The following is a 72089-nucleotide window of genomic DNA, read 5'->3' as shown; positions in this document are numbered from 1 at the left end:
AGTACTTCAGGTAACAGTCCCTACCAGTACTTCAGGTAACAGTACTTCAGGTAACAGTACTCCTACCAGTACTTCAGGTAACAGTACTTCAGTACAGTTCTCCTACCAGTACTTCAGGGATAACAATACTTCAGGTACAGTTCTATACCAGTACTTCAGGTACAGTTCACCTACCAGTACTTAGGTAACAGTACTCCTACCAATACTTCAGGTAACAGTTCTACTACAGTACTTCAGGTACAGTTCTCCTACCACTATCAGGTAACAGTTCTCTACCAGTACTCAGGTAATAGTATTTAGCGTACCGTTTCCTACCAATACTTCAGGTAACAGTACTTCAGGGTAACAGTACTTCAGGTATACAGTACTTCAGGTACCCAGTATTCAGGTAACAGTCTCCTACCAGTACTTCAGGTAACCAGTACTTCAGGTAACAGTACTTCAGGTAACAGTTCTCTTTTTTCCTTTTTGTTTTTTTTACCAGTACTTCAGGTAACAGTATTCAGGTACGTTCTCATACAGTACTTCAGTAACAGTTCTCCTACCAGTACTTCAGGTAACAATACATCAGGTTACAGTTCTCTACCAGTACTTCAGGTACAGTTCTCCTACCAGTACTTCAGGTAACAGTTTCCCTACCAGAACTCAGGTACAGTTCTCCTACCAGTACTTCATGGTACAGTTCTCCTATCCAGTACTTCAGGTAACAGTACTTCAGGTACCAGTACTTCAGGTAACAGTTCTCCTACCAGTACTTGAGGTAACAGTTCTCCTACCAGTACTTCAGGTAACAATACTCAGGTAACAGTTCTCTACCAGAATCAGGTACAGTTCTCCTACCAGTACTTCAGGTAACAGTACTCCTACAGTACTTCAGGTAACAGTACTTCAGGTACCAGTACTTCAGGTAACAGTTCTCCTACCAGTACTTCAGGTAACAGTATTCAGTACAGTACTTCAGGTAACAGTTCTTCTACCATACTTCAGGTAACAGTACTTCAGGTACAGTTCTATTACCAGTACTTCAGGTAACAGTTCTCCTACCAGTACTTCAGGTAACAGTACTTCAGTACAGTTCCTACACAGTACTCAGTACAGTCTCCTACCAGTACTTCAGGTAACAGTACTTCAGTACAGTTCTCCTACCAGTACTTCAGGAACAGTCTCCTACCAGTACTTCAGGTAACAATACTTCAGGTACAGTTCTCCTACCAGTACTTCAGTCAGTTCTCCTACAGACTTCAGTAACAGTTCTCCTACCAGAACTTCAGGTACAGTTCTCCTACCAGTACTTCAGGAACAGCTCCTTCAGGTAACAGTTCTCCTACCAGTACTTCAGGTACATCTCCTACCAGTACTTCAGGTAACAGTTCTCCTACCAGACTTCAGGTAACAGTTCTCCTACAGAACTTCAGTACAGTTCTCCTACCAGTACTTCAGGTAACAGCACTCCTACCAGTACTTCAGGTAACAGTACTTAGGTACAGTACTTCAGGTAACAGTTCTTCTACAGTACTTCAGGTACAGTTCTCTACCAGTACTCAGGTAACAGTTCTCCTACCAGTATTCAGGTAACATACTTCAGGTACAGTTCCCTACGGTACTCAGTAAGTTCTCCTACCAGTACTTCAGGTAACAGTACTTCAGGTCAGTCTCCTACCAGTACTTCAGGAACAGTTCTCCTAACAGTACTTCAGGTAACAGTTCTCCTACCAGAACTTCAGGTACAGTTCTCTACAGTACTCAGGTAACAGTACTCCTACAGTACTTCAGGTAACAGTACTCTACAGGTCATACTTCAGGTAACAGTCTCTACCAGTACTTCACGGTAAACAGTACTTCGGATACAGTTCTCTCAGTACTTCAGGTAACAATACTCAGGTACAGTTCTACCGTACCAGTACTTCAGGTACAGTTCTCTACCAGTACTCAGGTAACAGTACTTCAGGTAACAGTTCTCCTACCAGTACTCAGGTAACAGTACTCTACCAGTACTCAGGTAACGTACTCTCCCAGTACTTCAGGTAACAGTACTCAGGTAACAGTACTTCTACCAGTTTCAGGTAACAGTTCTCCTACCAGTACTTCAGGTAACAGTTCTCCTTCGAACTTCAGGTACAGTACTCCTACAGTACTTCAGGTAACAGTACTCATACCAGTACTTACAGGTAACAATACTTCAGGTAACAGTACTCCTACCAATACTTCAGGTAACAGTTCTACTACTAGTACTTCAGGTACAGTTCTCTACCAGTACTTCAGGTAACAGTTCTCCTACCAGTACTTCAGGTAATAGTATTTCAGGTACCGTTCTCCTACCAATACTTCAGGTAACAGTACTCCTACCAGTACTTCATGTAACACATTCTACTACCAGTACTTCAGGTAACAGTACTCCCACCAGACTTCAGGTAACAGTATCCTACCAGTACTTCAGGTAACAGTATTCCTACCAGAAATTCAGGTAACAGTTCTCTACCAGTACTTCAGGTAACAGTACTCCTACCAGTACTCCAGGTAACAGTACTCTACAGTACTTCAGGTAACAGTACTCCTACGTTTCAGGTACCAGTACTTCAGGTAACAGTTCTCTACCAGTACTCCAGGTAACAGTACTTCAGGGTACAGTTCTCCTACCAGTACTCCAGGTAACAGTTCTACTACCAGTACTTTCAGGTAACAGTTCTCCTACAGTACTTCAGGGAACAGTACTTCAGGTAACAGTACTCCTACCAGTACTTCAGGTACCAAAGTACTTCAGGTACAGTTCTCCTACCAGTACTTCAGTAACAATACTTCCGGTAACAGATCTACTACCAGTACCTCAGGTAACAGTTCTCCTACCAGTACTTCAGGTAACAGTACTTCAGGTAACAGTACTCCTACCAGTACTTCAGGTAACAGTACTCCTACCAGTACTTCAGGTAACAGTACTCCTACCAGTACTTCAGGTACCAGTACCAGTACTTCAGGTACAGTTCTCTACCAGTACTTCAGGTAACAAGTACTTCAGGTACAGTTCTCCTACAGTATCCAGGTAACAGTTCTACTACCAGTACTTCAGGTAACAGTTCTCCTACCAGTACTTAATTCAGGTAACAGTACTTCAGGTAACAGTTACTCCTACCAGTACTTCAGGTAACAGTACTTCAGGTACAGTTCCCTACCAGTACTTCAGGTAACAATACTTCAGTAACAGTTTACTACCAGTACATTCAGGTAACAGTTCTCCTACCAGTACTAGGTAACAGTTATCCTACCAGTAATTCAGGTACAGTACTCCTCCAGTACTTCAGGTAAACAGTACTTCCAGGTAACAGTTCTACTACAGCACTCAGAACAGTACTTACGTACTTCAGGAACAGTTCTACAGTACTTCAGGACAGTTCTCTACCAGTACTTCAGGTAACACGTTCTCCTACCAGTACATTCAGGTAATCAGTATTTCAGGTACCGTTCTCATACCAATACTTCAGGTAAGTACTCCTCCAGAATTCATGTAACAGTTCTACTACCAGGTACTTCAGGTAACAGGTACTCTCCACCAGTACTTCAGGTAACAGTATCCTACCAGTACTTCAGGTAAACAGTATTCCTACCAGTAATTCAGGTAACAGTTCTCTACCAGTACTTCAGGACAGTCATACCAGACTTCAGGTAACAGTACTCCTACCAGTACTTCAGGTAACAGTACTCCTACCAGATACTTCAGGTACCAGTACTTCAGGTAACAGTTCTCTACAGTACTCCAGGTAACAGTTACTCAGGTACAGTTCTCCTACCAGTACTCCAGGTACAGTTCTACTACCAGTACTTCAGGTAAAGTTCTCCTACAGTACTTCAGGTAACAGTACTTCAGGTAACAGTACTCCTACCAGTACTTCAGGTAACAGACTTCAGGTACAGTTCTCTACCAGTATCCAGGTAACAATACTTCAGGTAACAGTTCTACTACCAGTACTTCAGGTAACAGTTCTCCTACCAGTACTTCAGTAACAGTACTCCTACCAATACTTCAGGTAACAGTTATACTACAGTACTTCAGGTACAGTTCTCCTACCAGTACTTCAGGTAACAGTTCTCCTACCAGTACTTCAGGTAATAGTATTCAGGTACCGTTCTCCACCAAAACTTCAGGTAACAGTACTTCAGGGAACAGTACTTTAGGTAACAGTACTTCAGGTAACAGTAAATTCAGGTAACAGTTCTCCTACCAGTACTCAGGTAACAGTACTTCAGGTACCAGTACTTCAGGTAACAGTTCTTCTACCAGTACTTCAGGTAACAGTACTTCAGGTACAGTTCTCCTACCAGTATTCAGTAACAGTTTCTACCAGTACTTCAGTACATACACAGGTAAGTCTCATTCTCCTCCTACAGTACTTCAGGTACAGTTCTCCTACCAGTACTTCAGGTAACAGTTCTCTACCAGAACTTCAGGTACAGTTCTCCTACCAGTATCAGGTAACAGTTCTCTACCAGTACTTCAGGTAACAGTACTTCAGGTACCAGTACTTCAGGTAACAGTTCTCCTACCAGTACTTGAGGTACAGTTCTCCTACCAGTACTTCAGGTAACAACACTTCAGGTAACAGTTCTCCTACCAAACTTCAGGTACAGTTCTCCTACAGTACTAGGACAGTACTCCTACAGACTTCAGGTAACAGTACTTCAGGTTACAGTACTTCAGGTAACAGTTCTCCTACCAGTACTTCAGTACAGTACTTCAGGTAACCAGTACTCAGGTAACAGTACTTCTACCAGTACTTCAGGTAACAGTACTTAGGTACAGTTTATACAGTACTCAGGTAACAGTTCTCCTACCAGTACTTCAGGTAACCAATATTCAGGTACAGTTCTTCCTACCAGTACTTCAGGTACAGTTCTCTACCGTCACTCAGGTAACAGTACTCAGGTACAGTTCTCCTCCAGTACTTCAGGTAACAGTTCTCTACCAGTACTTAGGTAATCAATACTCAGTACAGTTCTCTACCAGTACTTCAGGTACAGTTCTCCTACAGTACTTCAGGTAACAGTTCTCCTACCAGAACTTCAGTACAGTTCTCCTACCAGTACTTCAGGTAACAGTACTTCAGGTACCAGTTCTCCTACCAGTACTTCAGGTACAGTTTCCCTAGTACTTCAGGTAACGTTCTCTACAGAACTTCAGGTAACAGTTCTCTACCAGAAATTCAGGTACAGTTCTCCTACCAGTACTTCAGGTAACAGGCACTCCTACCAGTACTTCAGGTAACAGTACTTCAGGTACCAGTACTTCAGGTAACAGTTCTCTACAGTACTTCAGGTACAGTTCTCTACCAGTACTTCAGGTAACAGTTCTCCTACCAGTACTTCAGGTAACAATACTTCGGTACAGTTCTCCTACCAGTACTTCAGGTACAGTTCTCCTACCAGTATTCAGGTAACAGTACTTCAGGTACAGTTCTCTACCAGTACTTCAGGTAACAGTTCCTACCAGTACTTCAGGTAACAGTTCTCCTACCAGAACTTCAGGTACAGTTTCTCCTACCAGTACTTCAGGTAACAGTACTCCTACCAGTACTTCAGGTAACAGTACTTCAGGTAACAGTACTTCAGGTAACAGTTCTTCCTACCAGTACTTCAGGTAACAGTAATTCAGGTACAGTTCTCCTACCAGTACTTCAGGTACAATATTAAGGTACAGTCTCCTACCAGTACTTCAGGTACAGTCTCCTACCAGTACGTCAGGTAACAGTACTTCAGGTACAGTTCTCCTACCAGTACTTCAGTAACAGTTACTCCTACCAGTACTTCAGGTAACAGTACTACCAGTACCTCAGGTAACAGTACTTCAGGTAACAGTATCTTACCAGTACTTCAGGTAACAGTCTCTACCAGTACTTCAGGTAACAGTTCTCCTATCCGGAACTTCAGGTAACAGTACTCCTACCAGTACTTCAGGTAACAGTATCCTACCAGTACTTCAGGTAACAATACTTCAGGTAACAGTACTCCTACCAATACTTCAGGTAACAGTTCTACACTAGTACTTCAGGTACAGTTCTCTACCAGTACTTCAGGTAACAGTTCTCCTACCAGTACTTCAGGTAATAGTATTTCAGGTACCGTTCTCTACCAATACTTCAGGTAACAGTACTCTACCAGTACTTCATGTAACAGTTTTTCTACTACCTACTTCAGGTAACAGTACTCCCACCAGTACTTCAGTTAACAGTGACTCCTACAGTACTTCAGGTAACAGTACTTCCTACCAGACTTCAGGTAACAGTCTCCTACCAGTACTTCAGGTACAACAGTAATCCTACCAGTACTCCAGGTAACAGTACTCCTACCAGTACTTCAGGTAACAGTACTCCTAACCAGTACTTCAGGTACAGTATTCAGGTAACAGTTCTCCTACCAGTACTCAGGTAACAGTACTTCAGGTACGTTCTCCTAACCAGTATCCAGGTAACAGTCTCACTACCAGTACTTCAGGTAACAGTTCTCTACAGTACTTCAGGTAACAGTACTCTACCAATACTTCAGGTAACAGTTCTTACTACAGTACTTCAGGTACAGTTCTCCTACCAGTACTTCAGGTAACAGTTCTCCTACCAGTACTTCAGGTAATAGTATTTCAGGTACCGTTCTCCTACCAATACTTCAGGTAACAGTACTTCCTTTGAACCAGTACTTCAGGTAACAGTACTTCAGGTACCAGTACTTCAGGTAACACGTTCTCCTACAGTACTTCAGGAACAGTACTTCAGGTACCAGTACTTCAGGTAAACAGTTCTTCTACCAGTACTTCAGGTAACAGTACTTCAGGTACAGTCTATCTACCAGTACTTCAGGTAACAGTTTCTCCTACAGTACTCAGGTACAGTACATCAGGTACAGTTCTCCTACAGTACTCAGGTAACAGTTCTCCTACCAGTACTTCAGGTAACAGTTCTCCTACCAGTACTTCCAGGTAAGTTCTCTACCAGTACTTCAGGTAACAGTTCTCCTACAGTATTCAGGTAACAGTACTTCAGGTACCAGTACTTCAGTAACAGTTCTCCTACCAGTACTAGGTAACAGTGCTTACAGTACTCAGGTAACAATACTTCAGGTAACAGTTCTCCTACCAGACTTCAGGTAACAATTACGTTTCTACTACAGTACTTCAGGTAACAGTACCCTACCAGTACTTCAGGTAACAGTACTTCAGGTACCAGTACTCAGGTAACAGTTCTCCTACAGTACTTCAGGTAACAGTAATTCAGGTACAGTACTTCAGGTAACAGTTTCTTCTACCAGTACTTCAGGTAATACAGTACTTCAGGTAACAGTTCTCTTACCAGTACTTCAGTAACAGTCTCCTAACAGTACTTCAGGTAACAATACTTCAGGTAACAGTTCTCTACCAGTACTTCAGGTACAGTTCTCCTACCAGTACTTCAGGTAACAGTACTCAGGTACAGTTCTCCTACCAGTACTTCAGGTAACAGTTATTACCAGTACTTCAGTACTAATATCAGTACAGTTCTCCTACCAGTACTTCAGGTACAGTTCTCCTACCAGACTTAGGAACAGTTCTCATACCAGACTAGTACGTTCTCTACCAGTACTTCAGGTAACAGTACTCAGGTAACAGTTCTCTACCAGTACTTCAGGTAACAGTTCCTACAGTACTTCAGGTAACAGTACTCCTACCAGTAATTCAGGTAACAGTTCTCCTACCAGACTTCAGGTACAGTTATCCTACCAGTACTTCAGGTAACAGTCACTCTACCAGTACTTCAGGTAACAGTACTTCAGGTACAGTACTTAGTAACAGTCTTCTACCAGTACTCAGGTACAGTTCTCTACCAGTACTTCAGGTAACAGTCTTCCTACCAGTACTTCAGGTAAAAATACTTCAGGTACAGTTCTCCTACCAGTACTTCAGGTACAGTCTCCTACCAGTACTTCAGGAAAGTTTCATACAGTTCTCTACAGTACTTCAGGTAACAGTTCTCCTACCAGTACTTCAGGTAACAGTTCTCTACCAGACTTAGGTACAGTTCTCTACCAGTACTTCAGGTAAACAGTATCCTACCAGTACTTCAGGTAACAGTACTTCAGGTAAACAGTACTTCAGGTAACAGTTCTTCTACAGTATTCAGGTAACAGTACATATACTTCAGTACGTTCCTACCAGTACTTCAGGTAACATACTTCAGGTACAGTTCTCCTACCAGTACTTCAGGTACAGTTCTCCTACCAGGTACGTTCAGGTAACAGTACTTCAGGTACAGTTCTCCTACCAGTACTTCAGGTAACAGTACTCCTACCAGTACTTCAGGTAACAGTATCCTACCAGTACTTCAGGTAACAGTACTCAGGTAACAGTATTTACCAGTATTTCAGGTAACAGTTCTCCTACCAGTACTTCAGGTAACAGTTCTCCTATCCGGAACTTCAGGTAACAGTACTCCTACCAGTACTTCAGGTAACAATACTTCAGGTAACAGTACTCCTACCAATACTTCAGGTAACAGTTCTACTACTAGTACTTCAGGTACAGTTCTCCTAGCAGTACTTCAGGTAACAGTTCTCACTACCAGTACTTCAGGTAATAGTATTTAGGTACCGTTCTCCTACCAATACTCAGTAACAGTACTCTACCAGTACTTCATGTAACAGTTCTACTACAGTACTTCAGTTAAACAGTACTCCCACCAGTACTTAGGTAACAGTACTACCTACCAGTACTTCAGGTAACAGTATTCCTACCCAGAACTTTCCATTGGTAACAGTTCTCCTACCACAGTACTTCAGGGTAACAGTACTCCTACCAGTTTACTCCAGGTAAACAGTTACTCCTACCAGTACTTCAGGTAACAGTACTCCCTACCAGTACTTCACGGTACCAAGTACTTCAGGTAACCAGTTCTCCTTACCAGTACTCCAGGTACCAGTACTTCAGGTACAGTTCTTCCTACCAGTTACTCCAGGCTAACAGTTCTTTCTTTTTTTTAATACCAGTACTTCAGGTAACAGTTCTCCTACCAGTACTTCAGGTAACAGTTACTTCAGGTAACAGTACTCCTAACCAGTACTTCAGGCTAACATTTACTTCAGGTACAGTTCTCCTACCCAGTACTTTCATGGTAACCAATACCTTCAGGTAAACAGTTCTACTACAGTACCTCAGGTAACAGTTTCTCCTACCAGTACTTCAGGTAACAATACTTTCAGGTAACAGTACTCCTGTATCCAAAGTTACTTCAGGTAACAGTACTCCTACCAGTACTTCAGGTAACAGTACTCCTACCAGTACTTCAGGTAACAGTACTCCTACCAGTACTTCAGGTACCAGTACTTCAGGTACCAGTTCTCTACCAGTACTTCAGGTAACAGTACTTCAGGTACAGTTCTCCTACCAGTACTCCAGGTAACAGTTCTACTACCAGTACTTCAGGTAACAGTTCTCCTACCAGTACTTCAGGTAACAGTACTTCAGGTAACAGTACTCCTACCAGTACTTCAGGTAACAGTACTTCAGGTACAGTTCTCCTACCAGTACTTCAGGTAACAATACTTCAGGTAACAGTTCTACTACCAGTACTTCAGGTAACAGTTCTCCTACCAGTACTTCAGGTAACAGTTATCCTACCAGTACTTCAGGTACAGTACTCCTCCCAGTACTTCAGGTAACAGTACTTCAGGTAACAGTTCTACTACCAGCACTTCAGGTAACAGTACTTCTACCAGTACTTCAGGTAACAGTTCTACTACTAGTACTTCAGGTACAGTTCTCCTACCAGTACTTCAGGTAACAGTTCTCCTACCAGTACTTCAGGTAATAGTATTTCAGGTACCGTTCTCCTACCAATACTTCAGGTAACAGTACTCCTACCAGTACTTCATGTAACAGTTCTACTACCAGTACTTCAGGTAAAGGTACTCCCACCAGTACTTCAGGTAACAGTACTCCTACCAGTACTTCAGGTAACAGTATTCCTACCAGTACTTCAGGTAACAGTTCTCCTACCAGTACTTCAGGTAACAGTACTCCTACCAGTACTTCAGGTAACAGTACTCCTACCAGTACTTCAGGTAACAGTACTCCTACCAGTACTTCAGGTACCAGTACTTCAGGTAACAGTTCTCCTACCAGTACTCCAGGTAACAGTACTTCAGGTACAGTTCTCCTACCAGTACTCCAGGTAACAGTTCTACTACCAGTACTTCAGGTAACAGTTCTCCTACCAGTACTTCAGGTAACAGTACTTCAGGTAACAGTACTCCTACCAGTACTTCAGGTAACAGTACTTCAGGTACAGTTCTCCTACCAGTACTTCAGGTAACAATACTTCAGGTAACAGTTCTACTACCAGTACTTCAGGTAACAGTTCTCCTACCAGTACTTCAGGTAACAGTACTCCTACCAATACTTCAGGTAACAGTTCTACTACCAGTACTTCAGGTACAGTTCTCCTACCAGTACTTCAGGTAACAGTTCTCCTACCAGTACTTCAGGTAATAGTATTTCAGGTACCGTTCTCCTACCAATACTTCAGGTAACAGTACTTCAGGGAACAGTACTTCAGGTAACAGTACTTCAGGTACCAGTACTTCAGGTAACAGTTCTCCTACCAGTACTTCAGGTAACAGTACTTCAGGTACCAGTACTTCAGGTAACAGTTCTTCTACCAGTACTTCAGGTAACAGTACTTCAGGTACAGTTCTCCTACCAGTACTTCAGGTAACAGTTCTCCTACCAGTACTTCAGGTAACAATACATCAGGTACAGTTCTCCTACCAGTACTTCAGGTACAGTTCTCCTACCAGTACTTCAGGTAACAGTTCTCCTACCAGAACTTCAGGTACAGTTCTCCTACCAGTACTTCAGGTAACAGTTCTCCTACCAGTACTTCAGGTAACAGTACTTCAGGTACCAGTACTTCAGGTAACAGTTCTCCTACCAGTACTTGAGGTAACAGTTCTCCTACCAGTACTTCAGGTAACAATACTTCAGGTAACAGTTCTCCTACCAGAACTTCAGGTACAGTTCTCCTACCAGTACTTCAGGTAACAGTACTCCTACCAGTACTTCAGGTAACAGTACTTCAGGTACCAGTACTTCAGGTAACAGTTCTCCTACCAGTACTTCAGGTAACAGTACTTCAGGTACCAGTACTTCAGGTAACAGTTCTTCTACCAGTACTTCAGGTAACAGTACTTCAGGTACAGTTCTATTACCAGTACTTCAGGTAACAGTTCTCCTACCAGTACTTCAGGTAACAATACTTCAGGTACAGTTCTCCTACCAGTACTTCAGGTACAGTTCTCCTACCAGTACTTCAGGTAACAGTACTTCAGGTACAGTTCTCCTACCAGTACTTCAGGTAACAGTTCTCCTACCAGTACTTCAGGTAACAATACTTCAGGTACAGTTCTCCTACCAGTACTTCAGGTACAGTTCTCCTACCAGTACTTCAGGTAACAGTTCTCCTACCAGAACTTCAGGTACAGTTCTCCTACCAGTACTTCAGGTAACAGTACTTCAGGTAACAGTTCTCCTACCAGTACTTCAGGTAACAGTTCTCCTACCAGTACTTCAGGTAACAGTTCTCCTACCAGAACTTCAGGTAACAGTTCTCCTACCAGAACTTCAGGTACAGTTCTCCTACCAGTACTTCAGGTAACAGCACTCCTACCAGTACTTCAGGTAACAGTACTTCAGGTACCAGTACTTCAGGTAACAGTTCTTCTACCAGTACTTCAGGTACAGTTCTCTTACCAGTACTTCAGGTAACAGTTCTCCTACCAGTACTTCAGGTAACAATACTTCAGGTACAGTTCTCCTACCAGTACTTCAGGTACAGTTCTCCTACCAGTACTTCAGGTAACAGTACTTCAGGTACAGTTCTCCTACCAGTACTTCAGGTAACAGTTCTCCTACCAGTACTTCAGGTAACAGTTCTCCTACCAGAACTTCAGGTACAGTTCTCCTACCAGTACTTCAGGTAACAGTACTCCTACCAGTACTTCAGGTAACAGTACTTCAGGTAACAGTACTTCAGGTAACAGTTCTTCTACCAGTACTTCAGGTAACAGTACTTCAGGTACAGTTCTCCTACCAGTACTTCAGGTAACAATACTTCAGGTACAGTTCTCCTACCAGTACTTCAGGTACAGTTCTCCTACCAGTACGTCAGGTAACAGTACTTCAGGTACAGTTCTCCTACCAGTACTTCAGGTAACAGTACTCCTACCAGTACTTCAGGTAACAGTACTCCTACCAGTACTTCAGGTAACAGTACTTCAGGTAACAGTACTTCTACCAGTATTTCAGGTAACAGTTCTCCTACCAGTACTTCAGGTAACAGTTCTCCTATCCGGAACTTCAGGTAACAGTACTCCTACCAGTACTTCAGGTAACAGTACTCCTACCAGTACTTCAGGTAACAATACTTCAGGTAACAGTACTCCTACCAATACTTCAGGTAACAGTTCTACTACTAGTACTTCAGGTACAGTTCTCCTACCAGTACTTCAGGTAACAGTTCTCCTACCAGTACTTCAGGTAATAGTATTTCAGGTACCGTTCTCCTACCAATACTTCAGGTAACAGTACTCCTACCAGTACTTCATGTAACAGTTCTACTACCAGTACTTCAGGTAACAGTACTCCCACCAGTACTTCAGGTAACAGTACTCCTACCAGTACTTCAGGTAACAGTATTCCTACCAGAACTTCAGGTAACAGTTCTCCTACCAGTACTTCAGGTAACAGTACTCCTACCAGTACTCCAGGTAACAGTACTCCTACCAGTACTTCAGGTAACAGTACTCCTACCAGTACTTCAGGTACCAGTACTTCAGGTAACAGTTCTCCTACCAGTACTCCAGGTAACAGTACTTCAGGTACAGTTCTCCTACCAGTACTCCAGGTAACAGTTCTACTACCAGTACTTCAGGTAACAGTTCTCCTACCAGTACTTCAGGTAACAGTACTTCAGGTAACAGTACTCCTACCAGTACTTCAGGTAACAGTACTTCAGGTACAGTTCTCCTACCAGTACTTCAGGTAACAATACTTCAGGTAACAGTTCTACTACCAGTACCTCAGGTAACAGTTCTCCTACCAGTACTTCAGGTAACAGTACTTCAGGTAACAGTACTTCTACCAGTATTTCAGGTAACAGTTCTCCTACCAGTACTTCAGGTAACAGTTCTCCTATCCGGAACTTCAGGTAACAGTACTCCTACCAGTACTTCAGGTAACAGTACTCCTACCAGTACTTGAGGTAACAATACTTCAGGTAACAGTACTCCTACCAATACTTCAGGTAACAGTTCTACTACCAGTACTTCAGGTAATAGTATTTCAGGTACCGTTCTCCTACCAATACTTCAGGTAACAGTACTCCTACCAGTACTTCATGTAACAGTTCTACTACCAGTACTTCAGGTAACAGTACTCCCACCAGTACTTCAGGTAACAGTACTCCTACCAGTACTTCAGGTAACAGTATTCCTACCAGTACTTCAGGTAACAGTTCTCCTACCAGTACTTCAGGTAACAGTACTCCTACCAGTACTCCAGGTAACAGTACTCCTACCAGTACTTCAGGTAACAGTACTCCTACCAGTACTTCAGGTACCAGTACTTCAGGTAACAGTTCTCCTACCAGTACTCCAGGTAACAGTACTTCAGGTACAGTTCTCCTACCAGTACTCCAGGTAACAGTTCTACTACCAGTACTTCAGGTAACAGTTCTCCTACCAGTACTTCAGGTAACAGTACTTCAGGTAACAGTACTCCTACCAGTACTTCAGGTAACAGTACTTCAGGTACAGTTCTCCTACCAGTACTTCAGGTAACAATACTTCAGGTAACAGTTCTACTACCAGTACTTCAGGTAACAGTTCTCCTACCAGTACTTCAGGTAACAGTTATCCTACCAGTACTTCAGGTACAGTACTCCTCCCAGTACTTCAGGTAACAGTACTTCAGGTAACAGTTCTACTACCAGCACTTCAGGTAACAGTACTTCTACCAGTACTTCAGGTAACAGTTATCCTACCAGTACTTCAGGTAACAGTACTCCTACCAGTACTTCAGGTAACAGTTATCCTACCAGTACTTCAGGTAACAGTACTCCTACCAGTACTTCAGGTAACAGTTATCCTACCAGTACTTCAGGTAACAGTTATCCTACCAGTACTTCAGGTACAGTACTCCTACCAGTACTTCAGGTAACAGTACTTCAGGTAACAGTTCTACTACCAGTACTTCAGGTAACAGTACTTCTACCAGTACTTCAGGTAACAGTTATCCTACCAGTACTTCAGGTAACAGTACTCCTACCAGTACTTCATGTAACAGTTCTACTACCAGTACTTCAGGTAACAGTACTCCCACCAGTACTTCAGGTAACAGTACTCCTACCAGTACTTCAGGTAACAGTATTCCTACCAGTACTTCAGGTAACAGTTCTCCTACCAGTACTTCAGGTAACAGTACTCCTACCAGTACTTCAGGTAACAGTACTCCTACCAGTACTTCAGGTAACAGTACTCCTACCAGTACTTCAGGTACCATTACTTCAGGTAACAGTTCTCCTACCAGTACTTCAGGTAACAGTACTTCAGGTACAGTTCTCCTACCAGTACTCCAGGTAACAGTTCTACTACCAGTACTTCAGGTAACAGTTCTCCTACCAGTACTTCAGGTAACAGTACTTCAGGTAACAGTACTCCTACCAGTACTTCAGGTAACAGTACTTCAGGTACAGTTCTCCTACCAGTACTTCAGGTAACAATACTTCAGGTAACAGTTCTACTACCAGTACTTCAGGTAACAGTTCTCCTACCAGTACTTCAGGTAACAGTTATCCTACCAGTACTTCAGGTACAGTACTCCTACCAGTACTTCAGGTAACAGTACTTCAGGTAACAGTTCTACTACCAGTACTTCAGGTAACAGTACTTCTACCAGTACTTCAGGTAACAGTTATCCTACCAGTACTTCAGGTAACAGTACTTCAGGTACAGTTCTCCTACCAGTACTTCAGGTAACAGTTCTCCTACCAGTACTTCAGGTAACAGTACTTCAGGTACAGTTCTCCTACCAGTACTTCAGGTAACAGTTATCCTACCAGTACTTCAGGTAACAGTACTTCAGGTAACAGTACTTCTACCAGTATTTCAGGTAACAGTTCTCCTACCAGTACTTCAGGTAACAGTTCTCCTATCCGGAACTTCAGGTAACAGTACTCCTACCAGTACTTCAGGTAACAGTACTCCTACCAGTACTTCAGGTAACAATACTTCAGGTAACAGTACTCCTACCAATACTTCAGGTAACAGTTCTACTACTAGTACTTCAGGTACAGTTCTCCTACCAGTACTTCAGGTACAGTTCTCCTACCAGTACTTCAGGTAACAGTTCTCCTACCAGTACTTCAGGTAATAGTATTTCAGGTACCGTTCTCCTACCAATACTTCAGGTAACAGTACTCCTACCAGTACTTCATGTAACAGTTCTACTACCAGTACTTCAGGTAACAGTACTCCCACCAGTACTTCAGGTAACAGTACTCCTACCAGTACTTCAGGTAACAGTATTCCTACCAGTACTTCAGGTAACAGTTCTCCTACCAGTACTTCAGGTAACAGTACTCCTACCAGTACTCCAGGTAACAGTACTCCTACCAGTACTTCAGGTAACAGTACTCCTACCAGTACTTCAGGTACCAGTACTTCAGGTAACAGTTCTCCTACCAGTACTCCAGGTAACAGTACTTCAGGTACAGTTCTCCTACCAGTACTCCAGGTAACAGTTCTACTACCAGTACTTCAGGTAACAGTTCTCCTACCAGTACTTCAGGTAACAGTACTTCAGGTAACAGTACTCCTACCAGTACTTCAGGTAACAGTACTTCAGGTACAGTTCTCCTACCAGTACTTCAGGTAACAATACTTCAGGTAACAGTTCTACTACCAGTACCTCAGGTAACAGTTCTCCTACCAGTACTTCAGGTAACAGTACTCCTACCAATACTTCAGGTAACAGTTCTACTACCAGTACTTCAGGTACAGTTCTCCTACCAGTACTTCAGGTAACAGTTCTCCTACCAGTACTTCAGGTAATAGTATTTCAGGTACCGTTCTCCTACCAATACTTCAGGTAACAGTACTCCTACCAGTACTTCATGTAACAGTTCTACTACCAGTACTTCAGGTAACAGTACTCCCACCAGTACTTCAGGTAACAGTACTCCTACCAGTACTTCAGGTAACAGTATTCCTACCAGTACTTCAGGTAACAGTTCTCCTACCAGTACTTCAGGTAACAGTACTCCTACCAGTACTTCAGGTAACAGTACTCCTACCAGTACTTCAGGTAACAGTACTCCTACCAGTACTTCAGGTACCAGTACTTCAGGTACCAGTTCTCCTACCAGTACTTCAGGTAACAGTACTTCAGGTACAGTTCTCCTACCAGTACTCCAGGTAACAGTTCTACTACCAGTACTTCAGGTAACAGTTCTCCTACCAGTACTTCAGGTAACAGTACTTCAGGTAACAGTACTCCTACCAGTACTTCAGGTAACAGTACTTCAGGTACAGTTCTCCTACCAGTACTTCAGGTAACAATACTTCAGGTAACAGTTCTACTACCAGTACTTCAGGTAACAGTTCTCCTACCAGTACTTCAGGTAACAGTTATCCTACCAGTACTTCAGGTACAGTACTCCTCCCAGTACTTCAGGTAACAGTACTTCAGGTAACAGTTCTACTACCAGCACTTCAGGTAACAGTACTTCTACCAGTACTTCAGGTAACAGTTATCCTACCAGTACTTCAGGTAACAGTACTCCTACCAGTACTTCAGGTAACAGTTATCCTACCAGTACTTCAGGTAACAGTACTCCTACCAGTACTTCAGGTAACAGTTATCCTACCAGTACTTCAGGTAACAGTTATCCTACCAGTACTTCAGGTACAGTACTCCTACCAGTACTTCAGGTAACAGTACTTCAGGTAACAGTTCTACTACCAGTACTTCAGGTTACAGTACTTCTACCAGTACTTCAGGTAACAGTTATCCTACCAGTACTTCAGGTAACAGTACTCCTACCAGTACTTCATGTAACAGTTCTACTACCAGTACTTCAGGTAACAGTACTCCCACCAGTACTTCAGGTAACAGTACTCCTACCAGTACTTCAGGTAACAGTATTCCTACCAGTACTTCAGGTAACAGTTCTCCTACCAGTACTTCAGGTAACAGTACTCCTACCAGTACTTCAGGTAACAGTACTCCTACCAGTACTTCAGGTAACAGTACTCCTACCAGTACTTCAGGTACCATTACTTCAGGTAACAGTTCTCCTACCAGTACTTCAGGTAACAGTACTTCAGGTACAGTTCTCCTACCAGTACTCCAGGTAACAGTTCTACTACCAGTACTTCAGGTAACAGTTCTCCTACCAGTACTTCAGGTAACAGTACTTCAGGTAACAGTACTCCTACCAGTACTTCAGGTAACAGTACTTCAGGTACAGTTCTCCTACCAGTACTTCAGGTAACAATACTTCAGGTAACAGTTCTACTACCAGTACTTCAGGTAACAGTACTTCTACCAGTACTTCAGGTAAGAGTTATCCTACCAGTACTTCAGGTAACAGTACTCCTACCAGTACTTCAGGTAACAGTTATCCTACCAGTACTTCAGTTAACAGTACTCCTACCAGTACTTCAGGTAACAGTTATCCTACCAGTACTTCAGGTAACAGTTCTCCTACCAGTACTTCAGGTAACAGTACTCCTACCAGTACTTCAGGTAACAGTACTCCTACCAGTACTTCAGGTAACAGTTCTCCTACCAGTACTTCAGGTAACAGTTATCCTACCAGTACTTCAGGTAACAGTACTTCAGGTACAGTTCTCCTACCAGTACTTCAGGTAACAGTTCTCCTACCAGTACTTCAGGTAACAGTACTTCAGGTACAGTTCTCCTACCAGTACTTCATATCCTTAAAAGTTGAAGCGCACAGGATCACAGACTCACCTCTTCTCTTGTGGTTGGATCACAGACTCACCTCTTCTCTCGTGGTTGGATCACAGACTCACCTCTTCTCTTGTGGTTGGATCACAGACTCACCTCTTCTCTTGTGGTTGGATCACAGACTCACCTCTTCTCTTGTGGTTGGATCACAGACTCACCTCTTCTCTTGTGATTGGATCACAGAATCACCTCTTCTCTCGTGGTTGGATCACAGACTCACCTCTCCTCTCGTGGTTGGATCACAGACTCACCTCTTCTCTCGTGGTTGGATGGTGGGCCTGATTGGCATGCACAGTATTTGACAGACTGTTTTCAAAGATGTTTCAGTTCCTTTTCTTGCCCGTCATTTACCTATCCTGGGTGGTTTTAATGCTGTTTTCAGAGATGTGTTCCCACCTTTCCTTAACCTGTGTGTACCTATCCTGAAGTACATGGGGGACTACCCCACCAGGCAGATACAGAGTTCTCTAGAGCTAACAGACCAGATCTTTGGCCCAGCCACCAATGACAAGGCCCTGAGAGACAAGATCTACTGTCAGATAATGAAACAAACGACCAGCAACAACAACAGGTAGGCTTTTAGGACCTGTTTCCCAGACGCAGATGAGATGAAGCGTAATCCATTGATCAAGTGGTTATAGGCTACTGTTACTGGTAGATATTAGTGGCATAAGCACTATATTACTACGAAATTGTGATTATTACACCCAGCATCACTGTCGTGGCACAGATTCTCTGGACCCCCGCAAATGTCGGAGTTACCCCCCCTAAAATATATATATATATTTTTTAATCTAATGCGTCAATGGTCAGCTACTCACAAAGTATAGGACGCTGTAGTCATTCTCAGTGGCATTAGGCTATGTTGTTCAATAGAACTATAATGTTGAAAGTGGCGAGAGAGAGAACGCCCCAAAAAAATATCATATACTCATAAACGTACTGGAGAAAATAATCTGCTACTGAAAATATCAGGAAAATCTTCTAGGATGAATCACGAATGGATCTCGTCTACGTTTCATTCTTTTAATTTTAATACGAGAGGAAAAGCAAAACTGGCACCTGTCTTCAGTCCTCGATCGTACAATGCTGACCGTCATGACGCTCGCCCACCTACAGGTTTCTGACTATCTGATTAAAGAGATGCAGTCCAGACGGGCCTGGTTTCAGGTAAGCTTCCTGAATGGACATATAGAGAATGAGCAAACTCATACACGGATACCCCCAAAAGGACCCATCAATCAAAGCAGCGCATTTCACTCAGACACTTAAACAAATCACATTTCTCCTTTCCCTAAAAAAAACATATTTAAAAACCTTACTTTCGCTTCAAATCCGATCCGCAGGATATCAAAAATGAGTAGAGGCCTACATTGTAGGATAATGCATAATCAATGTAGCCTATTATGTACATTGACGAGAAAAGTTATAAGGGGAAGATATAGAGACAGCTGTAATACAGGCCTAGGCTATATGAAGATGAAATCCAGAGCCTAATGATCAGCCTGTCCAGAGCCTAATGATCAGCCTGTCCTGAGCCTAATGATCAGCCTGTCCAGAGCCTAATGATCAGCCTGTCCAGAGCCTACTGATCAGCCTGTCCTGAGCCTAATGATCAGCCTGTCCAGAGCCTACTGATCAGCCTGTCCAGAGCCTACTGATAAGCCTGTCCAGAGCCAAGTGATCAGCCTGTCCAGAGCCTAGTGATCAGCCTGTCCAGAGCCTACTGATCAGCCTGTCCAGAGCCTAGTGATCAGCCTGTCCAGAGCCTAATGATCAGCCTGTCCAGAGCCTAATGATCAGCCTGTCCAGAGCCTACTGATCAGCCTGTCCAGAGCCTAGTGATCAGCCTGTCCAGAGCCTACTGATCAGCCTGTCCAGAGCCTACTGATCAGCCTGTCCATAGCCTAATGATCAGTTACATAGTTTAATGGCTGTGATAGGAGAAAACTGAGGATGGATCAACAACATTGTAGTTACTCCACAATACTAACATAAATTACAGAGTGAAAAGAAGGAAGCCTGTACAGAATGAAAAACATTCCAACACATGCATCCTGTTTGCAATAAGGCACTAAAGTAAAACTGCAAAGAAATTGGCTAAGAAATTAACTTTATGTCCTGAATACAAACGTTTATGTTTGGTGCAAATCCAACACAACACATGACTAAGTAACACTCTTTGTATTTTCAAGCATGGTGGTGGCTGCATCATGTTATGGGTATGCTTGTCATCGGCAAGGACTACAGAGTTTTTTAGGATAAAAAGTAAATGGAATAGAGTTAAGCACATGCAAAATGCTAGAGGAAAACCTGGTTCAGTCTGCGTTCCAACAGACACTGGGAGACAAATTCACCTTTCAGCAGGACAATAACCTAAAACACAAGGCCGAATATACATTGGAGTTGCTTACCAAGAAGACAGTGAATGTTCCTGAGTGGCCTAGTTACAGTTTTGACTTATTTTGGCTTTAAAATCTATTATCAACAACCAACTTGACAGCGTTGTGAAAATATTGTGCAATTATTGTACACTTCACGTGTGCAAAGCTCTTAGACACTTACCCAGAAAGACTCACAGTTGTAATCGCTGCCAATGGTGATTCGAACATGAATTGACACAGGGTTGAATACTTAATTAATTAAGATTTATTACTGTTTTTAATTTAATTACAAAAATTAGGGTTAGGGTTAGAGGTTAGAAGTTAAGGTGTTTGTACTGTAATGTGTGTTGTTTATCAGGATAGAGCCCAGGAAGCTGCCTCCTCACCAGGTGGAGGTTAGGGTTAGAGGTCAGGGGTTAGAGGTTAGGGTGGTTGTACTGTAATGTGTGTTGTTTATCAGGATAGAGCCCAGGAAGCCGCCTCCTCACCAGGTGGAGGTTAGGGTTAGAGGTCAGGGGTTAGAGGTTAGGGTGGTTGTACTGTAATGTGTGTTGTTTATCAGGATAGAGCCCAGGAAGCTGCCTCCTCACCAGGTGGAGGTTAGGGTTAGAGGTCAGGGGTTAGAGGTTAGGGTGGTTGTACTGTAATGTGTGTTGTTTATCAGGATAGAGCCCAGGAAGCTGCCTCCTCACCAGGTGGAGGTTAGGGTTAGAGGTCAGGGGTTAGAGGTTAGGGTGGTTGTACTGTAATGTGTGTTGTTTATCAGGATAGAGCCCAGGAAGCCGCCTCCTCACCAGGTGGAGGTTAGGGTTAGAGGTCAGGGGTTAGAGGTTAGGGTGGTTGTACTGTAATGTGTGTTGTTTATTAGGATAGAGCCCAGGAAGCTGCCTCCTCACCAGGTAGAGGTAGATGCCATCAGAGAATCACCAGCAGCAAGAGCGACACCATTGATGTATATGTAACAGTATAACTTTATACCGTCCCCTCGCGCGAACCAGGGACCTTCTGCACACATCAACAACAGTCACCCAAGAAGCGTCGTTACCCATCGCTCCACAAAGGCTGCGGCCCTTGCAGAGCAAGGTGCAACACTACTTCTAGGTTTCAGAGCAAGTGACGTAACTGATTGAAACGCTACTAGCGCGTACCCGCTAACTAGCTAGCCATTTCACATCCGTTACACTCACCCCCCTTTCAACCTCCTCCTTTTCCGCAGCAACCAGTGATCCGGGTCACGGCACCAATGTAACAGTATAACTTTATACCGTCCCCTCGCCCATACCCGGGCGCGAACCAGGGACCTTCTGCACACATCAACAACAGTCACCCAAGAAGCGTCGTTACCCATCGCTCCACAAAGGCCGCGGCCCTTGCAGAGCAAGGTGCAACACTACTTCTAGGTTTCAGAGCAAGTGACGTAACTGATTGAAACGCTAGTAGCGCGTACCCGCTAACTAGCTAGCCATTTCACAATTGTTACATATACAGAGAAAAGAGTCGGCCCGAGAATTGAGCCCTGTGGCACCCACATAGAGACGGCCAGAGGTCCGGACTACAGGCCCTCCGATTTGACACACGGAACTCTGTCTGAGAAGTAGTTGGTGAACCAGGCGAGGCAGTCATTTGAGAAACCAAGGCTGTTGAGTCTGCCGGTAAGAATGCGGTGATTGACAGAGTCGAAAGCCTTGGCCAGGTCGATGAATACGGCTGCACAGTAATGTCTTTTGTCGATGGCGGTTATGATATCGTTTAGGAACTGACCTAAGACATGGAATTTTTACTAGGATTAAATGTCAGGAATTGTGAAAAACTGAGTTTAAATGTATTTGGCTAAGGTGTATGTAAACTTCCGACTTCAACTGTAGGTAGAGTTATTAAAGTGACTACGCATAGATTATAAACAGAGTAGCAGCAGGGTAAAATAAGGGTCTGGGTAGCCCTTTGATTAGCCAGTCACCACTACACCACTGGTCAGCAACGCTCTGGACAACATTCAAAAACAGCCTAACCACCTCTACTAGGGTGAGTAAAATGGTCAGAGTGAGACGTTCTCTCATTTTTGTGTCTGGAAGTAGCTAGCAAGCTAGCCAACGTTAGCCAGTTAGCTTGGGTGTTTGACTGCAGTTGTTAGGTCAGAACGCTCGGATCAACCCGACTCCTCAACCAGAGTGTCCAGTGTGAGGTCAGAACGCTCCGAGAGCGGGACGCTCTGAATTTACAAATGGACAATCTGACAGCGCTCTGAATTTACAAACGGACAATCTGACAGCGCTCTGAATTTACAAATGGACAATCTGACAGTGCTAAGGGTTTGTTTACATGATGTCTAGTCTGGGTTTGTTTACATGATGTCTAGTCTGGGTTTGTTTACATGATGTCTAGTCTGGGTTTGTTTACATGATGTCTAGTCTGGGTTTGTTTACATGATGTCTAGTCTGGGTTTGTTTACATGATGTCTAGTCTGGGTTTGTTTACATGATGTCTAGTCTGGGTTTGTTTACATGATGTCTAGTCTGGGTTTGTTTACATGATGTCTAGTCTGGGTTTGTTTACATGATGTCTAGTCTGGGTTTGTTTACATGATGTCTAGTCTGGGTTTGTTTACATGATGTCTAGTCTGGGTTTGTTTACATGATGTCTAGTCTGGGTTTGTTTACATTATGTCTTGCCTGGGTTTGTTTACATGATGTCTAGTCTGGGTTTGTTTACATGATGTCTTGCCTGGGTTTGTTTACATGATGTCTTGCCTGGGTTTGTTTACATGATGTCTTGCCTGGGTTTGTTTACATGATGTCTTGCCTGGGTTTGTTTACATGATGTCTTGCCTGGGTTTGTTTACATTATGTCTTGCCTGGGTTTGTTTACATTATGTCTTGCCTGGGTTTGTTTACATTATGTCTAGTCTGGGTTTGTTTACATGATGTCTAGTCTGGGTTTGTTTACATTATGTCTTGCCTGGGTTTGTTTACATTATGTCTTGCCTGGGTTTGTTTACATGATGTCTAGCCTGGGTTTGTTTACATTATGTCTTGCCTGGTTTTGCTTTTGTCGCCCTGACAGTTTGATATTTCATAATCACAAATTATGTAAATGAGATTTACGGAGTCTGGCGTGAATGTTCCGGAACGGTAGGTAGCTAGCTAGCACTCACTCACCTGGCTGCTAGAACGTCATGAAAAGTTGTCTGCTAAAACAAGCAGACAAACAAGAAAATTGTGTTTGAAAAAGATCAAGTTTTTGCTGTGAGACAATTCGGTAACCAAGGTGACCATGGGTTGTTGTCCCCGAGGCCGGCGGTGGTGCCGCAACGTTCTATTTAATACCGAGCCTAATTTGGTGTTGGAAGTGATCGGACCTCGCATCCACGACAGTGCGTGTTCTTGGCCGGTGTGCGCGTTCCTGTAAGACGTAAAGTCGCAAGCTAGCGCGAGGACGCGCTCTTTGAAAGGAGGGAGTAGTGTAATGATCCTGGGTTTATAAATGCGGAAATCGACTCTGCCGCTGGAGCATGCTTTTGCGGCACAGTCGATAGCGCGCCGGACCTCGGGCTAGAATAGTCGAAGGTTCGAGACCTGCCTGTTTCATTACCTAATTTTTTTTATGAAAGTACCGGCCATGTATATGTTGTATATCGTGGGCAGGATCGGCTAACAATGGGAATTCCCAACCACCTGTTGTATAACCAACCACATGTTGTATAATAAAATCTTATTCTCACTAATTAGAAAAGGTATTCAATGTTTCTGTCACTCCAACGTATACAAATCATTTCTAAAAAAAAAAATCTTGTTTATTTGAAATAAACAAATGTACGTGTGTACTGTATATATTTTTCACATGTAATAATTCCTTAACATTCCGTGGTAAATCCTATACCAAACATGGAGCCATTCATACAAAATAATATTGCAACGTTTTATTCAATATTTTACGCAATCCTATGTTTTGGCATTTACGTTATCAGTATTTTGTAGCTTGGAGTAGGAAGATCTGATTAAAACAAGACCTTTAAATCAGACAAAACAATGATCAACGCTAAACACACTGTCTTTTTTGGGAACGATTTAAATCTGAACCGTCAAATACCTACATGTTCTGACTTGAGTTTGCAAGTCTGTTTGTTTGCAAGCTGTTGTTTCAATACATTGTAATTGTTGCGCAGGCCCAGATAATTATATTGTAAGATATTTCACTACCTGCAGTAAGGGAGCTACATACTATGGGCATGTCAGATAAAGTACACAGACTGGGCTTACTGTTATCACCTGTTTGCCTTTTTCATATTTATGCACTAATACTGTATCTTTACTTTGAGATTGTAAATTAATAACTTGTTACAAATCCAATGTATTTTTGTCCCCTCTTGTGCTGTATGTCTCCTATAGTGATATATGTCTCCTATAGTAATATGTGTCTCCTATAGTGCTATATGTCTCCTATAGTAATATGCGTCTCCTATAGTGCTATATGTATCCTATAGTGCTATATGTCTCCTATAGTGATATATGTCTCCTGTAGTGATATATGTCTCCTGTAGTGATATATGTCTCCTGTAGTGCTACATGTCTCCTATAGTGATATATGTCTCCTGTAGTAATATATGTCTCCTGTAGTGATATATGTCTCCTATAGTGATATATGTCTCCTATAGTAATATGTGTCTCCTATAGTGCTATATGTCTCCTATAGTAATATATGTCTCCTGTAGTAATATATGTCTCCTGTAGTGATATATGTCTCCTGTAGTGATATATGTCTCCTGTAGTGATATATGTCTCCTATAGTGATATACAGTATGTCTCCTATAGTAATATGTGTCCCCTATAGTGATATATGTCTCCTATAGGGATATACAGTATGTCTCCTATAGTAATATGTGTCCCCTATAGTGATATATGTCTCCTATAGTGATATATGTCTCCTATAGTTATATACTGTATGTCTCCTATAGTAATATGTGTCCCCTATAGTGATATATGTCTCCTATAGTGATATATGTCTCCTATAGTTATATACTGTATGTCTCCTATAGTAATATGTGTCCCCTATAGTGATATATGTCTCCTATAGTGATATATGTCTCCTATAGTTATATACTGTATGTCCTCTATAGTGATATAGTCTATGTCCCATTGTACAGTGTAGACTGAGGTTAGAAAAGCCTGTTTCAGTGGTTATTAAGTAACTGTACTTGAGTTGCATCAAACTAATACACAACGTTGTTAGGTTTTCACTACAACCCTCATGCTGTCCTCTTCTAGATATACAGGAACATCAACATACCGTGTGTTAATAGGGCGTTGGGCCACCGTGAGCCAGAACAGATTCAATGCACCTTGACATAGATTCTACAGGCTCTGGACCTCTATCTGGGGACCAGAAATTCCATCAGTTTGTGTTTTGTTGATGGCGGTGGAAAATGCTGTCTCCGGCGCCGTTCCAGAATCTCCCATAAGTGTTCAAATAGGTTGAGATCTGGTGACTGAGACGGCCATGGCATATGGTTTACATATAATGGCCTGCCCAGCATTTTTATACATGACCCTAAGCATGATGGGATGTTAATTGCTTAATTAACTTAGGCCTTGGTCAAAAGTGGTGCGTTATATTTATTTTATTTTAACCAGGTAGGTCAGTTGAGAACAAGTTCTCATTTACAACTGCGACCTGGCCAAGATAAAGCAAAGCAGTGTGACACAGACAACAACACAGAGTTACACATGGAATAAACAATAAACAAGCCAATAACACAAACAAGTCAATGACACAGTAGAAAAAAAGAAAGTCTATATACAGTGTGTGCAAATGGTGTGAGGAGGTAAGGCAATAAATAGGCCATAGTAGCGAAGTAATTACAATTTAGCAAATTAACACTGGAGTGATAGATGAGCAGATGGTGATGTGCAAGTAGAGATACTGGTGTGCAAAAGAGCAGGAAAGTAAATAAAAACAATATGGGGATGAGGTAGGTGGAAATGAGGTAGGAAATAGGGTGACATTTGAGACTCATACACAGACAGGATAGAAGCCTTCAGGGTTCAATAACACCTCATTGTGTAGGTCATGTGACTCAGACTGTGGGTTCTCTTTTCAGGTCATGTGACTCAGACTGTGGGTGCATGTGTATGCAGTAACCAGTAGTGACCTGTAGTAACCAGTAGTGACCAGTAGGAACCAGTAATGACCAGTAGTGACCAGTAGGAACCAGTAGTGACCAATAGGAACCAGTAGTGACCAGAAGTGACCAGTAGTGACCTGTAGTAACCAGTAGTAATCAGTAGTGACCAGTAGTGACCAGTAGGAACCAGTAATGACCAATAGTGACCAGTAGGAACCAGTAATGTCCAGTGGTAACCAGTAGTGACCAGTAGGAACCAGTAGTGCTCAGCAGGAACCAGTAGTGTCCAGTGGTAACCAGTAGTGCCCAGCAGGAACCAGTAGTATCCAGTGGTAACCAGTAGGAACCAGTAGTGACCAGTGGTAACCAGTAGTGCCCAGCAGGAACCAGTAGTGTCCAGTGGTAACCAGTAGTGCCCAGCAGGAACCAGTAGTGTCCAGTGGTAACCAGTAGGAACCAGTAGGAACCAGTAGTGACCAGTGGTAACCAGTAGTGCCCAGCAGGAACCAGTAGTGTCCAGTGGTAACCAGTAGTGCCCAGCAGGAACCAGTAGTGTCCAGTGGTAACCAGTAGGAACCAGTAGTGACCAGTGGTAACCAGCAGTGACCAGTAGGAACCAGTAGTGACCAGTGGTAACCAGTAGTGACCAGTAGGAACCAGTAGTGCCCAGCAGGAACCAGTAGTGTCCAGTGGTAACCAGTAGTGCCCAGCAAGAACCAGTAGTGTCCAGTGGTAACCAGTAGGAACCAGTAGTGACCAGTGGTAACCAGTAGTGCCCAGCAGGAACCAGTAGTGTCCAGTGGTAACCAGTAGTGCCCAGCAGGAACCAGTAGTGTCCAGTGGTAACCAGTAGGAACCAGTAGGAACCAGTAGTGACCAGTGGTAACCAGTAGTGTCCAGCAGGAACCAGTAGTGTCCAGTGGTAACCAGTAGTGCCCAGCAGGAACCAGTAGTGTCCAGTGGTAACCAGTAGGAACCAGTAGTGACCAGTGGTAACCAGCAGTGACCAGTAGGAACCAGTAGTGACCAGTGGTAACCAGTAGTGACCAGTAGGAACCAGTAGTGCCCAGCAGGAACCAGTAGTGTCCAGTGGTAACCAGTAGTGCCCAGCAGGAACCAGTAGTGTCCCGTGGTAACCAGTAGTAACCAGTAGGAACCAGTAGTGACCAGTGGTAACCAGTAGTAACCAGTAGGCTCTCTCTGTAAAGTAAGTGTACTAACTTGTGGCTAGGCCTAAAACTTAGACCTTTAGTCTGTTTCACAGCCACCTGCACTGTTTGAGTAGAGTACTAGAATCCTAACCAGAGGGTTTATTGGGTTTCCTGAAACTATTCAAAGCAGCATATCTTCCTCTTCATTAGCCTAATGCTAACAGCGCTGATACAGATGTGTCAGATGTGATAACAAAAACCATAAACCCTACACCCACACACATGGAACCTTCTCATGACTCCTTCCCTTTTCAGACCAGGGTGTGCGCTCCAAATGGAACTCTATTCCCTATATAGTGCACTACTTTAGACCAGAACCCTATTGAACTCTATTCCCTATATAGTGCACTACTTTAGACCAGAACCCTATTGAACTCTATTCCCTATATAGTGCACTACTTTAGACCAGAACCCTATTGAACTCTATTCCCTATATAGTGCACTACTTTAGACCAGAGCCCTATGGAACTCTATTCCCTATATAGTGCACTACTTTAGACCAGGCCCCGTAGGGCATAGGGTGCCATTTTGGATGCACCCCAGAACAGATGAAACATGTATCTTCTAACCTCAGATGAAACATGTATCTTCTAACCTCAGATGAAACATGTATCTTCTCACCTCAGGTGAAACATGTATCTTCTAACCTCAGATGAAACATGTATCTTCTAACCTCAGATGAAACATGTATCTTCTAACCTCAGATGAAACATGTTTCTTCTAAACCTCAGATGAAACATGTATCTTCTAACCTCAGATAAAACATGTATCTTCTAACCTCAGATTAAACATGTTTCTTCTAACCTCAGATGAAACATGTATCTTCTAACCTCAGATGAAACATGTATCTTCTAACCTCAGATGAAACATGTTTCTTCTCACCTCAGATGAAACATGTATCTTCTAACCTCAGATGAAACATGTATCTTCTAACCTCAGATGAAACATGTTTCTTCTCACCTCAGATGAAACATGTTTCTTCTAACCTCAGATGAAACATGTATCTTCTAACCTCAGATGAAACATGTATCTTCTAACCTCAGATGAAACATGTTTCTTCTCACCTCAGATGAAACATGTATCTTCTAACCTCTCACAGGCTAAAACACAGGCCACTAAATGTATGTTTTCTATCAGACAGTTCAACATGACAGTGGTGGAAAGAGAGTCTTAGCCTTGGGTAACTATTACAACAGTGTGACAGAGGTCTGTGACCAGCAGTCGTGTGCGTGTGTGTGTGTGTGTGTGTGTGTGTGTGTGTGTGTGTGTGTGTGTGTGTGTGTGTGTGTGTGTGTGTGTGTGTGTGTGTGTGTGTGTGTGTGTGTGTGTGTGTGTGTGTGTGTGTGTGTGTGTGTGTGTGTGTGTGTGTGTGTGTGTGTGTGTGTGTGTGGTGTTAGTGGTTCAGCTCTCTCTCTGGCCCTCCTCTCTCTTTCTAACTTCTCAAATGAGGAAGTTCACAGCCGTGTTTGTAGCAGCTTCCTTTTTACAGCTTTCGCCTCACTAACAGGAAGAGAGAGAGAGAGATATAGAGAGTAAGAGAGAAACAGAGAGTAAGAGAGAGCAACAGAGGGAGAGAGCAAGAGAGAATACTGTGAGAAACATGTCTGTAGCTGAGTGTTTTCAGTAGAGAACAGAACTCTCTAGCTGAGTGTTTTCAGTAGAGAACAGAACTCTGTAGCTGAGTGTTTTCAGTAGAGAACAGAACTCTCTAGCTGAGTGTTTTCAGTAGAGAACAGAACTCTCTAGCTGAGTGTTTTCAGTAGAGAACAGAACTCTCTAGCTGAGTGTTTTCAGTAGAGAACAGAACTCTCTAGCTGAGTGTTTTCAGTAGAGAACAGAACTCTCTAGCTGAGTGTTTTCAGTAGAGAACAGAACTCTCTAGCTGAGTGTTTTCAGTAGAGAACAGAACTCTCTAGCTGAGTGTTTTCAGTAGAGAACAGAACTCTCTAGCTGAGTGTTTTCAGAGAACCAGGATGTCTACGTCGAACCAGCCATGGCACCATGGTAATATCACCCGATCTAAGGCTGAGGATCTGCTCTCCAAAGCAGCTAGGGATGGGAGCTTCCTCCTCCGGGACAGTGAGTCCATACAGGGTGCCTATGCCCTCTGTGTTCTGTAAGTAAAATCTCCCTTCTGACTACTTTTTGAAGATATATATATATATACACGTAGACATATGGGTAAAACTGACAGTTTAACAGTCTAATATTCTGTTTTTCAAAGATCACAATGAGAAAAGAAGATTATGTTGAGAACTCGTCCCTTTATAGCTCTTCGTATGCAGAGAGAGACAGATAAGGAAATAATTGACAGTTAAACATTTACTGAGCAACAAATGCTGTTGTACAAAGATCACATTGAGGAAGGAAGATCATGTTGAAGTCTTGACTCTTTGCATGCACAGATCAAAGTAGCTTGGAGTAGGAAGAGCTGATTTAAAAACAAGACCTTTAAATCAGACAAAACCATGATCAACGCTAAACACACTGTTGTTTTTTGGGGGGGGGAACGATTTCAATCTGAACCGTCAAATACCTACTTGTATTTCGGGTACATATTCTCCTGCAGTGCAGTATAGAACGCAACTCTGCCCAATGACAGCGTTTGGAATGTATAGCAGAACAATGTGATGTTGACTTTCTGTTTCCTTAACATCATGACATAAATCATGCCAACAAGTACATCGGGGTGAAATTTTAAAATGTTTTGCTCAAGACTTTGATTAACCAGAGAAACTGTCTAGAATACTGTTGTTGTTGTTGCATGCAGTTATAGATCTATCTATAGCAGGAATTCTATGTAAACGTAGACCTATTTTAAAATTACACTTGCTTACTGCAGCGGCCAACTCATCGGCACATACAGTCATGCTGCAAAGCTGGGTAGACTCCATTGTACAACTCACACCACACATCTTTGTGTCGCTGTGAGCTTTTATTAGAATAATTGCTAAACAAAATAAATGAATGGTCATATTCTCTATTCCGTTGGACACAAAGACCAACGGAAGTGTGTTTGAGTGCATGCCATCTGTCATTACTGCACCTGTCACACGCTGCTGTGAAATGTCAGTTACTTTAAACCAGAAACCCAGACCCAACCTCTTCAGACCCATACCCAGTCGGCTTCTCAAGACTCAGACCGCTTCTCAAGACCCAGACCGCTTCTCAAGACCCAGACCGCTTCTCAAGACCCAGACCGCTTCTCAAGACCCAGACTGCTTTTCAAGACTCAGACCGCTTCTCAAGACCCAGTCGGCTTCTCAAGACCCAGTCGGCTTCTCAAGACTCAGACCGCTTCTCAAGACCCAGACCGCTTCTCAAGACCCAGACCGCTTCTCAAGACCCAGACCGATTCTCAAGACTCAGACCGCTTCTCAAGACCCAGACGGCTTCTCAAGACCCAGACCGCTTCTCAAGACCCAGTCGGCTTCTCAAGACCCAGTCGGCTTCTCAAGAAACAGACCGCCTCTCAAGACCCAGTCGGCTTCTCAAGACCCATACCGCTTCTCAAGACCCAGTCGGCTTCTCAAGACCCAGACGGCTTCTCAAGACCCAGACGGCTTCTCAAGACCCAGTCGGCTTCTCAAGAAACAGACCGCTTCTCAAGACTCAGACCGCTTCTCAAGACCCAGTCGGCTTCTCAAGACCCAGTCGGCTTCTCAAGACCCAGTCGGCTTCTCAAGAAACAGACCGCCTCTCAAGACCCAGTCGGCTTCTCAAGACCCAGTCGGCTTCTCAAGACCCAGTCGGCTTCTCAAGACCCAGACCGCTTCTCAAGACCCAGTCGGCTTCTCAAGAAACAGACCGCTTCTCAAGACCCAGACCGCTTCTCAAGACCCAGACGGCTTCTCAAGACCCAGTCGGCTTCTCAAGACCCAGACGGCTTCTCAAGACCCAGACGGCTTCTCAAGACCCAGACAGCCAGATCAAGACATCTCTGTAAACTGTATTATGATATCCCATCTTTCCTATTTCCAGGTACCAGAACTGTGTGTATACCTACAGGATCCTACCCAATGAGGAGAGGAAGCTCTCTGTCCAGGTCAGTCAGACAGCTCCACAATATATATTCTTACCAAATGCAATGTGAGGGATCTGCACCCTGTTTTGGGAGTGGATCCCCCTACACCGCATTTAATGGTATTATTTTCATGTAATATCTAAGAAGTAATCTAACAATAACCCAACAACTACTTAATACACACAAATCTAAAGGGGTGAATGATAATATGTACATATAAATATATGGTTGAGCGATGGCCGAGCCGCAGTATATACATGTGAAATTAATAATGTAAGATATGTCAACATTATTCAAAGCGTCATTATTTAAAGTGACATTGTTTAAAGTGACTAGTGATCCATTTATTAAAGTGGCCAGTGATTGGGTCTCAATATAGGCAGCAGCCTCTCTGAGTTAGTGATTGCTCTTTAACAGTCTGATGAACTTGAGATAGAAGCTGTTCTTCAGTCTCTCTGTCCCAGCTTTGATGCACCTGTACTGACCTCCCCTTCTGGGTGGTAGCGGTGTGAACAGGCAGTGGCTCGGGTGGTTGTTGTCCTTGATGATCTTTTTGGCCTTCCTGTGACATTGGGTGGTGTAGGTGTCCTGGAGGGCAGGTAGAGCCTTGCGGTTGAGGGCGGTGCAGTTGCCGTACCAGGCGGTGATACAGCCCGACAAGATGCTCTCGATTGAGCATCTGTAAAAGTTTGTCAGTGTTAAATTTCTTCAGCCTCCTAAGGTTGAAGAGGCGCTGTTGTGCCTTCTTCACCACACTGTCTGGGTGGACAATTTCAGTTTGTCTGTGATGTGTACGCAAAGGAACTTAAAACGTTCCACCTTATCCACTGCTGTCCATTCGATGTGGATAGGGGGGTGCTCCCTCTGCTGTTTCTTGAAGTCCACAATCATCTCCTTTGTTTTGTTGACGTTGAGTGAGAGGTTATTTTCCTGACACCACACTCCGAGTGCCCTCACCTCCTCCCTGTAGGCTGTCTCGTCGTTGTTGGTAATCAAGCTTACCACTGTGGTGTCGTCTGCAAACTTGATGATTGAGTTGTAGGTGCGTGGCCACGCAGTCGTAGGTGAACAGGGACTACAGGAGGGGGCTGAGAATGCACCCTTGTGGGGCCCTAGTGTTGAGGGTCAGCAAAGTGGAGATGGCGAAATCCAAGATGGCGTAGCAGTCAGACGTCTTTGTCTTTGTCCTGTCATGTCCCTTGTATATATCTTTTTCTTCACATATATTTAAAAAATATTTTCCTAAACCTCTACTTCTAAATACTCTCTTGCAACCTGCCTCATCCAATGTGGCGTGGACCAGTTTTTTTTCTAAAGTATTTCTATTTACTTTGGATCTGGAATCCCTCAACAGAAGCTAGCCAGCTAACTACCTACCAGCTATCAGTCAGCAAACCACTGCTAGCAGTCATCAGCTAACCTTTAGCTCAGAAAGCTCTCGCCAGTACACGTGACTCAAACCAGAGCATAACGGACCTATTTTTCTCTCCATATCCCCGGATTCCTACCGCAAACTCTGAACCTTTTCATCTGGATCTTCGCAACTAGCTAACCGCAATCCCGGGTGATTACTCCTGGCTAGCGTTTCCATCCCGGAGCAAGCACCAATTAGCCTGAAGCTCCTGGGCTACCACCGAAGCCCACTCCTGGGCTACAATATCCGGACCCCTTCTACTGCCGGTACGGGGAACTGAACCCCGCCGATCCACTACGACTGGAATACCGACATAATCTGCCCGAGGATTCCAACAGGCCCCTCAGGCGCGATGTCCGCTGAAGGCCCATTCTGCTAACCACGGCCTGCTAGCTACCTAGAGCTACTTGGAACCCTACTAATCCACGACTAGTATGTCGACGTCACCTCACGAAGAGGCAAAAACAGACTTACCCCCATCGCGACGTCCCCCAAAGGCCCTTCTGCTAACTTGCTAGCCCCGGTCTACTAACTGCTAGCTTGCTAGCCCCGGTCTGCTAACTGCTAGCTTGCTTGCCCCGGTCTGCTAACTGCTAGCTTGCTTGCCCCGGTCTACTAATTGCTTGCTTGCTAACCGGTCTGCTAACTGCTAGAATGCTAGCCCCGGTCTGCTAACTGCTAGCTTGTTAGCCCCAGCCTACTGACTGCTAGCTTGTTAGCACCGGCCTGCTAACTGTCTGAATCGCCGTGTCCCCAGCCAGCCCATCCACTCACTGGACCCATATGTTCACTTGGCTACGCATGCCTCTCCCTAATATCAATATTCCTCATCCATTACTGTCCTGGTTAGTGATTACTGTCTTATTTCACTGTAGAGCCTCTAGCCCTGCTCAATATGCCTTAACCAACCATGTTGTTCCACCTCCTACATATGCGATGACATCACCTGGTTTAAACGTCTCTAGACAATATATCTCTCTCATCATTACTCAATGTACTCACACCCTACCTTGCCTTTGTCTGTACATTATGCTTTGAATCTATGCTATCGTTCCCAGAAACCTGCTCCTTTTACTCTCTGTTCCGAACGTGCTAGACAGCCAGTTATTATTGCCTTTAGCCGTACCCTTATCCTACTTCTCCTCTGTTCCTCTGGTGATATAGAGGTTAATCCTGGTCCTGCAGTGCCTAGCTCCACTCCCACTCCCCAGGTGCTCTCATTTGTTGACTTCTGTAACCGTAAAAGCCTTGGTTTCATGCATGTTAACATTAGAAGCCTACTCCCTAAGTTTGTTTTACTCACTGCTTTAGCACACTCTGCCAACCCGGATGTCTTAGCCGTGTCTGAATCCTGGCTTAGGAAAACCACCAAAAACCCTGAAATCTCCATCCCTAACTATAACATTTTCTGCCAAGATAGAACTGCCAAAGGGGGCGGTGTTGCAATCTACTGCAAAGATAGCCAGCAGAGTTCTGTCTTACTATCCAGGTCTGTACCCAAACAATTCGAGCATCTACTTCTAAACATTCACCTTTCCAGAAACAAGTCTCTCACTGTTGCCGCTTGGTGTGGACCACCCTCTGCCCCCAGCTGTGCCCTCGACACCATATGTGAATTGATTGCCCCCCATCTATCTTCTGAGCTTGTGCTACTAGGTGACCTAAACTGGGACATGCTTAACACCCCGGCCATCCTACAATCTAAGCTTGATGCCCTCAATCTCACACAAAAAATCAATGAACCTACCAGGTACAACCCCAAATCCGTAAACACGGGCACTCTCATAGATATCATCCTAACTAACTCGCCCTCCAAATACACCTGTGCTGTTTTCAATCAAGATCTCAGCGATCACTGCCTCATTGCCTGCATCCGTAATGGGTCTGCGACCAAATGACCACCCCTCATCACTGTCAAACGCTCCATAAAACACTTCTGCGAGCAGGCCCGGGTATCCTGGAATGACAATGACCTCATCCCGTCAGTAGAGGATGCCTGGTTATTCTTTAAAAGTGCCGTCCTCACCATCTTAAATAAGCATGCCCCATTCAAAAAAAATTGAACTAGGAATAGATATAGTCCTTGGTTCACTCCAGACCTGTCTGCCCTTGACCAGCACAAAAACATCCTGTGGCGTTCTGCATCAGTTTCGAATAGCCTCCGTGATATGCAACTTTTCAGGGCAGTTAGGAACAAATATACACAGGCAGTTAGGAAAGCAAAGGCTAGCTTTTTAAAACAGAAATTTGCATCCTGTAGTACAAACTCCAAAAAGTTCTGTGACACTGTAAAGTCCATGGAGAATAAGAGCACCTCCTCCCAGCTGCCCACTGCTCTGAGGCTAGGAAATACTGTTACCACCGATAAATCCACTATAATTGAGAATTTCAATAAGCATTTCTCTACGGCTGGCCATGCTTTCCACCTGGCTACCCCTACCCCGGTCAACTGCCCGGCACCCTCCACAGCAACCCGCCAAAGCCCCCACCATTTTTCCTTCACCCAAATCCAGATAGCTGATGTTCTGAAAGAGCTGCAAAATCTGGACCCCTACAAATCAGCCGGGCTAGACAATCTGGACCCTCTCTTTCTAAAATTATCTGCCGAAATTGTTGCAACCCCTATTACTAGCCTGTTCAACCTCTCTTTCGTATCGTCTGAGATTCCCAAAGATTGGAAAGCTGCCGCAGTCATCCCCCTCTTCAAATGGGGTGACAATCTAGACCCAAACTGCTACAGACCTATATCTATCCTACCCTGTCTTTCTAAGGTCTTCGAAAGCCAAGTTAACAAACAGATTACCGACCATTTCGAATCCCACCGTACCTTCTCCGCTATGCAATCTGGTTTCAGAGCTGGTCATGGGTGCACCTCAGCCACGCTCAAGGTCCTAAACGACATCATAACCGCCATCGATAAGAGACATTACTGTGCAGCCGTCTTCATTGTCTTCATCACCACATTCTTATTGGCAGACTCGACAGCCTTGGTTTCTCAAATGATTGTCTCGCCTGGTTTACCAACTACTTCTCTGATAGAGTTCAGTGTGTCAAATCGGAGGGCCTGTTGTCTGGACCTCTGGCAGTCTTTATGGGGGTACCACAGGGTTCAATTCTCGGGCCGACTCTTTTCTCTGTCTATATCAATGATGTCGCTCTTGCTGCGGGTGATTCCTTGATCCACCTCTACGCAGACGACACCATTCTGTATACATCTGGTCCTTCTTTGGACATTGTGTTAACAAACCTCCAAACGAGCTTCAATGCCATACAACACTCCTTCCGTGGCCTCCAACTGCTCTTAAACGCTAGTAAAACTAAATGCATGCTCTTCAACCGATCGCTGCCCACACCCGCCCGCCCGAATAGCATCACTACTCTGGACGGCTCTGACTTAGAATAAGTGGACAACTACAAATACCTAGGTGTCTGGTTAGACTGTAAACTCTCCTTCCAGACTCACATTAAGCATCTCCAATGCAAAATTAAATCTAGAATCGGCTTCCTATATCGCAACAAAGCATCCTTCACTCATGCTGCCAAACATACCCTCGTAAAACTGACCATCCTACCAATCCTCGACTTCGGCGATGTCATCTATAAAATAGCCTCCAACACTCTACTCAACAAACTGGATGCAGTCTATCACAATGCCATCCGTTTTGTCACCAAAGCCCCACACACTACCCACCACTGCGACCTGTAAGCTCTCGTTGGTTGGCCCTCGCTTCATACTAGTCGCCAAACCCACTGGCTACAGATTATCTACAAGTCTCTGCTAGGTAAAGCCCCGCCTTATCTCAGCTCACTGGTCACCATAGCAGCACCCACTCACAGCACGCGCCCCAGCAGGTATATCTTACTGGTCACCCCCAAAGCCAATTCCTCCTTTGGTCGCCTTTCCTTCCAGTTCTCTGCTGTCAATGACTGGTACGAACTGCAAAAATCACTAAAGCTGGAGACTCTTACCTCCCTCACTAGCTCTAAGCACCAGCTGTCAGAGCAGCTCACAGATCACTGCACTAGCCCATCTGTAAACAGCCCATCTATCTACCTCATCCCCATACTGTATTTATTTATTTATCTTGCTCCTTTGCACCCCAGTATCTCTACTTGCACATTCATCTTCTGCACATCTACCATTCCAGTGTTTAATTGCTATATTGTAATTACTTCGCCACCATGGCCTATTTATTGCCTTAACTCCCTTATTTTACCTCATCTGCACACACTGTAAACAGACTTAAAAATATATATATATACTGTTTTATTGACTGTATGTTTGTTAATTCCATGTGTAACTCTGTGTTGTTGTATGTGTCTAACTGCTTTGCTTTATCTTGACCAGGTCACAGTTGTAAATGAGAACTTGTTCTCAACTAGCCTACCCGGTTAAATAAAGCTGAAATAAAAATAAAATAAAATGTTGGGCGGTCCGTCAGAAAGTCCAGGACCCAATTGCACAGGGCGCGGTAGAGACCCAGGGCCTCCAGCTTAATGATGAGTTTGGAGGGTACTATGGTGTTGAATGCTGAGCTATAGTCAATGAACAGCATTTTTACATAGGTATTCCTCTTGTCCAGATGGGTTAGGGCAGTGTGCAGTGTGATGACGATTGCGTCGTATGTGGACCTGTTGGGGCGGTGTGCAAACTGAAGTGGGTCTAGTGTGGCCGGTGAGGTGGAGGTGATATGATCCTTATTAACTAGTCTCACAAAGCACTTCATGATGACAGACTGTTTATTGTAGTCCACTTCCAGGTGTTGGGTGTTACTGGGTATTTTAAGAGCCATTTCTCAATTTCTCATGCATCAGACAACTTCTGCTTTTACTTTCAAAGCCTTCAGAAATGAAGACAGGCCATGTTTGGTGGGAGAGTTCTGGAATCTAGCATTTTATTGTGAATATTGTATCATTCCACCATTATGTTTATGCATTGCACCAAATCGACTTGTAATTGTTTGCATGGTGTTTGGGCCCAATGCAAGTCAGGGGCCAAGACATGAGCGCTCTGTAAAACTAGACACTTGATATTAACTGTGACTTGCTTTGGCTGTAAATTAGTTACACTGCTCCTGTCCTCTTCAATAAACAGACTGTACACTACAGTCTCTATTCAGTAAACAGTCTGTACACTACAGTCTATATTCCATAAACAGACTGTACACTACAGTCTCTATTCAGTAAACAGTCTGTACACTACAGTCTATATTCCATAAACAGACTGTACACTACAGTCTCTATTCAGTAAACAGACTGTACACTACAGTCTCTATTCAGTAAACAGACTGTACACTACAGTCTCTATTCAGTAAACAGTCTGTACACTACAGTCTATATTCCATAAACAGACTGTACACTACAGTCTCTATTCAGTAAACAGACTGTACACTACAGTCTCTATTCAGTAAACAGACTGTACACTACAGTCTCTATTCAGTAAACAGACTGTACACTACAGTCTATATTCCATAAACAGACTGTACACTACAGTCTCTATTCAGTAAACAGACTGTACACTACAGTCTCTATTCAGTAAACAGACTGTACACTACAGTCTATATTCCATAAACAGACTGTACACTACAGTCTCTATTCAGTAAACAGACTGTACACTACAGTCTCTATTCAGTAAACAGACTGTACACTACAGTCTCTATTCAGTAAACAGACTGTACACTACAGTCTATATTCCATAAACAGACTGTACACTACAGTCTCTATTCAGTAAACAGACTGTACACTACAGTCTCTATTCAGTAAACAGACTGTACACTACAGTCTCTATTCAGTAAACAGACTGTACACTACAGTCTATATTCCATAAACAGACTGTACACTACAGTCTCTATTCAGTAAACAGTCTGTACACTACAGTCTATATTCCATAAACAGACTGTACACTACAGTCTATATTCCATAAACAGACTGTACACTACAGTCTCTATTCAGTAAACAGACTGTACACTACAGTCTATTCAATAAAGGGTGTGTACAACACAGCACCTGTAGCCCCATCCTCTCTGCTCTCTCTGTCACCCAGAGGCTGTGGTTGAGATTTAAATACATTTGGTTATTAGACATTATTATACATGCCCTTATTACTGTGGCAGTCAGAATATTCCAAACCTGGAGACCAGTGCACAGTTAGATAGATTAGATTCGTTTTTTAATTGATCTATTGTAGCTGGAAAGCATGAAAGACATCAATGCTGATTCACAACTTCATGAGTTTTAACTTGCACAGAAATGAAGGGTACTGTAGATCCTACAAGCTACTTTACTAATGTTGAAGGGTACTGTAGATCCTACAAGCTACTTTACTAATGTTGAAGGGTACTGTAGATCCTACAAGCTACTTTACTAATGTTGAAGGGTACTGTAGATCCTACAAGCTACTCTACTAATGTTGAAGGGTACTGTAGATCCTACAAGCTACTCTACTAATGTTGAAGGGTACAGTAGATCCTACAGGCTACTCTACTAATGTTGAAGGGTACTGTAGATCCTACAAGCTACTCTACTAATGTTGAAGGGTACTGTAGATCCTACAAGCTACTATACTAATGTTGAAGGGTACTGTAGATCCTACAGGCTACTCTACTAATGTTGAAGGGTACTGCAATTCCTACAGGCTACTCTGCTAATGTTGAAGGGTACTGTAGATCCTACAAGCTACTTTACTAATGTTGAAGGGTACTGTAGATCCTACAAGCTACTCTACTAATGTTGAAGGGTACTGTAGATCCTACAAGCTACTCTACTAATGTTGAAGGGTACTGTAATTCCTACAAGCTACTCTACTAATGTTGAAGGGTTTTGTAGATCCTACAGGCTACTCTACTAATGTTGAAGGGTACTGTAGATCCTACAAGCTACTCTACTAATGTTGAAGGGTACTGTAGATCCTACAAGCTACTCTACTAATGTTGAAGGGTACTGCAATTCCTACAGGCTACTCTACTAATGTTGAAGGGTACTGCAATTCCTACAGGCTACTCTACTAATGTTGAAGGGTACTGCAATTCCTACAGGCTACTCTACTAATGTTGAAGGGTACTGTAGATCCTACAAGCTACTATACTAATGTTGAAGGGTACTGTAGATCCTACAGGCTACTCTGCTAATGTTGAAGGGTACTGTAGATCCTACAGGCTACTCTACTAATGTTGAAGGGTACTGTAGATCCTACAGGCTACTCTACTAATGTTGAAGGGTACTGTAGATCCTACAAGCTACTCTACTAATGTTGAAGGGTACTGTAGATCCTACAAGCTACTCTACTAATGTTGAAGGGTACTGTAGATCCTAAAAGCTACTCTACTAATGTTGAAGGGTACTGTAGATCCTACAGGCTACTCTACTAATGTTGAAGGGTACTGTAGATCCTACAAGCTACTCTGCTAATGTTGAAGGGTACTGTAGATCCTACAAGCTACTCTACTAATGTTGAAGGGTACTGTAGATCCTACAAGCTACTCTACTAATGTTGAAGGGTACTGTAATTCCTACAGGCTACTCTACTAATGTTGAAGGGTACTGTAATTCCTACAGGCTACTCTACTAATGTTGAAGGGTACTGTAGATCCTACAGGCTACTCTACTAATGTTGAAGGGTACTGCAATTCCTACAGGCTACTCTACTAATGTTGAAGGGTACTGTAGATCCTACAGGCTACTCTACTAATGTTGAAGGGTACTGCAATTCCTACAGGCTACTCTACTAATGTTGAAGGGTACTGCAATTCCTACAGGCTACTCTACTAATGTTGAAGGGTACTGCAATTCCTACAGGCTACTCTACTAATGTTGAAGGGTACTGTAGATCCTACAGGCTACTCTGCTAATGTTGAAGGGTACTGTAGATCCCACAAGCTACTTTACTAATGTTGAAGGGTACTGTAGATCCTACAGGCTACTCTACTAATGTTGAAGGGTACTGTAGATCCTACAGGCTACTCTACTAATGTTGAAGGGTACTGCAATTCCTACAGGCTACTCTACTAATGTTGAAGGGTTTTGTAGATCCTACAGGCTACTCTACTAATGTTGAAGGGTACTGTAGATCCTACAGGCTACTCTACTAATGTTGAAGGGTACTGTAGATCCTACAAGCTACTCTACTAATGTTGAAGGGTACTGTAGATCCTACAAGCTACTCTACTAATGTTGAAGGGTACTGTAATTCCTACAGGCTACTCTACTAATGTTGAACGGTACTGTAGATCCTACAGGCTACTCTACTAATGTTGAAGGGTACTGCAATTCCTACAGGCTACTCTACTAATGTTGAAGGGTTTTGTAGATCCTACAGGCTACTCTACTAATGTTGAAGGGTACTGTAGATCCTACAGGCTACTCTACTAATGTTGAAGGGTACTGTAGATCCTACAAGCTACTCTACTAATGTTGAAGGGTACTGTAGATCCTACAAGCTACTCTACTAATGTTGAAGGGTACTGTAGATCCTACAAGCTACTCTACTAATGTTGAAGGGTACTGTAGATCCTACAAGCTACTCTACTAATGTTGAAGGGTACTGTAGATCCTACAAGCTACTCTACTAATGTTGAAGGGTACTGTAATTCCTACAGGCTACTCTACTAATGTTGAAGGGTACTGTTGATCCTACAGGCTACTCTACTAATGTTGAAGGGTACTGCAATTCCTACAGGCTACTCTACTAATGTTGAAGGGTACTGTAGATCCTACAGGCTACTCTACTAATGTTGAAGGGTACTGCAATTCCTACAGGCTACTCTGCTAATGTTGAAGGGTACTGCAATTCCTACAAGCTACTCTACTAATGTTGAAGGGTACTGCAATTCCTACAGGCTACTCTGCTAATGTTGATCAAAAGCTTCTTCCTCTTTTAGTTGCAGGAGGTTTTAAATGATCCCCTAGCGTGGGCGTATGACAAGCCACAAGGTTCATCTCGTGGTGCTTAACAGAAAATAACGGAAACTTCACAAAGAGAAACAACATCCACAGTGGCAGTGAAAGGGGCTATAAAAAAAAAAACAGGTTACTTGGTATTTAATACGCCCTTGGAATGTAGCCTAACAGTAGAAATTATTTTATAACAGTATGTAAGCTGGATGGTCGTTATAGAAGGAAAACCTATCATTCAAACAACATGACCAGAAAGATCTATACCTGCACCAGAAAGATCTATACCTGCACCAGAAAGATCTATACCTGCACCAGAAAGATCTATACCTGCACCATAAATATCTATACCAGCACCATAAATATCTATACCTGCACCAGAAATATCTATACCTGCACCAGAAAAATCAATACCTGCACCAGAAATATCTATACCAGCACCAGAAAGATCTATACCTGCACCAGAAAGATCTATACCTGCACCAGAAAGATCTATACCTGCACCAGAAATATTTATACCTGCACCAGAAAGATCTATACCTGCACCAGAAAGATCTATACCAGCACCAGAAAGATCTATACCAGCACCAGAAAGATCTATACCTGCACCAGAAAGATCTATACCTGCACCAGAAAGATCTATACCTGCACCAGAAAGATCTATACCTGCACCAGAAAGATCTATACCAGCACCAGAAAGATCTATACCTGCACCAGAAAGATCTATACCTGCACCAGAAAGATCTATACCTGCACCAGAAAGATCTATACCAGCACCCAAAAGATCTATACCTGCACCAGAAATATCTATACCTGCACCAGAAATATCTATACCTGCACCAGAAAGATCTATACCTGCACCAGAAATATCTATACCAGCACCAGAAAGATCTATACCTGCACCAGGAAGATGTATACCTGCACCAGACAGATCTATACCTGCACCAGAAAGATCTATACCAGCACCCAAAAGATCTATACCTGCACCAGAAATATCTATACCTGCACCAGAAATATCTATACCTGCACCAGAAAGATCTATACCTGCACCAGAAATATCTATACCAGCACCAGCAAGATCTATACCTGCACCAGGAAGATGTATACCTGCACCAGACAGATCTATACCTGCACCAGAAATATCTGAACCAGCACCAGAAATATCTATACCAGCACCAGAAAGATCTATACCTGCACCAGAAAGACCTATACCTGCACCAGAAAGATCTATACCTGGACCAGCAAGATCTATACATGCACCAGAAAGATCTATACCTGCACCAGAAAGATCTATACCTGCACCAGAAAGATTTATACCTGCACCATAAATATCTATACCAGCACCAGAAATATCTATACCTGCACCAGAAAGATCTATACCTGCACCAGAAAGATCTATACCTGCACCAGAAAGATCTATACCTGCACCAGAAAGATCTATACCTGAACCAGAAAGATCTATACCTGCACCAGAAAGATTTATACCTGCACCAGACAGACCTATACCTGCACCAGAAAGATCTATACCTGCACCAGAAAGATCTATACCAGCACCAGAAAGATCTATACCAGCACCATAAATATCTATACCTGCACCAGAAAGATCTATACCTGCACCAGAAAGATCTATACCTGAACCAGAAAGATCTATACCAGCACCAGAAAGATCTATACCAGCACCAGAAAGATCTATACCTGCACCAGAAAGATCTATACCTGCACCAGAAAGATCTATACCTGTACCAGAAAGATCTATACCTGCACCAGAAAGATCTATACCAGCACCCAAAAGATCTATACCTGCACCAGAAATATCTATACCTGCACCAGAAATATCTATACCTGCACCAGAAAGATTTATACCTGCACCAGAAATATCTATACCAGCACCAGAAAGATCTATACCTGCACCAGGAAGATGTATACCTGCACCAGACAGATCTATACCTGCACCAGAAAGATCTATACCAGCACCCAAAAGATCTATACCTGCACCAGAAATATCTATACCTGCACCAGAAATATCTATACCTGCACCAGAAAGATCTATACCTGCACCAGAAATATCTATACCAGCACCAGCAAGATCTATACCTGCACCAGGAAGATGTATACCTGCACCAGACAGATCTATACCTGCACCAGAAATATCTGAACCAGCACCAGAAATATCTATACCAGCACCAGAAAGATCTATACCTGCACCAGAAAGACCTATACCTGCACCAGAAAGATCTATACCTGGACCAGCAAGATCTATACATGCACCAGAAAGATCTATACCTGCACCAGAAAGATCTATACCTGCACCAGAAAGATTTATACCTGCACCATAAATATCTATACCAGCACCAGAAATATCTATACCTGCACCAGAAAGATCTATACCTGCACCAGAAAGATCTATACCTGCACCAGAAAGATCTATACCTGCACCAGAAAGATCTATACCTGAACCAGAAAGATCTATACCTGCACCAGAAAGATTTATACCTGCACCAGAAAGACCTATACCTGCACCAGAAAGATCTATACCTGCACCAGAAAGATCTATACCAGCACCAGAAAGATCTATACCAGCACCATAAATATCTATACCTGCACCAGAAAGATCTATATCTGAACCAGAAAGATCTATACCTGCACCAGAAAGATCTATACCTGCACCAGAAAGATCTATACCTGCACCAGAAAGATTTATACCTGCACCAGAAAGATCTATACCTGCACCAGAAAGATCTATACCTGCACCAGAAAGATCTATACCTGCACCAGAAAGATCTATACCTGCACCAGAAAGATCTATACCTGCACCAGAAAGATCTATACCTGCACCATAAATATCTATACCAGCACCATAAATATCTATACCTGCACCAGAAAGATCTATACCTGCACCATAAATATCTATACCAGCACCATAAATATCTATACCTGCACCAGAAAGATCTATACCTGCACCAGAAAAATCTATACCTGCACCAGAAATATCTATACCAGCACCAGAAAGATCTATACCTGCACCAGAAAGATCTATACCTGCACCAGAAAGACCTATACCTGCACCAGAAAGATCTATACCTGCACCAGAAAGATCTATACCTGCACCAGAAAGATCTATACCTGCACCAGAAAGATCTATACCTGCACCAAAAAGATTTATACCTGCACCAGAAATATCTATACCTGCACCAGAAATATCTATACCAGCACCATAAATATCTATACCTGCACCAGAAAGATCTATACCTGCACAAGAAAGATCTATACCTGCACCAGAAAGATCTATACCTGCACCAGAAAGATCTATACCTGCACCAGAAAGATCTATACCAGCACCAGAAAGATCTATACCTGCACCAGAAAGATCTATACCTGCACCAGAAAGATCTATACCTGCACCAGAAAGATCTATACCTGCACCAGAAAGATCTATACCAGCACCCAAAAGATCTATACCTGCACCAGAAATATCTATACCTGCACCAGAAATATCTATACCTGCACCAGAAAGATCTATACCTGCACCAGAAATATCTATACCAGCACCAGAAAGATCTATACCTGCACCAGGAAGATGTATACCTGCACCAGACAGATCTATACCTGCACCAGAAAGATCTATACCAGCACCCAAAAGATCTATACCTGCACCAGAAATATCTATACCTGCACCAGAAATATCTATACCTGCACCAGAAAGATCTATACCTGCACCAGAAATATCTATACCAGCACCAGCAAGATCTATACCTGCACCAGGAAGATCTATACCTGCACCAAAAAGATCTATACCAGCACCAGAAAGATCTATACTAGCACCAAAAATTAAGCACCAAGTAGAGAAATAAGAATATGTTGAGCTCTCTAGTTCTAGCCTGTGACTGATGTTATGCTCTATAGACTCCTAGCCTGTGACTGATGTTGTGCTCTATAGACTCCTAGCCTGTGACTGATGTTTTGCTCTGTAGACTCCTAGCCTGTGACTTATGTTTTCCTCTCTAGAGTTCTAGCCTGTGACTTATGTTGTCCTCTCTAGAGTTCTAGCCTGTGACTAATGTTGTGCTCTCTAGCGTTCTAGCCCGTGACTGATGTTGTGCTCTGTAGACTCCTAGCCTGTGACTAATGTTGTGATCTCTAGAGTTCTAGCCTGTGAATAATATTGTGCTTTCTAGAGTTATAGCCTGTGACCGATGTTGTCCTCTCTAGAGTTCTAGCCTGTGACCGATGTTGTCCTCTCTAGAGTTATAGCCTGTGACTGATGTTGTGCTCTCTAGAGTTCTAGCCCTTGACTGATGTTGTGCTCTCTAGAGTTCTAGCCTGTGACTGATGTTGTGCTCTCTAGTTTTAGACTGTGACTTATATTGTGCTCTATAGACTCCTAGTCTGTGACTGATGTTTTTTTCTTTAGAGTTCTAGCCTGTGACTGATGTTGTCCTCTCTAGAGTTCTAGCCTGTGACTGATGTTGTGCTCTCTAGAGTTATAGCCTGTGACTGATGTTGTGCTCTCTAGAGTTCTAGCCTGTGACTGATGTTGTCCTCTCTATAGTTCTTGCCTGTGACTGATGTTGTCCTCTCTAGAGTTCTAGCCTGTGACTGATGTTGTCCTCTATAGAGTTCTAGCCTGTGACTGATGTTGTCCTCTCTATAGTTCTAGCCTGTGACTGATGTTGTGCTCTCTAGAGTTCTAGCCTGTGACTGATGTTGTCCTCTATAGAGTTCTAGCCTGTGACTGATGTTGTCCTCTCTAGAGTTCTAGCCTGTGACTGATGTTGTCCTCTATAGAGTTCTAGCCTGTGACTGATGTTGTCCTCTCTAGAGTTCTAGCCTGTGACTGATGTTGTGCTCTATAGAGTTCTAGCCTGTGACTGATGTTGTCCTCTCTATAGTTCTAGCCTGTGACTGATGTTGTCCTCTCTAGAGTTCTAGCCTGTGACTGATGTTGTCCTCTCCAGAGTTCTAGCCTGTGACTGATGTTGTCCTCTATAGAGTTCTAGCCTGTGACTGATGTTGTCCTCTCTATAGTTCTTGCCTGTGACTGATGTTGTGCTCTCTAGAGTTCTAGCCTGTGACTGATGTTGTCCTCTATAGAGTTCTAGCCTGTGACTGATGTTGTCCTCTATAGAGTTCTAGCCTGTGACTGATGTTGTGCTCTCTAGAGTTATAGCCTGTGACTGATGTTGTCCTCTCTATAGTTCTAGCCTGTGACTGATGTTGTGCTCTCTAGAGTTCTAGCCTGTGACTTATGTTGTCCTCTATAGAGTTCTAGCCTGTGACGGATGTTGTCCTCTATAGAGTTCTAGCCTGTGACTGATGTTGTCCTCTATAGAGTTCTAGCCTCTGACTGATGTTGTCCTCTATAGAGTTCTAGCCTGTGACTGATGTTGTCCTCTATAGAGTTCTAGCCTGTGACTGATGTTGTGCTCTCTAGAGTTCTAGCCTGTGACTGATGTTGTCCTCTCTAGAGTTCTAGCCGGTGACTAATGTTGTGCTCTCTAGAGTTCTAGCCTGTGACTGATGTTGTCCTCTCTATAGTTCTTGCCTGTGACTGATGTTGTGCTCTATAGACTCCTAGCATGTGACTGATGTTATTACTACACTCAGTAGTATGTGCCACTAACCAGTGTTTTTTGTTTCTCTGTCTCTGTCTATGTCTCCAGGCCTCTGAGGGTGTCCCTATCCGGTTCTTCTCTGTGCTTGCTGACCTGGTGGAGACGTACTACAGTCCCAACATGGGTCTGGCTACACACCTGCAGTTCCCTGTTCAGAAAGAAGAGGAGCCAGAGGAGGAGCCAGGTCAGATAATAACCTGCTTATTATCTTTCTGTGTTTCAAAGGGTACCCTGTGGGACCTGGTCAAAAGTTCTCTCGTATTATGCTTTGCTACAGCTGAGCTAACCCAAGGTAGCTTGGATCTGAGCTAACCCAAGGTAGATTGGATCTAAGCTAACCCAAGGTAGCTTGGATCTGAGCTAACCCAAGGTAGCTTGGATCTGAGCTAACCCAAGGTAGCTTGGATCTGAGCTAACCCAAGGTAGCTTGGATAAAATAAAATAAAACGTTATTAGTCACATGCGCCGAATACAACAGGTGTGAGTGAACCTTACAGTGAAATGCTTACTTACAAGCCCTTAACCAAGAATGCAGTTTTAAGAAAATACCTTAAAAAAAAGTAAGAGATAAGAATAACAAATAATTAAAGAGCAGCAGTAAATAACAATAGCGAGGCTATGTACAGGGGATACCGGTACAGAGTCAATGTGCGGGGGCACCGGTGTCGATGTAATTGAGGTAATATGTACATGTAGGTAGAGTTATTAAAGTAACTATTCATAGATAATAACAAAGAGTAGCAGCAGTGTAAAAGGGGGGGGCCAATGCAAATAGTCTGGGTAGCCATCTGATTAGATGTTCAGGAGTCTTATGGCTTGGGGGGTAGAAGCTGTTTAGAAGCCTCTTGGACCTAGACTTGGCGCTCTGGTACTGCTTGCCGTGCGGTAGCAGAGAGAACAGTCTATGACTAGGGTGGCTGGAGTCTTTGACAATTTTTAGGGCTGTCTTCTGACACCGCCTAGTATAGAGGTCCTGGATGGCAGGAAGCTTGGCCCCGGTGATGTACTGGGCCGTACGCACTACCCTCTGTAGTGCACTACCCTCTGTAGTGCCTACCCTCTGTAGTGACACGGTCAGGTCTCTGACCTTCTCCCTATAGGCTGTCTCATCGTTGTCTGTGATCTGACCTAACCCAAGGTAGCTTGGATCTGACCAAACCCAAGGTAGCTTGGATCTGACCTAACCCAAGGTAGCTTGGTGGTCCCAGATCTGACCTAACCCAAGGTAGCTTGGATCTGACCTAACCCAAGGTAGCTTGGTGGTCCCAGATCTGACCTATCCCAAGGTAGCTTGGATCTGACCTAACCCAATGTAGCTTGGATCTGACCTAACCCAATGTAGCTTGGATCTGACCTAACCCAATGTAGCTTGGATCTGACCTAACCCAAGGTAGCTTGGTGGTCCCAGATCTGACCTAACCCAAGGTACCTTGGTGGTCCCAGATCTGACCTAACCCAAGGTAGCTTGGATCTGACCTAACCCAAGGTAGATTGGTGGTCCCAGATCTGACCTAACCCAAGGTAGCTTGGATCTGACCTAACCCAAGGTACCTTGGTGGTCCCAGATCTGACCTATCCCAATGTAGCTTGGATCTGACCTAACCCAAGGTAGCTTGGTGGTCCCAGATCTGACCTAACCCAAGGTACCTTGGTGGTCCCAGATCTGACCTAACCCAAGGTAGCTTGGATCTGACCTAACCCAAGGTAGCTTGGATCTGACCTAACCCAAGGTAGCTTGGATCTGACCTAACCCAAGGTAGCTTGGATCTGACCTAACCCAAGGTAGCTTGTTGGTCCCAGATCTGTTTATGTTGTATAGCCAACTTCTACTGTACCTCAATAACTCCAGTAACCCTGCACACTGTAATTATGGTGGTGGCCCTGAGCCTGTATATAGCTTGCATTTCCTTCTATATACTTTGAAACTTGAAACCTTGAAACCTCTAATACCTGTCCAAATAATCAGTAAGGAAAATGTGGGTTTACTTTTCCCCGAAGAGGCAATAGAAGAAGACAAACCGATCTATCGAACGCATTTTGTCGTGTCGTCATAGCGATCTCTGACTTGTGTTCAGACTGACTCTTGTGGAACTAACTTAAACTTGCCCTTTTTTCCCCGATGCTGAATTGAATGTCATTAATAACTTCTTATGGCTGCATCCTGCTAACGGGATCGATATGACAGCAGCCAGATAAAGTGCAGGGCGCCAAATTCAAACAACAGAAATCTCATAATTAAAATTCCTCAAACATACATGTGTCTTATATCATTTTAAAGGTATTCTTGTTGTTAATCCCACCAAAGTGTCCGATTTCAAATATGCTTTTCAGCGAAAGCACTACAAACGATTATGTTAGGTCACCATCAAACCACAAAAAGCACAGCCATTTTTCCAGCGAAAGATAGCAGTCAGAAAAAGCAGAAATAGAAATAAAATGAATCACTAACCTTTGATGATCTTCATCAGATGACACTCATAGGACTTCATGTTACACAATACATGCATGTTTTGTTTGATAAAAAAAAATCAGAGTTTACATTGGCGCGTTACATTCACTAGTTCCAAAAACATCAAGTGATTTTGCATAGCCACATCGTTTCAACAGAAATACTCATCATAAATGTAGATGATAATACAAGTTATACACATGGAATTATAGATATACCTCTCCTTAATGCAACCGCTGTGTCAGATTTTAAAAAAACTTTCTAAATGTAAAAGTAATCCAAGAAGTAATCATCAAGTTGTGTATCTGTAATCTGATTACAATATTTGTAGCTGATCATGTAATCTGATTACAATATTTGTAGCTGATCATGTAGTCTGATTACAATATTTGTAGCTGATAATGTAACTGATTACAGGTTGTTTTTTAATAATCAGATTACATACAATCAAATACTCTCCAACACAGTTAAAGTAGATACACTAAATCAAATCAAATCAAATGTATTTATATAGCCCTTCTTACATCAGCTGATATCTCAAAGTGTTGTACAGAAACCCAGCCTAAAACCCCAAACAGCTAGCAATGCAGGTGTAGAAGCACGGTGGCTAGGAAAAACTCCCTAGAAAGGCCAAAACCTAGGAAGAAACCTAGAGAGGAACCATGCTATGAGGGGTGGCCAGTCCTCTTCTGGCTGTGCCGGGTGGAGATTATAACAGAACAAGGCCAAGATGTTGAAATATTCATAAATGACCAGCATGGTCAAATAATGATAATCACAGTAGTTGTCGAGGGTGCAAGAAGTCAGCACCTCAGGAGTAAATGTCAGTTGGCTTTTCATAGCTGATCATTAAGAGTATCTCTACCACTCCTGCTGTCTCTAGAGAGTTGAAAACAGCAGGTCTGGGACAGGTAGCACGTCCGGTGAATAGGTCAGGATTCCATAGCCGCAGGCTACATGACCAAAAGTATGTGGACACCTGCTCGTCGAACATCTCATTCCAAAATCATGGGCATTAATATGGAATTGGTTCCCCCTTTGTTGCCATAACAGCCTCCATTCTTCTGGGAAGGCTTTCCACTAGATGTTGGAACATTGCTGTGGGGGACTTGCTTCCATTCAGCCACAAGAGCATTAGTGAGGTCGGGCACTGATGTTGTGCAATTAGGTCTGGCTCGCAGTCTGCATTCCAATTCATCCCAAAGGTGTTCGATGGGGTTGAGGTCAGGGCTCTGTGCAGGCCAGTCAAGTTCTTCCACACCAATCTCAACAAACCATTTCTGTATGGACCTCGCTTTGTGCACAGCGGCATAGTCATGCTGAAACAGGAAAGGGCCTACCCCAAACTGTTGCCACAAATTTGGAAGCACAGAATCATCTAGACGATGTTCAGCACTCGGCGGTACTGTTATATGAGCTTGTGTGGCCTACCACTTCGCGGCTGAGCCGTTGTTGCTCCTAAATTTTTCCACTTCACAATTACAGCACTTACAGTTGACCGGGATAGCTCTAGAGGGGCAGAAATTTGACAAACTGACTTGTTGAAAAGGTGGCATCCTATGACAGTGCCACGTTGAAAGTCAATGAGCTCTTCAGTTAGGCCATTCTACTGCCAATGTTTGTCTATGGAGATTGCATGGCTGTGTGCTCGATTTTATACACCTGTCAGCAACGGGTGTGGTTGTAATAGGCAAATCCATACATTTAAAGGGGTATCCACATACTGTACTATATATAGTGTATTTACATGTAAAGTGGGGCATCAGAGTCATTGAGGTAGATATATACATGTTAACAGGAGTACTGGAGTCATTGAGGTAGATATATAACAAATACAATGCAAATAGTCCGGGTAGCATAGCGGGATTTCTTATAAGTGTCCGGGTTAGAATCCCGCTCCTTGAAAGCAGCAGCTCTACCCTTTAGTTTGCGGATGTTGCCTGTAATCCATGGCTTCTGGTTGGGGTATGTACGGTCACTGTGGGGACAACGTCATCAATGCACTTATTGAGGAAGCCAGTGACTGATGTGATGTACTCCTCAATGCCATCAGAAGAATCCCGGGAACATATTCCAGTCTGTGCTAGCAAAACAGTCCTGTAGCTTAGCATCTGCGTCATCTGACCACTTCCGTATTGAGCGAGTCACTGGTACTTCCTGCTTTAGTTTAGCTTGTAAGCAGGAATCAGGAGGATAGAGTTATGGTCACATTTGCCAAATAGAGGGTGACGGAGAACTTTGTACACATCTCTGTGTGTGGAGTAAAGGTGGTCTAGAGTTTTTTTTCCTCTAGTTGCACATGTAACATGCTGGTAGAAATGAGGTAAAACAGATGTAAGTTTTCCTGTATTAATGTCCGCTAGAGCACTGCCTCCGGATGAGCATTTTCTTATTTGCTCATGGCTTTATACAGCTCGTTGAGTGCGGTCTTAGTGCCAGCATCGGTTTGTGGTAGTAAATAGACAGCTAAGAAAAATATAGATGAAAACTCTCTTGGTAAATAGTGTGGTCTACAGCTTATCATGAGATACTCTACCTCAGGCGAGCAAAACCTAGAGACTTCCTTAATATTAGATGTTGTGCACCAGCTGTTATTTATAAATAGACACAGACCACCACCACTTGTCTTACCGGATGCACAGAAAACCTACCACAGCTGTATGTTATCCATGTCGTCATTCAGCCACGACTCAGTGAAACATAAGACATTACGTTTTGTTTTTTTTACCCCCTTTTTCTCCCCAATTTCGTGGTATTCAATTGTTAGTAGTTAATGTCTTGTCTCATCGCTACAACTCCCGCACGGACTTGGGAGAGGCGAAGGTCGAGAGCCATGCGTCCTCCGAAACACAACCCAACCAAGCCGCACTGCTTGTGTTAAAACACAGCGCGCATCCAACCCGGGAAGCCAGCCGCACCAATGTGTCGGAGGAAATACCGTACACCTAGCAACCTGGTCAGCGTGCACTGCGCCCGGCCCGCCACAGGAGTCGCTAGTGCGCGATGAGACAAGGATATCCCTGCCGGCCAAACCCTCCCTAAACCGGACGACGCTAGGCCAATTGTGCGCTGCCCCATGGGCCTCCCGGTCGCGGCCGGCTGCGACAGAGCCTAGATAGATATAGGTAGATATATACTCCTAGGTAGATATATACTTGTAAACAGGAGTACTGGAGTCAATTGAGGTAGATATATACATGTAAACAGGAGTACTGGAGTCAATTGAGGTAGATATATACTTGTAAACAGGGGTACTGGAGTCAATTGAGGTAGATATATACATGTAAACAGGAGTACTGGAGTCAATTGAGGTAGATATATACATGTAAACAGGAGTACTGGAGTCAATTGAGGTAGATATATACATGTAAACAGGAGTACTGGAGTCAATTGAGGTAGATATATACTTGTAAACAGGAGTACTGGAGTCAATTGAGGTAGATATATACTTGTAAACAGGGGTACTGGAGTCAATTGAAGTAGATATATACATGTAAACAGGAGTACTGGAGTCAATTGAGGTTGATATATACTTGTAAACAGGAGTACTGGAGTCATTGAGGTAGATATATACTTGTAAACAGGAGTACTGGAGTCATTGAGGTAGATATATACTTGTAAACAGAAGTACTGGAGTCACTGTGGTCGATATATACTTGTAAACAGGAGTACTGGAGTCAATTGAGGTAGATATATACTTGTAAACAAAAGTACTGGAGTCATTGAGGTAGATATATACATGTAAACAGGAGTACTGGAGTCAATTGAGGTAGATATATACTTGTAAACAGAAGTACTGGAGTCATTGAGGTAGATATATACATGTAAACAGGAGTACTAGAGTCATTGAGGTAGATATATACTTGTAAACAGGAGTACTGGAGTCAATTGAGGTAGATATATACATGTAAACAGGAGTACTGGAGTCATTGAGGTAGATATATACTTGTAAACAGGAGTACTGGAGTCAATTGAGGTAGATATATACTTGTAAACAGGAGTACTGGAGTCATTGAGGTAGATATATACATGTAAACAGGAGTACTGGAGTCAATTGAGGTAGATATATACATGTAAACAGAAGTACTGGAGTCATTGAGGTAGATATATACATGTAAACAGGAGTACTGGAGTCATTGAGGTAGATATATACTTGTAAACAGAAGTACTGGAGTCACTGTGGTCGATATATACTTGTAAACAGGAGTACTGGAGTCAATTGAGGTAGATATATACTTGTAAACAGAAGTACTGGAGTCATTGAGGTAGATATATACATGTAAACAGGAGTACTGGAGTCAATTGAGGTAGATATATACTTGTAAACAGAAGTACTGGAGTCATTGAGGTAGATATATACATGTAAACAGGAGTACTGGAGTCATTTGAGGTAGATATATACTTGTAAACAGGAGTACTGGAGTCATTGAGGTAGATATATACATGTAAACAGGAGTACTGGAGTCAATTGAGGTAGATATATACTTGTAAACAGGAGTACTGGAGTCAATTGAGGTAGATATATACATGTAAACAGGAGAACTGGAGTCAATTGAGGTAGATATATACTTGTAAACATGAGTACTGGAGTCAATTGAGGTAGATATATACTTGTAAACAGGAGTACTGGAGTCACTGTGGTCGATATATACTTGTAAACAGGAGTACTGGAGTCAATTGAGGTAGATTCAATGCCATACAACTCCTTCCGACGCCTCCAACTGCTCTTAAATACAAGTAAAACTAAATGCATGCTCTTCAACCGATCGCTGCCTGCACCTGCCCGCCTGTCCAACATCACTACTCTGGACGGCTCTGACTTAGAATATGTGGACAACTACAAATACCTAGGTGTCTGGTTAGACTGTAAACTCTCCTTCCAGACTTACATTAAACATCTCCAATCCAAAGTTAAATCTAGAATCAGCTTCCTATTTCGCAACAAAGCATCCTTCACTCATGCTGCCAAACATACCCTCGTAAAACTGACCATCCTGCCGATCCTCGACTTCGGCGATGACATTTACAAAATAGCCTCCAACACTCTACTCAGTAAATTGGATGCAGTCTATCACAGTGCCATCCGTTTTGTCACCAAAGCCCCATGTACTACCCACCACTGCGATCTATACGCTCTCGTTGGCTGGCCCTCGCTTCATACTCGTCGCCAAACCCACTGGCTCCAGGTCATCTACAAGACCCTGCTAGGTAAAGTCCCCCCTTATCTCAGCTCGCTGGTGACCATAGCAGCACCCACCTGTAGCACGCGCTCCAGCAGGTATATCTCTCTGGTCACCCCCAAAACCAATTCTTCCTTTGGCCGTCTCTCCTTCCAGTTCTCTGCTGCCAATGACTGGAACGAACTACAAAAATCTCTGAAACTGGAAACACTTATTTCTCTCACTTGCTTTAAGCACCAGCTGTCAGAGCAGCTCACAGATTACTGCACTTGTACATAGCCCATCTATAATTTAGCCCAAACAACTACCTCTTTCCCTACTGTATTTATTTATTTATTTTGCTCCTTTGCACCCCATTATTTCTATCTCTACTTTGCACATTCTTCCACTGCAAATCTACCATTCCAGTGTTTTACTTGCTATATTGTATTTACTTCGCCACCATGGCCTTTTTTTTGCCTTTACCTCCCTTATCTCACCTCATTTGCTCACATTGTATATAGACTTATTTTCCTACTGTATTATTGACTATATGTTTGTTTTACTCCATGTGTAACTCTGTATTGTTGTATGTGTCGAACTGCTTTGCTTTATCTTGGCCAGGTCGCAATTGTAAATGAGAACTTGTTCTCAATTTGACCTACCTGGTTAAATAAAGGTGAAATAAATAAAAGATATATACATATAAATAAGATATATATTTATATATATATAAGATATATATACATGTAAACATGAGGTAAAGTGACTGGAGGTGCTATTACTCAAGTAGTTGTAATTAAAGTACTACACAGGGGTATGATACTGATACTTTCATTATGTCTAACAGTTTGACTGTTGTGGTTGTTCGTCTCCAGATCCAGTTAAATACCCGCCTCAGCTACCACCCAGGAACTTCTCAGGAGGTCTGTCAGCCAATGGCAGTAAAGAGACCCTCGGGGGAGAGTCACAGACTTCAGAGCTAGCCTGTGCTTCCCTGAGAGACACGTACCTACAGAGGCTGCAACATTTGGACATGTCTAAGTATGCTAATTTGGGCCCACAAAATCTTCTCAGAGTGTTGATCTGAGATCAGGTCCCACCCTATCCGATGTAATCTTATTCGTTATTGATCAGGCAAAAATGTATCTTAGATCAGCACTTTTGATTTGCTAGGTTCTGGCCTTTCTAGGGAGTTTTTTCCTAGCCACCGTGCTTCTACATCTGCATTGCTTGCTGTTTGGGGTTTCTGCACAGCATTTTGTGACATCAGATGATGTAAAAAATGACTTTTAAAATTTAATTTTATTTGATACACTGAGACACTTCTCATTCTACCATGAGCTGCAAAATGCTGATTGAGTGTCTTCAGTAGTATTGTGTTACTGACGACATGTTGCATTGTGTTACCCAGCTGCCAATCTTTTAGTTAGGCATCAACAAACTAATCACACTGACTGATCAAATAAAATAAAATTCAATTTATTTATATAGCCCTTCTTACATCAGCTGATATATCAAAGTGATGTACAGAAACCCCCAAAACAGCAAGCAATGCAGGTGTAGAAGCAAGGTGGCTAGGAAAAACTCCCCGATAAACTCCCTGACTGATAATTCATTGTCTTCCAGCCTGCCAGAAGAGCACCAACAATCCATCCAGGAATACTTCCACACGTCACTCCGTCTCGATGCTGAGCAAGCCCAGAATGGGAATCCCAACCTTCCCCATCTGAAAAAGCTCACTATGGGAATTTGCAAACATCTTAACAGGTACAGTAGACTTACAGACAATAGCTAGTGTAACCGATGTGAAATGGCTAGCTAGTTAGCGGTGGTGCGCGCTAATAGCGTTTCAATCGGTGACGTCACTCGCTTTGAGACTTTGAAGTAGTGGTTCCCCTTGCTCTGCAAGGGCCGTGGCTTTTGTGGAGCAATGGGGGACGACGCATCGTGGGTGACTGTTGTTGATGTGTGCAGAGGGTTCCTGGTTCGCGCCCGGGTTGGGGCGAAGGGACGGTCTAAAGTTATACTGTTACACAGTGGTGTCCCAAATTGTTGACACCCTTGGTGTGGTGACCACTGATCGGCTGAATACCCTGGGTATATATAAAGTCATCAAAAGTTTAGTATTTGCTCACATATTTTTACCACACAATGACTACATTACCAATAACAGGGGAGGTTAGCATGTCTTGGAGGTATGATAGAACCTCTCACCATTACCAATAACAGGGGAGGTTAGCATGTCTTGGAGGTATGATCTAACCTCTCACCATTACCAATAACAGGGGAGGTTAGCATGTCTTGGAGGTATGATCTAACCTCTCACCATTACCAATAACAGGGGAGGTTAGCATGTCTTGGAGGTATGATCGAACCTCTCACCACTACCAATAACAGGGGAGGTTAGCATGTCTTGGAGGTATGATCTCTAACCTCTCACCATTACCAATAACAGGGGAGGTTAGCATGTCTTGGAGGTATGATCGAACCTCTCACCATTACCAATAACAGGGGAGGTTAGCATGTCTTGGAGGTATGATCGAACCACTCACCACTACCAATAACAGGGGAGGTTAGCATGTCTTGGAGGTATGATCGAACCACTCACCATTACCAATAACAAGGGAGGTTAGCATGTCTTGGTGGTATGATCTAACCTCTCACCATTACCAATAACAGGGGAGGTTAAGAGACCCTGTGGGGGACCAAGAGGCATGGAGAGGCAGCCTTTAGTTACTATGCCCCCAGCCTTCAGTTACTATGCCCCCAGCCTTCAGTTACTATGCCCCCAGCCTCTGGAATAGCCTGCCAGAGACCCTGAGGGGGACCAAGAGGCATGGAGAGACAATCTTTAGTTATTATGCCCCCCAGCCTTTAGTTACTATGCCCTCAGCCTTTAGTTACTATGCCCCCAGCCTGCCAGAGACCCTGAGGGGGACCAAGAGGCATGGAGAGGCAGCCTTCAGTTATTATGCCCCCAGCCTCTGGAATAGCCTGCCAGAGACCCTGAGGGGGACCAAGAGGCATGGAGATACAGTCTTTAGTTACTATGCCCTCAGCCTTTAGTTACTATGCCCCCAGCCTCTGGAATAGCCTGCCAGAGACCCTGAGGGGGGCCAAGAGGCATGGAGAGGCAGTCTTTAGATACTATGCCTCCAGCCTTTGGAACAGCCTGCCAGAGAACCTGAGGGGGACCAAGAGGCATGGAGAGGCAGCCTTTAGTCACTATGCCCCCAGCCTTTAGTTACTATGCCCCCCATCCTTTAGTTACTATGCCCCCAGCCTTCAGTTACTATGCCCCCAGCCTCTGGAATAGCCTGCCAGAGACCCTGAGAGGGGCTGAAACTGTGGACATATTTAAAAGAGATCTTGAAACACATATTTTTAGCTTTGCTTTGCCTTAGGGTGGTTTTAAGTTGTTCATTTTGTGTCATAATTTTTTCCTGTAAAGGACATTGCGTTGTATTCTGTGTCTGAAATGTGCTGTATAAATAAAGCTTGATTTGATTTGATTAAACAATCATTTTTTTTCTGAGCAATTGCATTAATAGAAAATAAGATAATTTCCCAAAAAATTTTGTGAGCATATAATATAGGCCAGTATTTTAATTATTTATTTTATACAGTCATTATTGCTCATCTTTATCAAATCAAATCAAATGTATTTATAAAGCCCTTCGTACATCAGCTAATATCTCGAAGTGCTGTACAGAAACCCAGCCTAAAACCCCAAACAGCAAGCAATGCAGGTGTAGAAGCACGTGGCTAGGGAAAACTCCCTAGAAAGGCCAAAACCTAGGAAGAAACCTAGAGAGGAACCAGGCTATGAGGGGTGGCCAGTCCTCTTCTGGCTGTGCCGGGTGGAGATTATAACAGAACATGGCCAAGATGTTCAAATGTTCATAAATGACCAGCAGGGTCAAATAATAATAATCACAGTAGTTGTCGAGGGTGTAGCAAGTCAGCACCTCAGGAGTAAATGTCAGTTGGCTTTTCATAGCCGATCATTAGGAGTATCTCTATCAAGGGTGGCAATAATTCTGGACACCACTGTATATATCTGCAACATTTAAAGCACTCAGCGTTCACTGTTAACAGCAGGGTTGTTATAGAAATTCCAACCCTGGGAAAACCAGCATTTGATTCACCCTAACTCTTGTGGGATGAATGAAGTATTTTCAGTTGAATTAACATTTCTGGTGCTCCTGTGTTGTCAGTGAGATCTCCCGTACCCTGCCCACTCTGGAGGCTTTTCAGAGGCTTCTAGACCAACAGCTGTCCCCAGTGGTCGGCCGAATGAGAAGTCAGGTGGGTTGTTTGTTATAATTAATATGAGCCATTGTTTTAACGTCAACATTCAGTAAGGAGATGGGACAGTATGAGCTGCTATCAAGATGTTATTCATTTTTTACATCATTATTCAATCAGGAAACAGGTCGGTATGAGGATCCATTCTAGACTAGAGGGTCTTTGTCGTTCTGTAAAATGAGTGATAATGCTATCTGATTGTAGGTATATAGATGCTTCATGGTTGCAGGTGGCTATTATTAACCATTTATCAGACACTTCTGTTTAGTGTTACTGTCATCTCTAGTCTAGTATACAGTATTTATATCATTTCTGGTCTAGTCTACAGTATTTATATCTCTGGTCTAGTATACAGTATTTATATCATCTCTGGTCTAGTCTACAGTATTTATATCTCTGGTCTAGTATACAGTATTTATATCATCTCTGGTCTAGTATACAGTATTTCTATCTCTGGTCTAGTATACAGTATTTCTATCTCTGGTCTAGTATACAGTATTTCTATCTCTGGTCTAGTGTACAGTATTTATATCGCTAGTCTAGTATACAATATTTATATCTCTGGTCTAGTGTACAGTATTTATATCTCTGGACTAGTGTACAGTATTTATATCTCTGGTCTAGTGTACAGTATTTATATCTCTGGTCTAGTATACAGTATTTATATAATCTCTGGTCTAGTATACAGTATTTATATCTCTGGTCTAGTGTACAGTATTTATATCTCTGGTCTAGTGTACAGTATTTATATCTCTGGTCTAGTGTACAGTATTTATATCTCTGGTCTAGTGTACAGTATTTATATCTCTGGTCTAGTATACAGTATTTATATCTCTGGTCTAGTGTACAGTATTTATATCTCTGGTCTAGTATACAGTATTTATATCATCTCTGGTCTAGTGTACAGTATTTATATCTCTGGTCTAGTGTACAGTATTTATATCTCTAGTCTAGTATACTGTATTTATATCTCTGGTCTAGTGTACAGTATTCATATCTCTGGTCTAGTATACAGTATTTATATCTCTGGTCTAGTGTACAGTATTTATATCTCTGGTCTAGTGTACAGTATTTATATAATCTCTGGTCTAGTATACAGTATTTATATCTCTGGTCTAGTATACAGTATTTATATCTCTGGTCTAGTGTACAGTATTTATATCTCTGGTCTAGTGTACAGTATTTATATAATCTCTGGTCTAGTGTACAGTATTTATATCTCTGGTCTAGTATACAGTATTTATATCTCTGGTCTAGTATACAGTATTTATATCTCTGGTCTAGTATACAGTATTTATATCTCTGGTCTAGTATACAGTATTTATATCTCTGGTCTAGTGTACAGTATTTATATCTCTGGTCTAGTATACAGTATTTATATCTCTGGTCTAGTGTACAGCATTTATATCTCTGGTCTAGTGTACAGTATTTATATCTCTGGTCTAGTGTACAGTATTTATATCATCTCTGGTCTAGTGTACAGTATTTATATCTCTGGTCTAGTATACAGTATTTATATCATCTCTGGTCTAGTCTACAGTATTTATATCATCTCTGGTCTAGTATACAGTATTTATATCTCTGGTCTAGTATACAGTATTTATATCATCTCTGGTCTAGTCTACAGTATTTATATCTCTGGTCTAGTATACAGTATTTATATCATCTCTGGTCTAGTGTACAGTATTTATATCTCTGGTCTAGTATACAGTATTTAAAAATCTCTGGTCTAGTGTACAGTATTTATATCTCTGGTCTAGTGTACAGTATTTATATCTCTGGTCTAGTGTACAGTATTTATATAATCTCTGGTCTAGTATACAGTATTTCTATCTCTGGTCTAGTATACAGTATTTATATCTCTGGTCTAGTATACAGTATTTATATCTCTGGTCTAGTGTACAGTATTTATATCGCTAGTCTAGTGTACAGTATTTATATCTCTGGTCTAGTATACAGTATTTATATAATCTCTGGTCTAGTATACAGTATTTATATCTCTGGTCTAGTGTACAGTATTTATATCTCTGGTCTAGTGTACAGTATTTATATCTCTGGTCTAGTGTACAGTATTTATATCTCTGGTCTAGTGTACAGTATTTATATCTCTGGTCTAGTATACAGTATTTATATCTCTGGTCTAGTGTACAGTATTTATATCTCTGGTCTAGTATACAGTATTTATATCATCTCTGGTCTAGTGTACAGTATTTATATCTCTGGTCTAGTGTACAATATTTATATCTCTGGTCTAGTATACTGTATTTATATCTCTGGTCTAGTATACAGTATTTATATCTCTGGTCTAGTGTACAGTATTCATATCTCTGGTCTAGTGTACAGTATTTATATCTCTGGTCTAGTGTACAGTATTTATATCTCTGGTCTAGTGTACAGTATTCATATCTCTGGTCTAGTGTACAGTATTTATATCTCTGGTCTAGTGTACAGTATTTATATCTCTGGTCTAGTGTACAGTATTTATATCATCTCTGGTCTAGTATACAGTATTTATATCATCTCTGGTCTAGTATACAGTATTTATATCATCTCTGGTCTAGTATACAGTATTTATATCATCTCTGGTCTAGTATACAGTATTTATATCTCTGGTCTAGTATACAGTATTTATATCTCTGGTCTAGTATACAGTATTTATATCTCTGGTCTAGTGTACAGTATTTATATCTCTGGTCTAGTATACAGTATTTATATCTCTGGTCTAGTGTACAGTATTTATATCTCTGGTCTAGTGTACAGTATTTATATCTCTGGTCTAGTGTACAGTATTTATATCTCTGGTCTAGTATACAGTATTTATATAATCTCTGGTCTAGTATACAGTATTTATATCTCTGGTCTAGTATACAGTATTTATATCATCTCTGGTCTAGTGTACAGTATTTATATCTCTGGTCTAGTGTACAGTATTTATATCTTTGGTCTAGTGTACAGTATTTATATCTCTGGTCTAGTGTACAGTATTTATATATCTGGTCTAGTATACAGTATTTATATCTCTGGTCTAGTGTACAGTATTTATATCTCTGGTCTAGTATACAGTAATTATATCATCTCTGGTCTAGTATACAGTATTTATATCATCTCTGGTCTAGTGTACAGTATTTATATCTCTGGTCTAGTGTACAGTATTTATATCTCTGGTCTAGTATACAGTATTTATATCTCTGGTCTAGTATACAGTATTTATATCTCTGGTCTAGTGTACAGTATTCATATCTCTGGTCTAGTGTACAGTATTTATATCTCTGGTCTAGTGTACAGTATTTATATCTCTGGTCTAGTGTACAGTATTTATATCTCTGGTCTAGTATACAGTATTTATATATCTGGTCAAGTGTACAGTATTTATATCTCTGGTCTAGTATACAGTATTTATATCTCTGGTCTAGTATACAGTATTTATATCATCTCTGGTCTAGTGTACAGTATTTATATCTCTAGTCTAGTATACAGTATTTATATCTCTGGTCTAGTGTACAGTATTTATATCTCTAGTCTAGTATACAGTATTTATATCTCTGGTCTAGTATACAGTATTTATATCTCTGGTCTAGTATACAGTATTTATATCTCTGGACTAGTGTACAGTATTTATATCTCTGGTCTAGTATACAGTATTTTTATCATCTCTGGTCTAGTGTACAGTATTTATATCTCTGGTCTAGTGTACAGTATTTATATCTCTGGTCTAGTGTACAGTATTTCTATCTCTGGTCTAGTACACAGTATTTATATCTCTGGTCTAGTGTACAGTATTTATATCTCTGGTCTAGTGTACAGTATTTATATCTCTGGTCTAGTATACAGTATTTATATAATCTCTGGTCTAGTATACAGTATTTATATCTCTGGTCTAGTATACAGTATTTATATCTCTGGTCTAGTGTACAGTATTTATATCATCTCTGGTCTAGTGTACAGTATTTATATCTTTGGTCTAGTGTACAGTATTTATATCTCTGGTCTAGGTTACAGTATTTATATCTCTGGTCTAGTGTACAGTATTTATATCTCTAGTCTAGTATACAGTATTATTATCTCTGGTCTAGTGTACAGTATTTATATCATCTCTGGTCTAGTGTACAGTATTTATATCTCTGGTCTAGTGTACAGTATTTATATCTCTGGTCTAGTATACAGTATTTATATCATCTCTGGTCTAGTGTACAGTATTTATATCTCTGGTCTAGTGTACAGTATTTATATCTCTGGTCTAGTGTACAGTATTTATATCTCTGGTCTAGTGTACAGTATTTATATCTCTGGTCTAGTGTACAGTATTTATATCTCTGGTCTAGTATACAGTATTTATATCTCTGGTCTAGTGTACAGTATTTATATCTCTGGTCTAGTATACAGTATTTATATCATCTCTGGTCTAGTGTACAGTATTTATATCTCTGGTCTAGTATACTGTATTTATATCTCTGGTCTAGTATACAGTATTTATATCTCTGGTCTAGTGTACAGTATTCATATCTCTGGTCTAGTATACAGTATTTATATCTCTGGTCTAGTGTACAGTATTTATAGTATCTCTGGTCTAGTGTACAGTATTTATATCTCTGGTCTAGTATACAGTATATATATCTCTGGTCTAGTGTACAGTATTTATATCATCTCTGGTCTAGTGTACAGTATTTATATCATCTCTGGTCTAGTATACAGTATTTATATCTCTGGTCTAGTATACAGTATTTATATCTCTGGTCTAGTGTACAGTATTTATATCTCTGGTCTAGTGTACAGTATTTATATCTCTGGTCTAGTGTACAGTATTTATATCTCTGGTCTAGTATACAGTATTTATATAATCTCTGGTCTAGTATACAGTATTTATATCTCTGGTCTAGTATACAGTATTTATATCATCTCTGGTCTAGTGTACAGTATTTATATCTCTGGTCTAGTGTACAGTATTTATATCTTTGGTCTAGTGTACAGTATTTATATCTCTGGTCTAGGTTACAGTATTTATATCTCTGGTCTAGGTTACAGTATTTATATCTCTGGTCTAGTGTACAGTATTTATATAATCTCTGGTCTAGTGTACAGTATTTATATCTCTGGTCTAGTATACAGTATTTATATCTCTGGTCTAGTGTACAGTATTTATATCATCTCTGGTCTAGTATACAGTATTTATATCTCTGGTCTAGTATACAGTATTTATATCTCTGGTCTAGTATACAGTATTTATATCTCTGGTCTAGTGTACAGTATTTATATCTCTGGTCTAGTATACAGTATTTATATCTCTGGTCTAGTGTACAGTATTTATATCTCTGGTCTAGTGTACAGTATTTATATCTCTGGTCTAGTGTACAGTATTTATATCTCTGGTCTAGTATACAGTATTTATATAATCTCTGGTCTAGTATACAGTATTTATATCTCTGGTCTAGTATACAGTATTTATATCATCTCTGGTCTAGTGTACAGTATTTATATCTCTGGTCTAGTGTACAGTATTTATATCTCTGGTCTAGTATACAGTATTTATATCTCTGGTCTAGGTTACAGTATTTATATCTCTGGTCTAGTATACAGTATTTATATCATCTCTGGTCTAGTGTACAGTATTCATATCTCTGGTCTAGTATACAGTATTTATATGTCTGGTCTAGTGTACAGTATTTATATCTCTGGTCTAGTGTACAGTATTTATATTATCTCTGGTCTAGTGTATAGTATTTATATCTCTGGTCTAGTATACAGTATTTATATCTCTGGTCTAGTGTACAGTATTTATCTCTGGTCTAGTATACAGTATTTATATCATCTCTGGTCTAGTGTACAGTATTTATATCTCTGGTCTAGTGTACAGTATTTATATCTCTGGTCTAGTGTACAGTATTTATATCTCTGGTCTAGTATACAGTATTTATATCTCTGGTCTAGTGTACAGTATTTATATCTCTGGTCTAGTATACAGTATTTATATAATCTCTGGTCTAGTATACAGTATTTATATCTTCTCTGGTCTAGTGTACAGTATTTATATCTCTGGTCTAGTGTACAGTATTTATATCTCTGGTCTAGTATACAGTATTTATATCTCTGGTCTAGGTTACAGTATTTATATCTCTGGTCTAGTATACAGTATTTATATCATCTCTGGTCTAGTATACAGTATTTATATCTCTGGTCTAGTATACAGTATTTATATCTCTGGTCTAGTATACAGTATTTATATCTCTGGTCTAGTGTACAGTATTTATATCTCTGGTCTAGTATACAGTATTTATATCTCTGGTCTAGTGTACAGTATTTATATCTCTGGTCTAGTGTACAGTATTTATATCTCTGGTCTAGTGTACAGTATTTATATCATCTCTGGTCTAGTGTACAGTATTTATATCTCTGGTCTAGTATACAGTATTTATATAATCTCTGGTCTAGTATACAGTATTTATATCTCTGGTCTAGTGTACAGTATTTATATCATCTCTGGTCTAGTGTACAGTATTTATATCTTTGGTCTAGTGTACAGTATTTATATCTCTGGTCTAGGTTACAGTATTTATATCTCTGGTCTAGTGTACAGTATTTATATCTCTAGTCTAGTATACAGTATTATTATCTCTGGTCTAGTGTACAGTATTTATATCATCTCTGGTCTAGTGTACAGTATTTATATCTCTGGTCTAGTGTACAGTATTTATATCTCTGGTCTAGTATACAGTATTTATATCATCTCTGGTCTAGTGTACAGTATTTATATCTCTGGTCTAGTGTACAGTATTTATATCTCTGGTCTAGTGTACAGTATTTATATCTCTGGTCTATAGTAAATATTTATATCTCTGGTCTAGTGTACAGTATTTATATCTCTGGTCTAGTATACAGTATTTATATCTCTGGTCTAGTGTACAGTATTTATATCTCTGGTCTAGTATACAGTATTTATATCATCTCTGGTCTAGTGTACAGTATTTATATCTCTGGTCTAGTATACTGTATTTATATCTCTGGTCTAGTATACAGTATTTATATCTCTGGTCTAGTGTACAGTATTCATATCTCTGGTCTAGTATACAGTATTTATATCTCTGGTCTAGTGTACAGTATTTATAGTATCTCTGGTCTAGTGTACAGTATTTATATCTCTGGTCTAGTATACAGTATATATATCTCTGGTCTAGTGTACAGTATTTATATAATCTCTGGTCTAGTGTACAGTATTTATATCATCTCTGGTCTAGTATACAGTATTTATATCTCTGGTCTAGTATACAGTATTTATATCTCTGGTCTAGTGTACAGTATTTATATCTCTGGTCTAGTGTACAGTATTTATATCTCTGGTCTAGTGTACAGTATTTATATCTCTGGTCTAGTATACAGTATTTATATAATCTCTGGTCTAGTATACAGTATTTATATCTCTGGTCTAGTATACAGTATTTATATCATCTCTGGTCTAGTATACAGTATTTAAATCTCTGGTCTAGTATACAGTATTTATATCTCTGGTCTAGTGTACAGTATTTATATCTCTGGTCTAGTATACAGTATATATATCTCTGGTCTAGTGTACAGTATTTATATCTCTGTTCTAGTGTACAGTATTTATATCTCTGGTCTAGTATACAGTATTTATATCATCTCTGGTCTAGTGTACAGTATTTATATCTCTGGTCTAGTATACAGTATTTATATCTCTGGTCTAGTGTACAGTATTTATATCTCTGGTCTAGTATACAGTATTTATATCTCTGGTCTAGTATACAGTATTTATATATCTGGTCTAGTGTACAGTATTTATATCTCTGGTCTAGTGTACAGTATTTATATCTCTGGTCTAGTATACAGTATTTATATCTCTGGTCTAGTATACAGTATTTATATCTCATGGTCTAGTGTACAGTATTTATATCTCTGGTCTAGTATACAGTATTTATATCTCTGGTCTAGTGTACAGTATTTATATCTCTGGTCTAGTATACAGTATTTATATAATCTCTGGTCTAGTGTACAGTATTTATATCTCTGGTCTAGTGTACAGTATTTATATCTCTGGTCTAGTAAACTGTATTTATATCTCTGGTCTAGTATACAGTATTTATATCTCTGGTCTAGTGTACAGTATTCATATCTCTGGTCTAGTATACAGTATTTATATCTCTGGTCTAGTGTACAGTATTTATAGTATCTCTGGTCTAGTGTACAGTATTTATAGTATCTCTGGTCTAGTATACAGTATATATATCTCTGGTCTAGTGTACAGTATTTATATCTCTGGTCTAGTGTACAGTATTTATATCTCTGGTCTAGTATACAGTATTTATATCATCTCTGGTCTAGTGTACAGTATTTATATCTCTGGTCTAGTATACAGTATTTATATCTCTGGTCTAGTGTACAGTATTTATATCTCTGGTCTAGTATACAGTATTTATATATCTGGTCTAGTGTACAGTATTTATATCTCTGGTCTAGTATACAGTATTTATATCATCTCTGGTCTAGTGTACAGTATTCATATCTCTGGTCTAGTATACAGTATTTATATCTCTGGTCTAGTGTACAGTATTTATATCTCTGGTCTAGTGTACAGTATTTATATTATCTCTGGTCTAGTGTATAGTATTTATATCTCTGGTCTAGTATACAGTATTTATATCTCTGGTCTAGTGTACAGTATTTATATCTCTGGTCTAGTATACAGTATTTATATCATCTCTGGTCTAGTGTACAGTATTTATATCTCTGGTCTAGTGTACAGTATTTATATCTCTGGTCTAGTGTACATTATTTATATCTCTGGTCTAGTATACAGTATTTAAATCTCTGGTCTAGTATACAGTATTTAAATCTCTGGTCTAGTATACAGTATTTATATCTCTGGACTAGTGTACAGTATTTATATCTCTGGTCTAGTATACAGTATTTATATCATCTCTGGTCTAGTATACAGTATTTATATCTCTGGTCTAGTGTACAGTATTTATATTATCTCTGGTCTAGTGTACAGTATTTATATCTCTGGTCTAGTATACAGTATTTATATATCTGGTCTAGTGTACAGTATTTATATCTCTGGTCTAGTGTACAGTATTTATATCTCTGGTCTAGTATACAGTATTTATATCATCTCTGGTCTAGTGTACAGTATTTATATCTCTGGTCTAGTATACAGTATTTATATCTCTGGTCTAGTGTACAGTATTTATATCTCTGGTCTAGTGTACAGTATTTATATCTCTGGTCTAGTGTACAGTATTTATATCTCTGGTCTAGTATACAGTATTTATATAATCTCTGGTCTAGTATATAGTATTTATATCTCTGGTCTAGTATACAGTATTTATATCTCTGGTCTAGTGTACAGTATTTTTATCATCTCTGGTCTAGTGTACAGTATTTATATCATCTCTGGTCTAGTATATAGTATTTATATCTCTGGTCTAGTATACAGTATTTATATCTCTGGTCTAGTGTACAGTATTTATATCTCTAGTCTAGTATACAGTATTTATATCTCTGGTCTAGTGTACAGTATTTATATCTCTGGTCTAGTACACTAGTATTCATATCTCTGGTCTAGTATACAGTATTTATATCTCTGGTCTAGTGTACAGTATTTAATCCTCTGGTCTAGTGTACAGTATTTATATCTCTGGTCTAGTGTACAGTATTTATATATCTCTGTTCTAGTGTACATTATTTATATCTCTGGTCTAGTATACAGTATTTATATATCTGGTCTAGTATACAGTATTTATATCTGGTCTAGTGTACAGTATTTATATCTCTGGTCTAGTATACAGCATTTATATCATCTCTGGTCTAGTGTACAGTATTTATATCTCTGGTCTAGTATACAGTATTTCTATCTCTGGTCTAGTATACAGTATTTCTATCTCTGGTCTAGTATACAGTATTTAAATCTCTGGTCTAGTATACAGTATTTATATCTCTGGTCTAGTGTACAGTATTTATATCTCTAGTCTAGTATACAATATTTATATCTCTGGTCTAGTGTACAGTATTTATATCTCTGGTCTAGTGTACAGTATTTATATCTCTGGTCTAGTGTACAATTTATATATCTCTGGTCTAGTTGTACAGTATTTATATAATCTCTGGTCTAGTATACAGTATTTATATCTCTGGTCTAGTGTACAGTATTTATATCTCTCGGTCTAGTGTACAGTATTTATATTATCTCTGGTTCTAGTGTATAGTATTATATCTCTGGTCTAGTATACAGTATTTATATCTTCTGGTCTAGTGTACAGTATTTATATCTCTGGTCTAGTATACAGTATTTATATCATCTCTGGTCTAGTGTACAGTATTTATATCTCTGGTCTAGTGTACAGTATTTATATCTCTGGTCTATTGTACATTATTTATATCTCTGGTCTAGTATACAGTATTTAAATCTCTGGTCTAGTATACAGTATTTAAATCTCTGGTCTAGTATACAGTATTTATATCTCTGGACTAGTGTACAGTATTTATATCTCGGTCTAGTATACAGTATTTATATCATCTCTGGTCTAGTATACAGTATTTATATCTCTGGTCTAGTGTACAGTATTTATATATCTCTGGTCTAGTGTACAGTATTTATATCTCTTGCTAGTATACAGTATTTATATTCTGGTAGTGTACAGTATTTTATCTCGTCAGTGTACGTATTTATTCCTGTCTAGTATACAGTATTTATATCTCTGGTCTAGTGTACAGTATTATATCTCTGTCTAGTATACAGTTATTTATACTCTGGTACTAGTGTACAAGTATTTATATCTCTGGTCTAGTGTACAGTATTTATATCTCTGTCTAGTATACAGTATTTATATAATCTCTGGTCTAGTATATAGTATTATATCTCTGGTCTAGTAACAGTATTTATATCTCTGTTCTAGTGTACAGTATTTATCATCTCTGGTCTAGTGTACAGTATTTATACATCTCTGGTCTAGTTATAGTATTATATATCTCTGGTCTAGTATACAGTATTTATATCTCTGGTCTAGTGTACAGTATTTATATCTCTGGTCTAGTGTACAGTATTTATATCTCGGTCTAGTGTACAAGTATTTATACTCTCGGTCTAGTATACAGTATTTAATAATCTCTGGTCTAGTATATAGTATTTTATATCTCTGGTCTAGTATACAGTATTTATATCTCTGGTCTAGTGTACAGTATTTTATCATCTCTGTCTAGTGTACAGTATTTATATCATCTCTGTTAGTCATAGTATTTATATCTCTGGTCTAGGTTACAGTATTTATATCTCTGGTCTAGTGTACAGTATTTATATCTCTAGTCTAGTATACAGTATTTATATCTCTGGTCTAGTGTACAGTATTTATATCTCTGGTCTGTATACAGTATTCATATCTCTGGTTCTAGTATACAGTATTTATATCTCTGGTCTAGTGTACAGTATTTATATCTCTGGTCTAGTGTACAGTATTTATATCTCTGGTCTAGTGTACAGTATTTATATTATCTCTGGTCTAGTGTACATTATTTATATCTCTGGTCTAGTATACAGTATTTATATATCTGGTCTAGTATACAGTATTTATATATCTGGTCTAGTGTACAGTATTTATATCTCTGGTCTAGTATACAGCATTTATATCATCTCTGGTCTAGTGTACAGTATTATATCTCTGGTCTAGTATACAGTATTTCTATCTCTGGTCTAGTATACAGTATTTCTATCTACTGTCTAGTATACAGTATTTAAATCTCTGGTCTAGTATACAGTTATTTATATCTCTGGTCTAGTGTACGTATTTATATCTCTAGTCTAGTAGTAACAAGTATTTATATCTCTGGTCTAGTGTACAGTATTTATATCTCTGTCTAGTGCACAGTATTTATATCTCTGGTCTAGTGTACAGTATTTATATAATCTCTGGTCTAGTGTACAGTATTTATATAATCTCTGGTCTAGTATACAGTATTTATATCTCTGGTCTAGTGTACAGTATTTATATCTCTGGTCTAGTGTACAGTATTTATATTATCTCTGGTCTAGTGTATAGTATTATATCTCTGGTCTAGTATACAGTATTTTATATCTCTGGTCTAGTGTACAGTATTTATATCTCTGGTCTAGTATACAGTATTTATATCATCTCTGGTCTAGTGTAAACAGTATTTATATCTCTGGTCTAGTGTACAGTATTTATATCTCTGGTCTAGTGTACATTATTTATATCTCTGTCTAGTATACAGTTATTTAATCTCTGGTCTAGTATACAGTATTTAAATCTCTGGTCTAGTATACAGTATTTATATCTCTGGACATGTAACAGTATTTATATCTCTGGTCTTAGTATATCCGTTAGTATATTATATCATCTCTGGTCTAGTAGTACAGTATTTAATCTCTGGTCTAGGTACAGTATTTATATTATCTCGGTCTAGTGTCAGTATTATATCTCTGGTCTAGTATACAGTATTTATATATCTGGTCTAGTGT

The 72089-nt window shown here is 41.2% G+C and overlaps 1 protein-coding gene across 1 annotated transcript; it reads left to right on the top strand.

Annotated features, from left to right (window-relative positions):
• Positions 1 to 29321: 29321 nt before the first annotated feature.
• LOC120053577 (phosphatidylinositol 3,4,5-trisphosphate 5-phosphatase 1-like) lies at positions 29322 to 59626 on the top strand. Its single transcript, XM_039000707.1, has 6 exons — positions 29322 to 29866; positions 31732 to 31795; positions 47738 to 47873; positions 56176 to 56341; positions 56927 to 57067; positions 59518 to 59626. The coding sequence occupies exons 1-6, from the start codon at positions 29724 to 29726 to the stop codon at positions 59624 to 59626; spliced, it is 759 nt and encodes a 252-aa protein (XP_038856635.1). The 5' UTR covers positions 29322 to 29723.
• The last annotated feature ends 12463 nt before the right edge of the window (positions 59627 to 72089 follow it).

This window comes from Salvelinus namaycush, chromosome 9 (genome assembly GCF_016432855.1).
Source record: "Salvelinus namaycush isolate Seneca chromosome 9, SaNama_1.0, whole genome shotgun sequence".
NCBI lineage: Eukaryota > Metazoa > Chordata > Actinopteri > Salmoniformes > Salmonidae > Salvelinus > Salvelinus namaycush.
This window is presented reverse-complemented; position numbering and strand designations above follow the sequence as displayed.

Bases quoted from the DNA above. Each gene is read 5' to 3' on its own strand.
- LOC120053577 (XM_039000707.1), top strand. From the start codon at position 29,724: ATGTCTACGTCGAACCAGCCATGGCACCATGGTAATATCACCCGATCT. The intron at 47,874-56,175 runs GTCAGATAATAA...GTTCGTCTCCAG, and splicing joins GGAGCCAGAGGAGGAGCCAG to ATCCAGTTAAATACCCGCCT. The intron at 57,068-59,517 runs GTACAGTAGACT...CTGTGTTGTCAG, and splicing joins ATTTGCAAACATCTTAACAG to TGAGATCTCCCGTACCCTGC.